Consider the following 72,089-nt stretch of genomic DNA (forward strand, 5'->3'; position numbering starts at 1 on the left):
TTTACTGGTTTATCTAGTATGGAAATTGACAGTGAAAAGAAAGTTTTAATTTAAATCATGGACTATGATTTAAGAAGGTATGATTCTTCGGTTTAGAAGAAACATGAAAAGTTAAAAGCTTAAAATCATATATGATTATTCTCCAAAGTGAATGTATATTTTTGAATGGAGGAGGTATATCAGTATATGATTATTCTTCAAAGTGGGTGGTATTCCAAGTGGAGGAGGTTTAATTTTTTATTTTAAGGAATCACTCACTGTTAATTATTTCTACACGGTGATTGAAAATTCTTGATTATAGAATTTACATGAAAATAAATATTTATTGACTAGGAACCTGTAAAGTGGGTTCTGGTAGGATCAAACAAATATTTTATTTTCACAAGTTCATTGATTGAATATTAAAATTCTATATGATGGCAGTTGATATCTAATCAGGAAGATTTTTTCTCAATTAGTGGATGAGTTTATCTGCTTGGAGGAGGTGTTTTCCTGGGCTTCTAAAAACCAAAGTTGCATTTCAGATTCAACTATGGCATCTGAATTTATTGCATTGGTTTAGGCATGCAAAGAAGTTGATTGGCTAAGGAATTTGATTATTTAGATTCCGGTTTGGCCAAAACCGATGTCATCAGTTTAGTACATTATGACAGTGCTACTACACTAGCCATATCATATAAACAAGTGTTTATAATGGCAAGTGAAGGCACATGGGCTTGAGACTTAGCTATGTGGGAAATCCCCTAGGTAATTGTGTTGTAGCACTGGACTTGGTACAGTCCCGATTTTAATGGATCCGTTTGCAAGAGTCCTTGCAAGGGATATGGTACATCGGAAGGGATATGGAAAGCCTAATTATTTATTTGCAAGTGAAGGAAAACTCAACTCACGTCTAAGTTATTACGTTAGACCTTGAGTTCAATGTAGATGGGTACTTCATTTTGTGATTGCAAGCATCAAAAGTTTAAATTAAAATTTGTATCCCAAGAAAAGGTGATGCTTGGTTCTGCATTGTTGTAGGGATGAGTTTTACTCTTAACTGATCTTTTGAAAAAATGCAAGATGCAGTGCATGATATAAAAGATTAGCCTCTGTGAGCATGAAGTGTGGCCGCTTCAAACAAGTTTGGGCTTTACTTGGTATGTGCTCATTAAAGGATACGGACACATGGCCATAATAGTGTCAAGTTACAGTGAGTTGTAATGACTGTAAAACTTTTGTGTTATATCTACGTTTCTTCAAAGAGACTGCGTGATTCAAGGTTCGTCCATCAGTGCAATCCGAATTTTATGTACCGCATATAATACTATGTGAAAGTTCAATCTCTAAGACACTTTTATTTATGCATAAGTTTTGGATCTATCTTGTTGCAGTATTAACTTTTACTATATAAATGGAGGAGGAATGTTAGAAATTTATATAATAATGGAGATTAAAGTTTCAGATGTACTACCATGAAAAGCTTAAAATAATATTTAGAATTGAGGAGTTATAAATATTATTTTAGTTTGGTAGAAAGTTAATTGGAGAATGAGTTTGTTGGAAGACTTTGTCTATTCCCCAACATTGGGGATTATTCCCCAACATTAGAGATTAAATTATTACCCAATATAGGGGAATTGTTTGTTTCAATTGAAAAATGATTGCACAACACATGAGCTTCCAATTTTTTCAAACTTATATGCAAAAGTGTGCTAGAAAATATATATATATATATATATATATATATATATATATATATATATATTAATTTGCACAGTTATTTGCATGCGGTTCACAACCTTACAAAGGTTCATAATTACATATATATTCATGTTGAACATGATTTATGTAATTAATATTCTCCTGTGATAAATATATCATTTAAGATATATCTGATGGAAGTTAGTTTTGAAACTGCAATAACTACTTCCATGTAACTTCCCCCAATCAGTTAGATTTTTATCTATATATATTAAGGGGGGACATTTGAAAGATGAGAGGCATTTTGATACATGCTAGAAAGGCAATTTTTGATAGAGACAATAAAATTGCAGTACACTGAGATATTTCACAGTTCTACAATTCAACAGGAATTTCTCAAACAAAGCAACTTGAGAATTTCATTCATCTTCTTGTATCCTATAAGATTAAATCTTGAACCTTGTTGCTTTTATAGAGGGAGATTTAAAGCTTACAGAAAAGTGATTACACGCCTGAAGATATCAAATAATCCAGTTTTTGTTCCCTGTTGTTTTCTGCATTTTGTTGTATTTCACATGTATTACAAATTACAAGCATTTTTTCCAACATGCTATAGTGGTGATATAAGCAATCCTGCTGGGATTGATGGGATAAATGGATCATTTTTATAAAAAATTCATTACCAAGGTCCATCCTAAAGGATGACTTAGAAAATTAAAACCCTTAGTCTACTTTCCGGGCAAATATATATTTTCAAACTATATGCAATATTTAGGTTACTGTTCCACTTAAAATATATAGTGTGATATATAGTTCACAACTACCAAGCTCATATCATATAATTTTAATCATGGGAGCATCTTAAGATTTGGCAACAATAGGTGCAACTTAACAGGGTCATGTTTCTATTATCAAGTTTATTTAGTATGGCCTATAGCAAATAATTGTTATGCCACATCTTCTTTCATTATATACACATAGACACAATACATAAGAGAGCAAATTGTGACAAGTAATTGTCATGTGTTAACCAGCACACTCAAATTAAGCTCTCAAATTCTAGGCACCAACTGAATGCAAATGCATATGACACATTCAAAGTTCAAATATGTCATTTACCACATTCCTATTTACAGTTTAACATGGTATAACAACATTATGCAATGTGATAATATTGCCTATCATTAAAAATAATAATTCATTGACATAATTATAGGCAATAACATGAAGCTCTCAATTGATCAACTAGGCATAGGTAATGTGGTTCTAATAGATACCAAGAGCCCATAATAGATTTCACCATCGCATTTTAATGAATATATTAATAAAATGATTTCAGAATAAAATTAAATATTCGTGTCACATGAATATTAAAACCGTCATCCAAAAATAAAATAAAATAGACAAATGTCCATGATGAATTAAACATATTAATGTCCAAAATGGATCAGAAAACTACCAATAAAATGTTTGTAAAAGAGATAAATAAATATATGATTGTCTATCAAACAATCACAGGGTGACCATTCATGATCACCATAATCTTCAAGCTTGTACTAGATCATCATCATTATCATTCAATGCCGAGTTTGCTTCAGGCAAACTGAGTGCTTGTGCCTTCTGGGCATCAGTACTCTGTTATTTTACAATACACATGCATTCAGGATAAAACAAGCAAATTGCAAATTATAAGGCAATCTCAAGATACTGAAATTGGCAATCTCAAATTTTATGCAAATGAATTTGTCACACAAGAGGTACAAATTTGACTAAACGCCAACTATATGTAGATATCATTATCTATCAATAAAATAGAGCTCACTTAAACATAAACAAGTGATAATGATGCATGTGTATGACTCAAAATACAATTATTTAGACTGCGCTAGCTATTTCGCAGATGTGCATTTTAACCCGACTCCCAAGTTGAGAAACACAATGCATCAACCCAAATTAAAGAGTATGACGGTGGTGATCTTCATGTTTACGGGAAATGCTAGTTGAAGCTTTATGTACATGCTAGATATGTAAAAGAACAACCAACTGCCTAACAGCACATACCCCTATATACCAGCATTATGCACATGCATTGGTTGATCACTTTTACAAGTTGTGTGACATAGAGAATGTGTTCATGCTGAAACATACAAACATAAGCTTTTGGCTAAACTCAACAGAGCACAAATCCTTGCTTCTTCTTCTTTTGGCATAGGAACAACAAAATGTAAAGGCTTCAAAAAATAAGCAATCCTTGCAATACTTATGACCACCTATAAAGTCAACAACTCATGAACACTGTAACAGACTTATGACAGGAAAACTGATACACTTCTCTGACTGTTTAGTATCTTCCAAAATGTATCACGTGAAGGGTATATTTGATCGGATGAAAAAGAAATACTCCAAGGACAACATATAGGCGCTAATTGACATAACACAAAGTAGATTTATATTCAGCCTAAATGAAACCTACTTGAGAATCAATTGTGTCAAAATTAGCTTACTGCTTAGGTCCATTTCACACACTTCTTGAAGCAAATTAAAGAAACAAACTGGCAATACATGTACAACCAAATGGAAAGGTCAATTCATTATCCACAAAACATGCAAATTACGCATTCCAATACTGTAGCTGACTTATATATATACACAAGACAAGATGCAACTTAAATCACAGCACAAATCAAGCCTTAGCTTGAAGATCACTCGATATCATAGCATATATGAATAAGCATGTATTCATCTTAGGGAAACTGAATTGCATAATGTAACTGTAAAATTATTGTATGTTAAACCTTATTGGCTATTTTATTTAATAGTGGTATTATTAGTTTTAATTAAGATGTTAATTAGAGTTGTTAGAATTAATTTTCCTTTGGACCATGTGATGTTTAAATGAGTGGACAATATCTATTGGTGAATGAAGTCAGCAAGCAGCGCATGAAGCTTTCAAGAAACAAAAGGATGTAGCTATGATTTATTCGAACAAAGAAAAAGGCTAAGATTAAGGATCAAAGATGAGGCTGAATGCTGGCTATAAAAAGAAACCACACCAAAGAGGAAAGTTGCCAATTTTGAGTTTACAATTCTAAGTGCACACATTCCTTACAAAGCTTCCTAATTTAATCTGCCATGTTATTTAATTGTTAAGAAGATTTAATCTGTAATACATGATCTGTACGTGGTACTGCTGAAGCATCTTGTGAAAATTGTTTAGGCATACGTGTGTCAGTCCTGATAGGTGTTAGAAAGAGTGGTAGTGGTAAAGGCTGGAGACCATCTGTATTTACCTCTTGTAATACTCCTTTTGGTGAACATTTATAGTGGATTGGGCAGACTTGGGGTGCCCCGCAGACGTAGGAGAAGGAGCTCCGAACTGCGTAACAATTCTTTTGTGTTTTTACTTTATTTTATGCTTTCTGTCTTCATTATTTATATTTGTTTAAACAAGTTTAATTAATTAACGTAACTGGTGCATAACTTAAAAACAAGTAAAAATACATTACTTTTTGATTTCAAGTCTCACGGTGCAATTTCACATAATAAGGTGAGAGGATGAAACATGGAAGATTTGTAGTAGTATAGGTCAGTCCACGAAACCTTAAGCGCTTACGGTGTAACACCCCAGAATTTTAGAACATTTAAAACTTATATAATAAAGGTAATCCTTATAAAATCCCGGAAACATAATATAAGAGTATGGGGTGCTATGCCACACCTGGGCTAGAGAACCCAAGTGCATAGGCAAACAAACTAGGATCCTCAACAATGTCAATACATAAATATGGCACGCAGGCCGAAAGGGAACTATCTACTCTACGCTTTACGTCTCTAGCGTGCTCCGGTGTCTACTCATCTGTGCCTGAAAGCCAAATATATCTGTTCAGCGAGAGATGCTGGTAACCCACTCCAACGTGTTGAAATAGAATATGTATAGATACAGATATAGGAAAACCATTTTGAAGCAGGAAGATATACTTAGGAGACTCTAGCCTTTAAAACCGGGAATAGACTCGACAAGTAGAGGTAAGCATGTTAACAGTAATAGATAGTTAAGTAGAGATATCATCATAGAAATGCACATCAAAGGTCACAGTTTCCTTTCCGAATTCATCATATCATCATTCAATCATCATTCATAGCACATACTCAATGATGGCGCCACGGGACCAATCGCATGCCCCGAACATGAGGGTTAATGCGTATAGCATTAACACGGCCCCGCAGCACCCTACCTCAATACCGCGGTATGAGGGGAGTTGATCGCAACCAACCCTTTTAGAACCGTTGACGAACTCAACGTCGGATCACGATCCTACACACCGCTGACGCACCCAGTCGGTGGACCGCGATCCCCTTTACAAGGGGGGACATACGACCCTACACACCGTCGATGCGCACAGTCGGTGGACCATAGCGGATCTAAGCCCGGCTTACCCCTGAGCTGTACTTAGTAGGTGGGCGAAGATCCTCAGAGACTATGGCCCTACACACCGCTGTCCCATCGTTCGGTGGATCGTAGCCAGCCGTAGCCCTACACACCGCCTGATTACTCAGGTCGGTGGACTACAGCCTTCCTCGGCTTATTGGCCCTACTCACCGTCCTGGCGCGTTCAGGTCCGGTGGGTCATAGCACCGAGGCCCATAGTTGGACCTGTAGTCCAAGAAGTAAATCCATTTGGCCTCAGCCACTTCTGAGTCTTAACCCAGGACAATCCATTGGCCTTCAGCCACTTCCGAACCTTTTGTCCGGGATCAATCCATTCGGTCTTCAACCGACTTCCGAACCTTAATCCGGGAAATATCCATTCCGTCTTCAACCGACTTCCGAACCTTAGTCCGGGAACCACCCAATTGGCCTATAACCAAAATGGGGGATCATGCAACACATCACACATAGGAGCACATAATAACACATTGGGAGGGGAGAGACATATAAATAATCTTACGTGTGATCAATCACAAACTAAGAATAGTCCTAAGGGTTCATACAACTTCCACCTAGGCCAACGGGTTACCGATTCAACTAGCATGCAATTCCTAAGACTCGTTTAACCTACGAATGGTACCCGGAATTTCAAACTAGACTCGAGCACGACAAACGGGGTCCGTTGGGACACCGTGGGGGATGGGGAACATCAAACGGGGAAGCCGGAGACCCGGGGTGGGGTACGGGCCAGCGGGTAGCCGGTGGGTGGGGGTCACCCGCCGGCTGCCCGCCGGAATTCACTGTTCCGGCAGCGGGTTGCCGGTGGGCAGGCGACTGCTTGGTGGCTAGCCACTGCCCGGCGGTGATTCTGGGCAGCGGATAGGTGGCGGGTTCCCCTACCCCCACCTACCCCCCATTGACTCATTTACCATAATTTCGTCCCGGGGACCTTTGTGGAACCCGAAACCATGCTTGGACACTTTCAAACGCAATTAACGACACCACGTAGTCAAATAACGGATCAAAAGCAAGAATCACATACGACTCATCCTATCACGACTTCTAAACATAAACAACACCCGAACATGCGAATTCCCACCCAAATATAAATCAAGAACATCACAATGCAAATTCCCAATTCATCCTAGGGCTCTAATCCCGCCCAATCCATCTAGAACATACTTTATCTTTAACATCAAGAAATATCAAGATTCGTCAAGAATCATTATATCAAAATCAAGAACTTCTTTTCAACATCAAGATCATCAAGATCATTAAGAAGGCATATAAATTATCTTATCAATCAACAAGATCATAACACAACTATCATAGAAGAATTCATCAAGACACGAGAATATAGAGGGAGGCCTAAGAGGGAGATCATAGCTAAGAAAATAGGTTTTGTTGAGACATGGGTTACCTCTTAGCCTTAATTAATTTCCTTGGCTATGAAGGGTCTTTGTAACACCCTAGATTTTCAAGACATTTAAAGCTTATAATAAAGGTAGAATCTTATTAAATCCCAAGATATAAATACAAGCGTTCGGGGTGCTATGCCACACCTGGGCTAGAGAACCCAAGTGCACAGGCTAACTAACTAATATCCTCAAAGCGTAAATACGTAAACGTGGCACGCAGGCCAAAAGGGAAACTATCTACTTCTAAGTTCTAGCGCACTCCACTGACTTAATCTTCTGTGCCTGAAAGCCAAATATATCTGTTCAGCGAGAGATGCTGGTAACCCACTCCAACGCGTTGAAATACAATACATATAGAGATATATATAGATATACGAAAACCATTTTGAGCATGAAGATATATCCTACGAACTCTAGCTTTAAAAAAACCGGGAATGACTCGACAGATAAGGCCAGACGCAAGCAACAGTCATAACGAGCATATGGAGTTCACAATAGATAAGGCAGATAAGGCAAAGCATAAACAATGATCATAACCCAATATGAACAATCCCCAATATAAATCCCATAGTCACATCCCCCAAGACACTCGTAATCACAACTCGTCCCTGTCACAACACATAACACACTTTGTTGGCGCCACAGGACCAATCGCATGCCCATACATGAGGGTCAGCGCATATAGCTCTGACACGGCCCCGTAGCACCCTGCCCCGTATCGCAACACGGAGGGGTCGATCGCAACCGACCGATGAACCGCAGCTCATCATAGTGTTTGATCGCAACCAAACATTGGACCGCAGCCCAAGAGAATGTCATCTGACCGCAGCCAGGAAAAAGGACGAACCGCAGCTCGTATAGAAACGTTTGATCGCAACCAAACGGTGGACCGCAGCCCAAGAGTATCAATCTGACCGCAGCCAGCTTCTGAACCGCAGCTCAGGATAACCAATCCGATCGCAATCGAATTGGGGTAACACACACACATAACACATAGCAAGCACATGCAACCCACATTACACATTGGGAAGGGGGAGAAAGCGTATAACAAAACCTATGCGTGATCCATCACATACTAAGAATAGTCCTAAGGGGTTCATACTTCTTCCACCTAGGTCAAGGGGATACCAATTCAACTAGCATGCAATATAATAGACTCATAAACCTACGAACGGTACCCGAAACATCAAACTAGACATAGGCACGATAAACGGAGTCCGTTGGGACACCACGGGGGAACGGGGGAACATCAAACGGGGAAGCCGGGATCCCGGGTGGGATGAATTTCCAGCGGGTAGCCGGTGGGTGGGGGGCCACCCGCCGGCTGCCCGCCGGATGATACTGTTCCGGGCAGCGGGTCGCCGGCGGGCAGCTGCCCGCCCGCCGGCCACCCGCTGCCGGGCGGTGTTTTACGGCCGTGGGTAGGTGGCGGGTCCCCTACCCCCCACTGACTCTTTTCACACAATAATGTCCCGGGAACCTTTGTGGAACCCGAAACCATGCTTAGACACTTTACAACGCAATTAACGACAACACGTAGACAATTAACGAATCAAATACAAGAAACGGACGGCACATAACCTATCATGCTTTTCTAAATATAATCAACACCCAAACATGCGATTTCCCCACCCGACAATCCAAGAATAAGATCATACGATACAACCTAGGGTTCTAATCACTTTTATATCAACAAGTATACGGTTCGTCTTCTAATTGCAAGATTCGGTAAGAATAACACATAAACATCAAGAGTATCACACAATTATCAAGAACAACACATAATCATCAAGAACTCTATATAATCATCAAGAATTCTATAATCATCAAGAATCTCCCAATATCAAGATCATCAAGATCCCTCATGGGATCATCACATCAAACATCAATAATAATCATCATATCTCGCCAATACACAATAATATGGGGGAAACCCTAAGGGGGAATCATAGCTATGAAAATAGGTTTTGTTGAGACATGGGTTACCTCTTAGCCTTAATTAATTCCTTGGCTATGAAGGGTCTTTCTTTAAGCTTTCTTGCTTTCTTGATTTCTTCTAAGGGGATTCTTGGAGCACTTTGGGGTGGTGGAACGTTTATTGTGGTGGGGGGTTCTAGGTGCCTCTTAAGTCCCCTATTTATATATTTAGGAGTCCTGGTTAGGAACTAATATTATAGGCTTGCTAATTCTATTCCTTTTGGAACTACGGATTGGGTTTAGGGATAAGGGTCCATGGTCCATAGTGGACCATATTAATTAATTAAAGGGAATCCTAATCGTAGTCTAAATAGTAAAAGGCCTACTTCCTTTATTCCTAATAGATAACTAGGTCTAGGATTCCTAATTAGAATCTGAATAGTAAAGGGTTTACTTTCTTTATTCCTAATAGGCTTAGGACTCTAATTTAGGCAAGGGTCCACGGTTCATGGTGGACCTTTATTAATTAATTAAAGGAAATCTAACCGAATTAAATCATATTTAATTATTATTAACGGGATTAATTTAATAATTAATCTGGGATTGAAGGCCGTAACACGGGGTGTTACAGTCTTTCTTTAAGCTTTCTTCTTTCTTGATTTCTCCTAAAGGGGATTCTTGGAACTCCTTGTGTGGTGAGAGATTATTGTGGTGTAAGATCTAGGTGCCTCCTATGACCCTATATTTATATATATTCCTAAGAGTCCCAATTGGGGTCTAAACACTATGGGCTTACTAATTCTATTCCTTATAGAATTAAGGGGTTGGTTATAGGGATGTGGGCCCATGGACTATGGTGGGCCTTTCTTAGTTGATTAATGGGTTTTTAATTTTCCTTTTAGGGCAAGTGATTAAATACTTTGTTAGGGTTAGGGGTCGTAACAAGGGGTGTTACATACGGTTCTGACGGATATATTATACCCATGACCCGACCTGGGGTAGCAAAGCGGACCCGCAGCACCACGTTGGAGCCCAAAAACACCGGCCCACGACACCATGGAGGTACCCCGACCCGAGCTCGGGACCCGACCCGACCCGGTCCGCTCGGGTCCTCGGTCAAAGAGCGATCTATCCGCCCCCCTTTTTAGGGGAAGCGGTTGAGGGGTATGTTGCATATAAAAACCCCCTACCTTACCTTGTTAGGACAACTACTATCTATCTACTCACTATTCTAGACATTTTGTCTTACCAAATCGTTGAAATAGCCAATTCTATGGCATTTAATATACTATACGGTCTCACGGCCTTTTATGACATCGTTCTATATTATTTATTTATTATTCGTATTATATTCTTATCCGGATTTAGTGATTCGGGTCTACCCCGGGTTAATTAAATCCATCATTGGTGCTCTTGTTGAGAGCTGCTGTACCAACTCAAGCGTGTTCTATATCCAGTGGTCTACCGCGACCAGCTACTATGGCGAGATCGAGATCCAACTCTCGCTACACAAACGGTTCCCGCGGCACCCAGCTCGTCGCAACCGGGAACGGCCCCAACGGGATCCCTAGCCTTCAACCGGCCACCTCTACCAGGTCGGGAGAGACATGAGGGACCGCCTCACCAACCACCGCAGCGGCGGTGCCCCACCTCCCACTACCCCTGTTCTGCCCCTAGCCCTTGTTCGCGAAGGGGTGGAGGTATTTTAGCAAGCCTCCACGACACTAGCCCAGGTCGCGTGGGGTCTTCGAGCGAGTGTGCCTGCCGACCCAGGCGTCAACCAAGGGCTAGCAGCACCTCCTCCACCTCCTCCAACCCGGGGGCACAGTGGTCCAAGCATCCGACCACCCCAGGCGCCAGCCACCCAAAGGGAGGTCAATTCGCCCCGCCAGACAAACACAAGGGGAGGGGGACTCACGACGCGACCGACGTCAGGAGGACGATGAAAGAGGTCAAATCAAACCAGGCCCGCCATGGAGCGATTGGGCAGCCGGGTGCCAGCCCGAGAGAGGTTGGGCCCGAGGCCTGCTGCCAACGGGCCTCCGCTAGCAGAATCATGCTCCCGTAGGCGAGCACGATGTCAATCAGTCGCCCGGGGGTCGCCAAGCCGCAGACCCCGAGCCCTGCCGCGACAAGAGGAGAGCTTGCGAAGGTCACTGGGTCGGGGGACCCAAGCCCCACCACGGCGCGAACAGGCCTCCTGGGTCGAACGATCAGGTGAAACTAATGGTAGAGCTCCGAGCTCCCATCGAGAAGAGGTCGAGCAGCTACGGAGGAGGATGGACAAGCTCCAGAAGAAGATCGATGAGAGGGACGGGTCTCCGGAGCCCTAAGATGTGTTGTCTTCCCCATTCGCAAACACCATCGTGGAGGAGCCCTTGCCTCCAGATTTTCTCTTTCCCACCATTAAAGCGTACTCGGGGACCACGGACCCGGGGACGCACCTCACCAGGTACAGGGTCACATGATGATCACCGGGGCTACCGACGCGATCCTGTGCATGGGGTTCTTCGCCACCCTAGATGGGCAGGCGCATTATTGGTTCAGATCCCTCCCGGAGGGTCCATCTCCACCTTCGTGGACCTCACCCGGCAATTCCTGTCCCATTTCGCCACCAGCATACAGCGGAAGAAGCAAATCGTCGACCTGTGCGATCTAAAGCAGGGGAGCTCGGAGTCATTAGCCGAGTACCTTAGCAAGTGGAAGAAGGAGACCCTGGGGGTCGCCAACTTTGATGGGAAGTCGGCCATGCCGATCTTCCGAAACAACTTGAGGTCAGGTGCTTTCCACTAGGACCTCATCAGGTACCCCCAGGAGCTATACCGACCTGATGGACAGGGCAGCCAGGTACGCTGATGCCGAAGCCGCCGAGAAGAGGAAGAAGGAGCAAGAGGAAGGGAGAGCTCGGAAAGACAAGGCACCCTAGGAGGAGCGCAAGGCGCCACGGCCACATCGATGTGAGTATGCTGAGGGGCCCGGGCTGAACCCCACACGCTATCTCACCCCGCTGACACAACCTGTGGGTACCATCCTTTGCGCACGCAGAGGACCAAGGGATCGTGGTATTCTCGAAGGAGGAGTGCATGAAGATATCGTTGAGGGGGGACCCCAACAAATATTGCAGGTTCAACCGATAGAAGGGACACGATATAGACGAATGCATCCTCCTAAAGAGACAAATCGAGGAGCTCAGCCAAATGGGTTACCTCGGCCAATTCATTAAGAAGCCCGCCCAGGCGCAAGGCCAGAAGCAAGGCAATGTATGGAGGAAGGGGGTGGCTAGGCGCCATCCACCTCGGCACTTCATAAGAGGGACTGTTAGGAATATATTGTATAAGTTTTGATGAGCCAAATGTATTTTGTAGACCCCAATTTTATTTTGTTTGAGTCAGTTTTGGTTCACAAAGTATGGTGCACCACTGCCATGAAGCCTACGTGAAAGCTTTATTGAAGGAAGAATAAATGAAAGCGGGATCATAACTTAACACATTTATGAAGCATTTTAGTCATCAAAGGTTGAGATGGATGAGATGAAGGAAGACTTGTTGAAGCACACTTGATACTTGATGGTTTATAGTTCGATTACCATTGAGAGCATTTTGGTTTAAAAAGGCTTAGACAAGCTATGGTGAAGTGCTATCATGAAGTAGTAGACATGAAGTGATATTGGGAAGTAATATCACGAAGTATGATATCGGGAGGTGATATCATGAAGTATATCGGGTAGAGCTATCATGAAGAAATAGTTTTTATAACATGATATTGTGTGCTATCGGATGATGACGTCACAACGTGATATGCTTCTACAAGAGTTATGAAACTCACGTGAAGAGATGAGACAAAAGAATTTAAGTCATGATATTTATTAAAAGGTTAACTAGCCTAGTTGGAAGAAGCCTTGCAAAGTAACCAAAGGATACATGGTTTGACTCTCACTTGAAGTAATTTTTATGAAGACATGATAACAAGTTCATGATACTAGCTTAACATGATACCAGTTCATGATACTAGATGGACATGATATACTATCGGGATATGACATCATCATGATACAATTGTTAGACAGAAAGTTTTTGAGAATCTCTGTTTTTACGAAGGAGTCGAAGAAGCTGATACACGAACGAAATCTTTTATATACTCAAGCAAGAATCAACAGAAAAATTATTTGATCAACTTGGCATATCAGATCAATAATTCAACAAAAGTCATGCCTGAGAATAATTCAAATTTGGAGGCTGCACATTCCAAGAAAAGCTTTGTCAGATTAATGAAGAGCAACGGCAAGATTATTCAAATCTTCTGACAGACGGCAAAATGACTTTGCAGACCAAGTTGGCAAAATTATTTGATCAACTACAATTCAAAATGGACGATCAAGATCGAAAGTTGATCAACGGGCAAATAGCTTTCATTCGCTATAAAATGCCCAAGCAGACTTGAAGACAAATACTTGAACAACACGAAGAAAATTATCCAATCAAACATCAATTGATATATTGAGCTATATACGATAGAATTCAAGTCTGAGAGAAGAAATCTTTGTATTTCATTGTAAACCTTCTACTGAGTGTAGAAAAGGGGTAGAGTAACTAGAGAGAGTGAAAAATCCAGTTTGAGTGTAGCTTTTTGCGTAGCACTCGGTTGTAAAGGGCAGAGTAACAAGAGGAGCTTGTGAAAATCTGGTGAGAGCGTAGCTTTGTGCATAGTTCTCGTGGTGTAGGAGTACAGCTTGGTGCGAAGTACTCGGGAAGGCGAAGTAACAAGAGGAGCTTGCGAAAAATCTTGGTGGAGTGTAGCTTTGTGCGAAGCACTCGGAGAAGTGTCGCTGGACACTTATTCACTATTGTATCTGGGTGATCGAAGAATAGTGAATTTCCTCCTTGAAGTGAAAGGAGAAGAGTGGACTAGGAGAATTACACCATCTCTGAACCACAATAAATCTCTCTCTCTATTTACTTACTGCTCATTTAATTTCGTGCATGCTTATATCAACTGTGAACTAACCCATTACGATTTATCGCGTATCTTTATCTGTCTGGGTTTGATAGTTCCCTCGTTTGCATGCAAGTGAAATTTTACATACATCATCCTTAATCTATATCAAGTGTTTCTAACGTAATGCATGTATAAAATCTCTCTTTGAGCATTACACAATTAAAGCATAACACTTTGCCGTTACATTTTCCGCTGTGCACACTCTAAGTTGTTAAACTTGTTTATGCTTGTTACTTAGAGTTGAAGTTACCAAAGTGTTGTTTACAAAAGAGAAGTTTGAAAAGTTAGAGAAGTCTATTCACCCCTCCCCCCACCCCCCCCTCTAGACTTCTCGCCACCCTTTCGCGACCAACAAGTGGTATCAGAGCGGTTGTCTATTTGAGTCATTTCTTGACTGCTAGATAGATCTCGAAACTTCAAGATGAAGAGAGATATGGTTCTTGCTCAAAATTTGCTTTTCTCACTTGATAAATTTGATGATTGGAAAATACGTATGCAGGTGCACTTATCTGCTTTAAATGATGAAATGTGGGAAGTCATCATCACTGGTCCTATCAAGATCATGGAAGCAAACATCGCTACCCCACAAGATCCAAATGCTCCACGATACATTCCAAAGCCAAAAATGGAGTGGACAAGCGAAGATAGAGGGCGAAATAACTTGGACAACATTGCCAAGGACATTTTGTTCAAAGCGGTCGATGACACCATATTCCCAAAGATTTTAAAGTGCACCACAGCAAAAGAAATATGGGATACTCTCATAAGCATCGGTGAAGGCGACGAACAAGAAAAGGACAACAAGCTAACCATCGCCATGAAAAGATTTGAAGATTTCAAAATGCTTTCTAACAAAAGTATTACCGATATGGAAGCATGCTTAGTCAAGATTCTTGGTGAAAGAAGTGATCTTGGCAAAACCATCTCCCAGAAGGAAATATCACTCAAAGTATTACGTGGACTACCTTCTAATTGGGATATGAAAGTAACCGCGATGCGAGATCATAGAGATCTAAGGACATTATCTACGGATAAACTCTTTAGTGATCTCAAGGCGTATGAGTTCGAGATGAAGACACGAATTGAAGAAGAACGCGATGAACGAACATCCGCACTAATGGCCGATCAACTGTCGTCTACATCAAGGTCAGTAGGAAATAATGATTTTTTATCTGACGAACAATTCTCCTTATTTGTTAGGAAATTCAAAAAGTTCATGCGAAAGAACAAGTTCAAGAATTCACCACAAGGAAGCTCGTTTAGAAGACTAAGAAAAGAACAAGTCGAAGATAACACAAATGTGTGTTATAATTGTAGAAAGCCTGGACACTTTATGGCCGAATGTCCACACCCCAAGGTAAGCAAAAATTCGAATGCTACTAACCCTTCACAGGAAGAATACAAGTCGAAGGAAAAGAGATTCAAGAAGGATAAACGAAAGGCTTTGATAAGTGATCCGCTAGAAGCAAGCGAATCCGAAGAATCATCCAGTGACGAGAGTGATTCATCACAAGAAGATACGACGCTTCTATGCTTAGTTGGCAAGACATCCGAACATGAGGAATGTTTAATGGCGCGCGAAACTGACGAAGAGGAAATTTGGTATTTCGATAGCGGATGCTCTCGACACATGACCGGCAATAAAGCTAATCTAGTTGAGTTCAAAAGTATCGAAGGACCAAAAGTAGTTTTTGGAGGAAACGATCGATATGGAACAACAAAAGGCACCAGAACAATTGTGAAGAATGGCCTACGAATTGAAGATGTTTCATTTGTCGAAGGATTAAAATTCAATTTGTTTAGCACAAGCCAATTCTGCGACAAAGGTTATCTCGTAGAATTTTTCAAAGATAAATGTCAAGTCAAAGACGAATCTACGAAGGAAGTTGTGCTAGCCGGATTGAGAAAGAAAAATATGTATGTTGTTGATTGGAATACAACGAAGGACTCTGTGTGTTTGATGGCAAGCAATTCAAATGAAGCAAGTTGGGAATGACACAGAAGGCTAAATCATCTAAATTTCAAAATCATCAATAAGCTTGCACAAAATAAACTAGTCGATGGATTGCCCAACATTGTATTAAAAAAGATCAAATTTGCAATGCATGCCAGAAGGGAAAACAAATCAAAACATCATTCAAATCCAAAGCTCAAGAATCAACATCAAGACCTCTAAGTCTACTGCACATGGATTTATTTGGTCCAGTATACCCAGTAAGTGTAAGTGATAAGAAATACACTTTGGTTGTTGTTGATGATTTTTCCAGGTACACATGGACGTTATTCATAAAGAAAAAGAGTGAAGTTGAATCAAAGTTTCCGGAGCTACTAAAGCAACTACAAGTCGAAAAAAATATGAAGATTGCAACAATTCGAACCGATCGAGGAACCGAATTTGTGAATGGCGTGATTCAATCCTTTTGCAATTCACAAGGGATTCTACACCAACTATCTGCCGCATGAACGCCACAACAAAATGGAGTAGCTGAAAGAAGAAACAGGACACTCAAAGAAGCTGGACGAGTCATGATATCAGCCGCCGAACTACCAAAGAGATTTTGGGCAGAAGCTATCAATACGGCGTGCTATACTCAAAATCGCAGTCTAATCCACAAGTCATATAACAAAACACCATACGAATTATGGAAAGGGAGGAAACCCAACCTCACTTATTTTCATACGTTTGGATGTAAATGTTTTGTACTTGTTAATGGAAAGTCCTATTTAAAGACTTTTGACGAACGTGTGAACGAAGGAATATTCTTGGGATATTCATCTACCAGCAAGGCGTACAGAATATTCAACAAATCAACAATGGTGGTAGAAGAATCGATTCATGTAGTGTTCGACGAAAGCAATGACAAAGAAGTCAAAGATAAGGGAGGTAACTCTAATTTAAATAATTCTAACAATATCTTTGAGGAAAATGTGTTGCAGGATATAGAAGAAACAAGTGACATGGGTACTCATCAATTGGAGACAATACCCACTGTGGCACGTGAAGTACCAACCGTGACCGCACCCGAAGTTGCACCCGAAATGGAAGAAATCCCAGTAGATGAACCCGAAGAAATACCCGTCAACAATTTACAACAAGATGAAATTCAACAAGTGGTATTTCAACAAGAAGAAAACTTTGAGAATCCAATGAGTTTACAACCAAATCGAAAGTGGCTAAGAAGTCACCCACATGACTTAGTCATTGGAAATCCGAGAGACGGAGTTAGAACACGATCATCTAAAAGGGACCAACAAGATGCAATGTTCTCATGCTTTCTATCACAATTGGAACCGAAAGAAATTGATGAAGCTCTAGCCGATCCAAGTTGGATAGATGCAATGCAAGAAGAATTAGATCAATTCAAGCGCAACGACGTATAGGAACTTGTTCCAAGACCAACACACCAAAATGTAATCGGCACCAAATGGGTCTTTAGGAACAAAGCAAACGAAGATGACGTTATTGTTAGGAATAAAGCAAGATTAGTCGCAAAGGGGTACTCACAAGAAGAAGGCATAGATTTTGATGAGACATTTGCCCCCGTCGCACGACTCGAAGCAATAAGAATTTTCCTAGCATATGCAGCCTACAAGAACTTCACAGTATATCAAATGGACGTAAAGAGCGCATTTCTTAATGGCTTACTTGAAGAAGAAGTTTACGTCGAACAACCACCCGGATTTGAGGTAAAAGGCACTAGTGATCAAGTCTACAAACTCAAGAAGGCATTGTATGGGTTAAAACAAGCTCCGCGAGCTTGGTACGATACCTTGTCAATGTTCCTAATTGGTTGTGGATTCACCAAGGGCCTAGTCGATAAAACTCTCTTTAGAATTCAAGAAAATGGTCATATTTTATTAGTGCAAATTTATGTTGATGATATTATTTTTGGAAGCACTAATATTTCTTTGTATGAGAAATTCTCTAAGCTTATGCAGAACAGATTCGAAATGAGCATGATGGGAGAATTGAACTACTTTTTGGGACTACAAGTCAAACAGCTCAAGGAAGGAATTTTCGTGAATCAAGCCAAATATACAAAAGATCTTATAAAGAAATTTGGGCTAGATGGAAAATCCTCAGTCAAAATTCCCATGAGTACTTCTCAAAAATTGGACAAAGATGACGAAGGCAAAGACGTTGATCAAACGATGTATCGAGGAATGATTGGATCGCTGCTATATCTAACCGCGAGTAGACCGGACATATCTTACTCAGCGGAGTATGCGCAAGATTTTAACGAAGAAGATATGTGTATATATATATATATATATATATATATAATTGAGTTCATTCATACGTGTATATGTATATATATATATATATAATATATATATATATTACAGAGTATAATCATTGTATATTATTTTATAAAATAGTGAATGTAGTCTTGATTGGAGTCTAGGTTAATGTAACATGTGGATAATTTTCTAGTCAAACTAATTACACATATCACTCCATTATTTAAATTCTTGATTTGTAAATTACAAGCCTAATTGCTCACCTTCCATTTTTCCTCATGGTTGACCAAGATAAATCTTCTTCTCCTCTCTTTTTCTCCTTGTTGTGGTCGAAAATTACCTTTTCATTTCCTCTCCATTGGCTGAAAAACATCACTCCATTTGAAAAAAAAAAATTCTTTTCGATCTTCTTCAACAATCAAGAGTTGATCAAGTCTTCTTCTTCTATTCATCTAGCAAGCCGGAACATCGATTATAGGAAATTGTACGGTGTGCAATGGATTTTATTGTTTTGACTCCTAATAGGTAAGATTTATGTCTACCTAAAATTTATTTACCCCAAATTAAAATTATTTTACTATGTGTTGGATAATTATGTGAAATATGATTTGTGATTATGATGTTTCGATTGATTATTATGAATTTATGTGATTTGTGGAGTTATTTGAATTGTTATGAGATTTGTGGTATATTGGTGAAATAATTAGTATGTGGTAGTATAATTGGTATTTTTAATACAGTCATTAGGTATGAATTATTGGTACATTGTATTTGGTGTATTAGTATTGGTTGGATAATTAGCGTTTATGGATTATTTATATTTGGATCATGGCATGCTAATTGTTATAATGGTTGAAGATACAAGTGTAAGGTTGAAATTATTACTTGGGTGAAAAGACTTTTGATGTAAGATGCGAATTTTGAAAGTTATAGTTACATATATATTTTGTCTCGGAGGATGGTGATACGTGGAGTTTTGAACTCTCCTTTTTGGTTACTATTATTATTATGAGAGCTGAGATCTCTCTAATTGGATTGGCCACCGGTTCGTAGATTCGTCCGGTTTATATATTTTGGATTTGGTTTTGTTATGATTTGGTTTGGAAGCTTGAAATTTTCCATTTGGATCCATTCCTCCTTGACACTGTATATATTAACTATTGTTGGACATGTGAAAAGTTTAACCAATTATTTGGAAAATTTACCTTTGCTGGTTATTTTGAGAGTTTTGGATACTCTCCATTTGGTGGTTATCTTGAGAGATTGGAAACTCTCTTTTGTTTATTAAATTGTGAGTTTGATAATTTTCCTTAATTGGTTATATGGAAATTATTTTGGCGATTATAGTATGATCTAATGGAATTTTTGAGTGGTGATGATGTTATGAAATGTTTTGAGGATATGGTTATATGAAAATGTTGAGATAAAGGTTTATGGAGAATTTTGAGGAAAGAATAATGGTTGAATAATTTTGGATTATGGATAGGCAATGCCTTAGTCGATTTGCTAGAAGTTGTTATGGATATTTTTGTAATTGGATGTGTGATTTCCTCAATATATATATATTTTTAAAATGATTAAAGACTATTGGTATTGTTGAGAATAAAAATGTTCTAAGGGGTTTATGTGCAAGTTATATGCTCCTATGTGTTATGTGTTATGTGCAAATGTTTTACGGGGTGGAGTAAGTCTTACTAGCTGTTGTATGCTGAATTTGTCCCCCCTTTAGTTCTTTTGCAGGTGTTGTTGCATGGCATTTGGAGCATGAGAGCGAACCCTTCTAAATTAGTCTTTTGGAGTTGTTGTCTTTATTAGATAATCTAGAGGTTGTATTTAATGCATTGTAATAGAATATATTATGGGTTATTTTAGTAGTGTTGGTTTTAGCCTGTGCGTTTAGATATAGCTTGTATCTAAACATGGCGGTAGCATCCCTTTTCCCCTTGTTTTGTTTAGCTTCCGCAAACTATACGATGGTTTCTAATTAAATAAAAGAAGAAAAAAATAAAATTTTCTCGATTTTTGGTCGTGGAAAATTGGGGTGTTACAGATGGTGGAAGTCTAAAAGAGTTGGATGCATTTCCTTCAAATATTGGAGAAGACAATCTTAGCTTTGATGCTATCTCTCCACACACGGCTACGGATGTGACGAATTCGGTAAATGAAAATTTGGAGAATGATCAAGTCACACTTAATCCTACAACATTGGTGATTGAAGAAAATGTTGATGATTTAAATGACCATGAAAGCCGTGAGAATGCTCAAGAAGGTGTGATGCAAGTTGAATTGTCCCCGTTATCTTTAAGTTGTGCCGAGCCGATTAACACTGCCACTGCCGAACCAATTGATCCTACTTTTGAAGAGCCTTTGTATCTTGAGAACACACCACATGTGGAAGCACCGGAGCCAGTTGACTCTACAATGCCGAGACCATCACATGAGCCACATAAGGAGGTACACTCTCATTCCATTGATGTTGATGCTTTAAGGGAAAATATTGTTGGAGATGTATGCAGGGAACTCCAAGAAATGAGAGGAGATGTTTCCCAAGAGTTTGAGAAAGTTCACCACCGATTTGATAATGTTGATACCAAATTAGATGAATTTCACAAAGGTGTATATGAAAGGGCCAAATCTTTGTTACTTGGCCAAGGATCAATGCAGGGTGATATGGCTATGATGACCACCAAACAAGAAGAACACAACCGGGAAGTCTTGAAGATGTTCCTCGAATTGGGAAAGAAAGGAACCGATTGCGAATCAAGGCTACGGTTGGTAGAAAATCAGTTGAAGGCTCTACTTCATCAAACCGGCGTGAACAATGATCTACTAGTCGGAGTTCAAAAGAGCCAACTCGAAGCTTCGGCAAGTTTTCAAAATTATGTTGATGCTGCCGAAAAGGGGGAAAGGGCACGAGGAGCTCCAAGCCATTTGGTAAATCACTTGATTGGACCGTCTTCACAACGACCACTAGTTGAGCTTGTTCGACCCCCAGGAGCACCAAGAGGAATCTCGCCTATACCAAAGGTTCAAGGCCGAGGAAGAGGAAGAATTATGGAGTATCTTGTGACTGCTCAGAGTTCGGATTTGCCAAGCCATCAAGAATGCCCAAGGTCATCACCTTCAAGATCAATCTATGATGAGAACAAGATGAAACTTGTACGTGAGTTGGAGACTTTCTTCGGGCACTCAAGCAACGAGATGGTAGATGGAAGATCTTTTGAAGAATGCGTTGCTTGGTACCAAGCCGGAGTGTTGCGGGGCGATAATATTCAAGAAGCATATGGAAACTATGTAACCGAGCAAGTCACCGCACCATATCAACTCAAGGAAAGTGATCAAGACTTCAAGAAGCTAAGGGCACATGTGAATGCCTTAATCGGCAAGAGGTAAAAATGAGGTCTCTCAATTTTTTTTTGGTGTACATAATCCTAGCTAGCTTGTTCGAATTATATTTTTTGGTACAAAATACAAAGTTGCTAGCTTACGGCTTATCTCTTTAATTTGTCTAGTATGTTTGTTTAATTGCTTTAAAGTCTCAAGATTTTAATTGGACTTAGTAAATGCATGTGAAGCGTATAATTGAGAAAAAAAAATTGAAAGGGGGAAGAAAAATTAAAAGATAAAAAAATCAATACGCAAACCCCGCGTTTTAGTCTCAATATACATTTAGGACCGTCCAAAATTAAAATCTCTAAGTCCTAAATGTGTTAAACCCGTCAAATGGCTAGTCATAATAAAATTGGACAAAAAGATTATTTTTCAAAATTTGACATAGCCAAATGACTTGGGTATAAGTTTCGGCATCATCAAAAAGGGGGAAATTGTTAGGAATATATTGTATAAGTTTTGATGAGCCAAATGTATTTTGTAGACCCCAATTTTATTTTGTTTGAGTCAGTTCTGGTTCACAAAGTATGGTGCACCACTGCCATGAAGCCTACGTGAAAGCTTTATTGAAGGAAGAATAAATGAAAGCGGGATCATAGTTTAACACATTTATGAAGCATTCTAATCATCAAAGGTTGAGATGGACGAGATGGAAGAAGATTTGTTGAAGCACACTTGATATGAATCTAGTCCAAGATTCAAATAAGATGAGTATTGTCCCAAGAATTGCTCTCAATGTAAAGATAGAGATGGATCGAAATACCTTAAACCTCACGAGAAACCCTTTGTCTCGAATCCTCAAAGACTTGGAAGAATCCCATTGTAGCTTCAAGTACCTCGATGATGCAATCTTCAATCAACTAGAGTCGGATCTAGTTTCCTTCGATTCAAGAACGAGTCCACGAACCTAAATCTAAGGTTGAAGAAAGTAAGATTGATTCGAGTCCACGAATCAATTTGCTAGTCGAGTCCACGACTAGTCACTAATTGAGTCCACAATTAGCTATAAGGTTTCTTACACAAGTGTAAAGAAAAACTTAAGAATTTTATTGAATTAAAGTCTCCTCAAAACTGATATGGATGTGCCCTATTTATAGGTATAGGGCAGCATTGTAATCTAAATACAATGGGAAAAAGAGTCATAAACCTAATCTAGAAAACAAGTAAATAGAGTTTTATTTAGAAAAGGATTTAAGGAATCCTTTCTAAATACAACTAGTGTTTTCTCTTTTATGCCAAACAATTTAAATTAATGATGACCAGAAATAATAGGGCTGATTTGGGCCTAATTTAATCACCAAAATCAGCACTTAAACAATTATAAAAAAAGCCTTGAGTTATTCTTCATATTTTGCAAATGGGCTTGACTTGGATTTTCACCATCTTTGAACATCACCAATGAAGAGTTGCCTTAATTGTTTGGACTTGGGCCTTGTGATTGGCCCAATTAGTATTCTTAATGGATCTTCATATGTTGGGCCGCATCATCCTCCCCTTCTTGAAAATGATTCGACCTCGAATCTTGTAAGCATTGTCTTCGATCCATGATATCACTTGAAATTGGCCACTATAATATTTTCCTCTATCGAATGGACTTATTATTGGTCTTTGTTGTTTCTTCCACCAATGATGTTTTAAGGTCGTCGTTATGGGCCTTGTGATGAGCCCACTATTTACCCTTTCTGGATTCCATGTGTACTGGTTCCTATTATTCTCCCATTCTTGAAAAGGATTCGTCCTCGAATCCAAATCTTCAGTGAAAGACAAAGTAGCAAGCTCACTTTCTGTTTTATCACGCTCATGGAACTTTTTCTTGGGATGCTTGACATGAGTCGCTCCAATCAGCATCCTACAATCAACAAGTAAGGCAATTAAGTCTAATGACACATCAGGGAATTTAAACATTCTGGATGGTAATAATTCAACAAAATGAGACATATTAAATTTATGCATCTTGTTTGAATTGTCAATAAGCACAAAATCTTTCCACCTAGAGCTTAAGGTAAAATCAAACAGAAAATTCATGGAAATATCAAGTAATGATTTAAATGTATTATGGTGGTAAGTAACACAATTCTGAACATAAGATTCTACATCTTTTTTCTTCTTTGGCCAATGAAAATATTCATGCAAAACATCATTACTCATTAGAAAATCAAAATGTCCCTTATGTGAATCAACAATTAAATCATTGCCCAAAACAAAGCAAAAAGTGTCAATCCCATTGACTTTGAACCAAAACCCCTTGTGCAAGTGGTATTTGCCATAAGAAGTTTTCAAATGTGCCTTATAACTTCCAAGTGATTCCTTATCTCTATCAAATAAAGTTTTAGTAAAATCAAAATTAAGGAATCTTGGATGTATGGAGGCAAACAAATTTCTAATACATCTGGCAAGTAGGTCATTAATAGAAACATGGCAAACAAATCTAGAGAATTTTAATGCATGCTTTTGAAATAAAAGTGAGTAAATAGTTACTCCCCTTCTTTTCTCTTGCTTATTATCCTATTTTGTTAGCAAGCGAGGCTGCACTTTGATAGCTCTGGCTGGTTCTTTCCACTGTACCACTGATAGCGGTTCTTTTGTTTGGCTACAATCTAAGTTAGAGGACTGGAGTGGTGACTCCAATTCTAAACGTGGAGGTTCCAGTTTGCTCTCTTTGATTTCTTCTTTCTTCAATGCTGGTTTGAGAACTTGCTTCGATCTCAATTGAATTTCTTCTACTTGTTTTGGGAGTAGAGGCTTAAGCACATGTATAAATCTATTATAGGTGACATTGCATGTGTTGTTGAGTGCATTATAATAAAAATGTCTATCATGTTGCCATGACCTTCCAAGTGAAACATGTGCAGTACGCATTGGCACAATATCGCATAGAACCTCATCATAATACTTGCCAATACAAAAAGGAATAAAAACTTGTTTAGTCACTCTCACATCCCCAGAATCAATAAGATTATATGGTTGTGGGTGATTGATAAGAGGTAACTTAAGGTAGTCCACCATGGCTGCACTAGCTAAATTCATACAGCGATCCGAATTGATAACGATAATGCATCCCTTTCCATGAATGTTTCCCCTAGTATAGAGTGGCAGTTGCACTCGCTTAGGGTGTTGCTCTAGATTAGTCATTCGAGTGCTTAAACCTTTCATGGCAAAGGCTAGAGCATCAATTTTCTGCTCTAATCTGTTACGTGTGTTTGAAACCTCTTCAGCCATCTGTAGATGAGAAACAAAATCTAAAAACAAGAAGATATGTGAGTATTCATGTTAGTGAAACCAAAAAGTTGGCTCGCTCCCTCTCTATTCTCAGCTCGCAGGTAAGAGGTAGATTATATGGCTCTGGGGTGCACTACACACTCTTACAAACACACACTCCACTCGTGTATCGCTCAAGGTGGCAGATACTCTCACAAGCCTTTTTCCAAAAAAGAAAATTCTACTCCGGAACTCAAGTTGATATGGATTCAACCTCAAAGTTCAAGAAAACGTACCTTGGAAAACTTCACAAGCCTTTGAGAGTAAGGGTGTATCGCGAGATAGGTAATAAAAATGAGAGCAAGAAGCAAAGAAAAAGGACAATACAAGCAAAGAAACTAAGCAAGATTTGAAAGAAAAAAGGGAAGCAAAGAAAGAAGTATGGCAGAAAGATATGCAAGACCAATATCAGAAGATAGACACAAATAGAATGTAGTAGGGGTTCAAGTGTACCACAACCAAATAGGAATATATCAATAACTCCTTCCAACCTTATACTTTTTCCCTTCCTTGTCCCTCCAAAATTCTCTTACCAGCCAAATTCTTTCCACAACCTTATTCTTCTTCTTTATTGCTTTCTCTTTTTTTGCTTTTTTTTTTTCTCAACTTTCTTGATTTTTTTTTTTTGATTTTTTTGATAACTAACCTCCAAATAACTACTGTAAATATCAACAAAAATTTTGGATCAAGAGGATCCACACAACCCCTTCAAAATAGAACCAAGAATTTCAAGAATCACCCAGAAAAACAGAAACAATGCCCTGACTTTGAAGATCAATATCTCACTAACCAGAAGGAATTAGACAGTGAATAATATATCAAAAGAACGCCGCAGAAGAGATCTACAACATATCCAAATTTCAGATAAAACTAACCAGTGGATCTCGAGATATAGGTAATTATTTGAAACTGGTCACAGCTCGCGGAAATCTGGACAGGGTGTGATTGAGACGTGATTGCGCGTAAATGCGCTTTGGATATAGGTAAGGGTAAGATGGAGTTGTTTTCTTGACAGAATATGTGGTAATATGGTTCTTAGGAGGTGTGAGGTCTCATTGATATTGGACGGGAAAAAGGGAAAACACTTTCGGGATTGTTTTTTAAGAAACTGGAGAACATGTATCAAGATTCAAGAACACAATCAAGAATGCAAAAGAAAATTTTTTTGGGGTTTTTTTAATGAATAAGACACGAAAAAAAGTAGTATGTAAGATAAGAATGAGATAAACCTAGGGAACCAAAGAAACCAAATTTCTAATGATAATGAGATAAACCTAGGCTCTGAATACCAAATTGATATGAACCTAATCCAAGATTCAAATAAGATGGAGTATTGTCCCAAGATTACTCTCAATGCAAAGATAGAGATGGATCAAAATACCTTAAACCTCACGAGAAACCCTTTGTCTCGAATCCTCAAAGACTTGGAAGAATCCCATGTAGCTTCAAGTACCTCAATGTTGCAATCTTTAATCAACTAGAGTCGGATCTAGTTTCCTTCGATTCAAGAACGAGTCCACGAACCTAAATCTAAGGTTGAAGAAAGTAAGATTGATTCAAGTCCACGAATCAATTTGCTAGTCGAGTCCACGACTAGCCACTAATTGAGTCCACAATTAACTATAAGGTTTCTTACACAAGTGTAAAGAAAAACTTAAGAATTTTATTGAATTAAAGTCCTGTCTAAAACTGATATGGATGTGCCCTATTTATAGGTATAGGGCAGCATTGTAATCTAAATACAATGGGAAAAAGAGTCCTAAACCTAATCTAGAAAACAAGTAAATAGAGTTTTATTTAGAAAAGGATTTAAGGAATCCTTTCTAAATACAACTAGTGTTTTCTCTTTTACGCCAAACAATTTAAATTAATGATGACCAAAAATAATAGGGCTGATTTGAGCCTAATTTAATCACCAAAATCAGCACTTAAACAATTATAAAAAAGCCTTGAGTTATTCTTCATATTTTGCAAATGGGCTTGACTTGGATTTCCACCATCTTTGAACATCACCAATGAAGAGTTGCCTTAATTGTTTGGACTTGGGCCTTGTGATTGGCCCAATTAGTACTCTTAATGGATCTTCATATGTTGAAGGAAACTAGATCCGACTTTAGTTGATTGAAGATTGCATCATCGAGGTACTTGAAGCTACAATGGGATTCTTCCAAGTCTTTGAGGATTCGAGACAAAGGGTTTCTCGTGAGGTTTAAGGTATTTCGATCCATCTCTATCTTTACATTGAGAGCAATTCTTGGGACAATACTCATCTTATTTGAATCTTGGACTAGATTCATATCAAATGCCCAAGCAGACTTGAAGACAAATACTTGAACAACACGAAGAAAATTATCCAATCAAACATCAAGTGATATATTGAGCTATATACGATAGAATTCAAGTCTGAGAGAAGAAATCTTTGTATTTCATTGTAAACCTTCTACTGAGTGTAGAAAAGGGGTAGAGTAACTAGAGAGAGTGAAAAACCCAGTTTGAGTGTAGCTTTGTGCGTAGCACTCGGTTGTAAAGGGCAGAGTAACAAGAGGAGCTTGTGAAAACCCGGTGAGAGCGTAGCTTTGTGCGTAGTTCTCGTGGTGTAGGAGTACAGCTTGGTGCGAAGTACTCGGGAAGGCGGACTAACAAGAGGCGCTTGTGAAAAACCTTGGTGGAGTGTAGCTTTGTGCGAAGTACTCGGAGAAGTGTCGTTGGACACTTATTCACTATTGTATCTGGGTGATCGAAGAATAGTGAATTTCCTCCTTGAAGTGAAAGGAGAAGAGTGGACTAGGAGAATTACACCATCTCTGAACCACTATAAATCTCTCTCTTTATTTACTTACTGCTCATTTAATTTCATGCATGCTTATATCAACTGTGAACTAACCCATTACGATTTATCGCGTATCTTTATCTGTCTGGGTTTGATAGTTCTCTCGTTTGCATGCAAGTGAAATTTTACATACATCATCCTTAATCTATATCAAGTGTTTCTAACGTAATGCATATATAAAATCTCTCTTTGAGCACTTTGTCGTTACAGTTTCCGCTGTGCACACTCTAAGTTGTTAAACTTGTTTATGCTTGTTACTTAGAGTTGAAGTTACCAAAGTGTTGTTTACAAAAGAGAAGTTTGAAAAGTTAGAGAAGTCTATTCACCCCCCCCCCCCTCTCTCTAGACTTCTCGCCACCCTTTCGAGACCAATAGGGACCACGACCACAGCTCCGAGGAAGAGGAGAAGACGACGGAGGACTCCCAGCCCCCGAAGAAGCATGCCATCTACGTCATCTTCGGGGGGCCCGAGGGAGGGGACTCGCCAGCCGGGTGGAAGAGGTGCACAAGAAGCTTGTACATTGGGGAGGTCACATGAACCCCCCACGAGAAGAAACCGAAGATAGAGCCCATTACGTTCACCGACGCCGACGCCGACCTGCCAGACGGGGCCCTCCCCCACCGAGACGCCCTGGTGGTCAAGCTAGACATCAACAATGTGGTGGTGCACCGGGTGCTCGTAGACACGGGTAGCTCGGTGAACGTCATGTACTACGACACGTTCACCCAGTTGGGACTCTCAAGAGGGCAGTTGGAGCAAGTATGGACCCCCCTGTCCGGGTTTACAGGGGACTCAATTGAGACGGAGGGGTTGATCAAGTTGGATGTGGAGATAGGCACCCCACCTCACACCAGGAGGTGGGACGTCGAGTTCGTAGTCGTCAAAATCAGCTGCGCCCACAACATTATACTCGGCCGACCCGCCCTAGAAGACCTCAGGTGCATGATTTCCATGGAGCACTTATGCCTCAAGTTCCCGACACCGGCCGGGGTCGGGGTCACCCGGGGAGACCAAAAGGTAAGCCGCAGCTGCTATTTGAAGGCGTGCCGCCAAATTAGTCAGAAGGACCTCCAGGTCCACACCATCGCTGATAAGGCATTTCGGGAGGAAGTAGGTCGGCCTCGGGCCGAGCCCGTGGTCGAGACAAAGGAGGTCATCCTCGACCTCAGCCGACCTGACCGGGTCGTGAAGGTGGGGATCGGCCTCCTGGCCGAGCTCGGGAAACGGATAATTAACACCATCAGGAGCTACAAGGAGCTCTTCGCATGGGGCCCCGAGGATATGCCGGGCCTCGGCCGAGACGTGATCACGCACAAGTTGGCTGTCGACCCCGCGGTCAAGCCAGTCCAGCAGCGCAAAAGGTATCTCTCCGCCGGGAGGAGGGAGTTCGTCAAAAAGGAGATCGACACCCTGCTGGAGATCAGACATGTCAGGGAGGTCCTATACCCCACTTGGCTAGCAGACGTGGTCCTCGCACTAAAGCCACCCACCTGGAAGATGTGTGTGGACTACACCGACCTCAACAAGGCCTGCCCTATGGACCCCTTCCCCCTCCCCAACATTGACCAACTGGTGGACGAAACTGCAGGTTGTGCCCTCATGAGCTTCCTAGATGTGTTCAGGGGGTACCACCAGATTTTCATGGAGGAGGCCGACGAGGAGAAGACAGCCTTCACCACACCATAGGGGGTCTATTGCTACAAGGTAATGGCTTTCGGGCTGAAAATTTCGGGTGCCACCTACACCCGAATGGTGGCCAAGGTGTTCAAACAGGTCCTTGGCCGCAACCTGCAGGCCTACGTCGACGACATGATTGTTAAGAGAACCGAGGCCGACCTCCATGCGGACGATCTTACCGAGGTATTTTCAATTATGCAGCGTTTAAATTTACAGTTGAACCCTAAAAAGTGCACCTTCGGGGTGCACAGGGGGGGAATTTTTGGGGTACATGGTCTCGAAGAGGGGCATTGAGCCCAACCCCGACAAGGTCAAGGCCATCCTGGACATTGAACCTCCGAGGTCCCTCCGGGAGGTCCAGCGCCTCAATGGACGGTTGGCAGCCCTGGGTCGTTTCCTTTCGAGGTCGGCTGAGAAATCTTTGCCGTTCTTTGGAGTCATCAAAAAGACTACCTGATGTCGCTCTCCCCCTGGCCAAACCCGTTAAGGGGGAGGTCCTGTATCTGTACCTGGGCATCTCGCAAGCCACGGTCAGCTCCGTGCTGGTCCGGGACGACGAGGGGGTCTAACGGCCCGTATATTACACGAGCCGAGCTGTACGGGGGGTGGAGATCAGGTACACACCCGTGGAAAAGGCCATATTCGCGGTAGATGTGACGGCGAAGAAGCTGAACCACTACTTCCAGGCCCACCCCGTACAGGTCCTCACCAACCAGCCACTGGACGCAATACTGAGGGCCTCGGGGTCGGCCAACAGGTTGGTATGTCTAATAATTATGTAGTAGTTGTGTACATTGATTTTCATAAATGGTAATTAACCTAGGGGTTCCAGTAGAGATGAACTCACGTGCATACATGAGCATACTTGTGTGCCCACGACTAATAATTATTACACTTACAATAGTTTAAATTGAGATAATTTAAGTCTTATGTAAATGTGGTCACCAATTATGTTTGTTTTTATGTGGAAACCACACACGTGTTTATAAAAGAAGTGCACACAGTTTTCCGAGATTGTGCACATTGTCAAACAAGGGATCACACGTGTGCAGGACTAGGATTCAGCCGGTGCACACCCACTAAGTGCAGACATAATGCATGCCGGACTATGAATATACTAAATGATTTATCGCTGCACTGCATAAATATCTGCACATGTATTCATACATGTTTCACCGCCAGTTGAAACCTCACGTTATTTGCCCTTAATTCTATTCGGTGCACACAGTTCCATATGCTCTTGTACACAGTTTAACGAATAGTGTGCAAATAAAAAAGATACGGTGTGCACACAGTTTGCGAACACAAACATCAACTTCAAATGAAAAAAATTAACCCGAGGACACACACGGGGATATGAGCACACGCATACTGAACATTGAGCACTTAAGATCCAACTCTAAGAAATGGGAATACTTGATAAGTGTAGAGCTAAGGAACTAATAAAGAATAACACACCAAAAAATATTATTCTGAACACGGGCATGTAACAAACTCTGACTGTGAGCAAAAATATATAATGTGGTTATAAAAGGGTGTGGCAACACTGAAGTGGGGAAAGATTGTAGCTGAAATGGGCACTAAGCTCATAGTCGGGGGCATTCCACAACGGGTCTTGTTGGAGCCTTGCAAGGAACGCCAAAGGTGGAGAAACAAAATCACCATCACTATCACAACTTGGCGATCGGCGATCCACCAAGTTTAGAATGTGATACCTTAGACTTCTTACCTGAAATCACCGGAAAAAAATGACAAAAAACCCAAAAAAAAACATATAATTCAGTAAAAAACATGATTGCACATATCTGAACCCCAACATGCACTTTTGAAGAACATAATGTGCACACATTCGCACAAACAAATGCACCCACCAAGAAATGCATGAGAATCAGTTTCAATTCCTAAACTTAAATATGCATATATGATGCATAGAATGCATCTGTCCTATAAAAGATGCATGTCTTGAAATTAATAATAAAGAATGATTAGTGACTAACACGTTCAGATTATGTGAATTATTTGGTTAAGCATAGATTTAATATTTGCTAATTTAGTATTGTTGTTGACAGTAAAAGAAATGGCCACCAGCGTGAGGCTATTAGTGTTCACAAGTTTCACAACACTAACTACTATCATAAACAAAGAATCAACTAATTATTATAAAAAAAAAAAAAAAAACAAATAGCAACAAACCACAAAAAGTACCACTCCATCTCTAATTTACATGAAACACAATAAAAAATTACAGAATGTACAAAATCAAATGCAAAGCTAATAAACCATCAAAATGCACTACCCATTTGGAGAAAAAGAACCCCTAATCGACGCACAACAAAATATATCTGAAGAAAAAAAAAAGCAGACCAAAAACCCAAAGACTAAAACCCTAAATTGTCAAAACAAACCATCAAAATGCACTACCCATTTGGAGAAAAAGACCCCCAAACCGGAGCACATCAAAAAACAACTGAAGGAAGAAGAAGAAGAAAAAAAAAACCAGAATCCCAATGACGAAAATCCTAAACTGGCAAAATTCCCAAAATCGTGGCAAACACGGTAACCCCGCCGTCCGACCAATGAACCACTCCCCCCCCCCCCCCCTACACACACACAACTCGCCTGAGATGGAAACACACATGCATAACCACCCCCAACAAACGGTCACCGCAACACAAAGGATAAAAACAATCAAAAAAATCGAAAATAATGACAAAATGGGGAAAACAAATACCTCGACCTACACCCTGAGTTGGTGGTCCCTGGCGCTTTGCTCCACTACGGCCCCCACCGAAGACCATCGTCTACTAATGATGAAGAAGGCGAACGGAACGGCGTGGGAGAGTCTTCAGCCAACATACGGTACATAGAGAGAGATCAGGAAAGGAATCCTAATCGATGTGCGTTATCGAATTCCTAGAATTTAATACTATTAAAACAATAGTAAAAACCCAAAATTACCCCCCCTCACATAAACACAGGGCGCACAGTAAATTAAAATTCTCATAAATAATTAAATCAATCTTATCCATCTAATTCCAAAATCTAACGATTCTAATCAATCCACACGTTTGTATTTTAAGGACTGTTTGTATTTGAATATAATCCTATATATATATATATATATATATATATATATATATATATATATATATATATTCAGGGGCAGGCCGAGACGAGGAGAGTACTCCCATCCCTAGCGAGGAATTCAAAATTCCACCATCCCCATCCCCGATCCTCTATATTTGTCTCCATCCCTGTCCTCGTTGGGGCGCAGAGTCGGGTACGAGTACAATTGACATCCCTAATGCCAAGTCACATAGTCCGAGTGCAGTACAAATCCTCATAGTCTCACATATAATACCAAGTCTCAAATCCTCACAAGGACAAAACCATATCAAGCATCGGAGAATCAATCTCAATAACTCATCATCTCGTGGAACAAGTGTGGAGGGCATCCAGACATCATCAATATCTCAAGTAACCAATTAAGACAGCTCTACATCCTTAAGTGTATACACCCCTATTGGGATCTCCAGGCCCAAATAAGTAAAACTAGATCTGACAACTCATTATACGTTTCGAACAAGTTGTCCAACTCAAATAATCCAAATAGCAACTCGGTATCTGATGGACAATTTTAGTTAATGTCCTCGCAAGTGCATGAGTCAATTGTAATGATAGTGTGCAAAGGCAAGGGTCGAACCCACATGGAATTGATACAATGCAATTTAAAATCTTTAAATTAATTCATTCAATAATTCAAAGTACTATAAACAATTACCAATAATAAGAATGCAAAATAATTTAAATTCATGAAGCTAAACAAATGAATAACCAAGACCAAAATATTAAATGACAATTAAGATAGGAAAGCCTAGAAACATGAATCAATAACAACTCATTGTAATCAACAATAAACAACAGTGATCAATCATCGTAATTAGCAAAATTGAATTCTTAAGCATTAAGCACTGTACTTGTCTTCGTAATAAAAAATTGATGGACATTGAATTACAGTACACAAATCAACAAATTGAAATTGAAGGAAAGGCTATGGAATACTCCAAGAAAATAAAGAGAAGCAAGTAGCTAGGAAAAATTAATAGAGGAAGAAGACAGCCTTCACCACACCAGAGGGGGTCTATTGCTACAAGGTCATGGCTTTCGGGCTGATAATTTCGGGTGCCACCTACACCCGAATGGTGGCCAAGGTGTTCAAACAGGTCCTCGACCGCAACCTGCAGGCCTACGTTGATGACATGATTGTTAAGAGCACCGAGGCCGACCTTCACACGGACGACCTTACCGAGGTATTTTCAATTATGCAGCATTTAAATTTACAGTTGAACCCTAAAAAGTGCACCTTCAGGGTGCACAGGGGGGGGGGGGCGGAATTTTTGGGGTACATGGTCTCGAAGAGGGGCATTGAGCCCAACCCCGACAAGGTCAAGGCCATCTTGGACATGGAAACTCCGAGGTCCCTCCGGGAGGTCCAGTGCCTCAATGGACGGTTGGCAGCCCTGGGCCGTTTCCTTTCGAGGTCGGTCGAGAAATCTTTGCCGTTCTTTGGAGTCCTCAAAAAGACTAAGGGCTTCGAGCGGTCCGAAGAGTGTCAGAAGGCGTTCGAAGACCTCAAGACGTACCTGATGCCGCTCTCCCCCTGGCCAAACCCGTTAAGGGGGAGGTCCTGTATCTGTACCTGGGCATCTCGCAGGCCGCGGTCAGCTCCGTGCTGGTCCGGGACGATGAGGGGTTCCAACGGCCCGTATATTACACGAGCCGAGCTGTACGGGGGGCGGAGATCAGGTACACACCCGTGGAAAAGGCCATATTCGCGGTAGATGTGACGGCGAAGAAGCTGAACCATTACTTCCAGGCCCACCCCGTACAGATCCTCACCAACCAGCCACTGGACGCAGTACTGAGGGCCTCGGGGTCGGCCAACAGGTTGGTCAAGTGGGCCATGCGGCTGAGCTAGTTCGACATCCAGTTCAAGCCCAGACTCGCCATCAAGGGGCAGGCACTGGCTGACTTTATAGTCGAGTGTACTGCCCGGGAGGCCACGGAGCGGGTGCGGGACGAAGACGAAGAGTGGTGGACCCTCTCAACGGACGGGTCCTCCAACACCAAAAGCTGCGGGGGTGGAGTCGTCCTCATAACCCCGGAGGGGTTTCGGGCCTACTACGCCACCGCTTCGCATTCAAATTATCCAACAACGAAGCCGAGTATGAGGCGCTCCTGGGGGGTTCCGCCTCGCGCTAAATATGAGGGTGGAGAAGCTCAAAATCCGATGTGACTCTAGACTCGTGGTTGGACAGGTCACAGGCGAATTTATAGCAAGTGAAGAAAGAATGAGGAGGTACAGGGACGTGGTGCTCCAACTATTGGGGTAGCTGATCAATTACGAGGTCCTACAGGTAGGGGTGACCACGGTTCGGTTCAAACCGTCTTATTCGAACCGAACCGTGCACTGTTAAACCAGAACTGGAACCGAACCGTCCGTATGGTTCCGGTTCCGATTCCTAACCGGAACTAATATGGTTCCGGTTAAGGTTCGAGATGACTAGGAATCGGAACCGCCGGTTCTGGTTCCAAACCGCAAAAAATTAAAAAATTAAAGCTTTTAAAAATTTTTTTTTTTAAATAAATCCGGTTAGAACCGGCGGTTCCAAACAGAACCGCCGGTTCTGAACCGGAACCGGAACCGGAACCTTACTATAACGTTTCGGTTCCAGTTTGGCCATTTGCGGAACAAGAACCAGAACCGGAACCGCGGTCATGCCTACCTACAGGTGCCCCGAGACCAGAACACAGATGCTGACATGTTATCCAAGCTCGCCCAAGGGGCCCGGAGCATATTTCAAAAATAGCCCAAATTGAAGATTTCAAGAGGTCGAGCCTGGACGCCTACCCGGTCCTACCTGTGCAGACCCGACCTCCCTGCTGGTTGGACCACCTCAAAGAGTACAAGAAGACACGTGCACTACCTCCCGATGACGTCGACGCCAAGCTGGTGAAACGACGAGCCCCTACGTACGTGATCATGGGGGACACACTTTACAAGAGGTCCTACAACGGCGCCCTGCTGCGCTACCTATACCCAGACGAGGCCAGGTAATTAAGTCATGGAGAAGATCCACGAGGGGACCTGCTTTTCCCACCAGGGGGCCTTCACCATGCCCCAGAGGGCTATCTTACAGGGGTACTATTGGCCCAAAATGGCCAAGGAGTGCGCTGACTACGCCAGGAGTTGCGAGACCTGCCAGCACTTCCAGGTCACCCCCGGCCGACACGCCACGAGCTATACCCCCATCAGCTCGGTCATCCCCTTCTCCAGGTGGGGGGTGGACCTAGTGGGAGCTCTATCCATGGGGTCGGGAAAAATGAAGTACCTCATAGTTGCAGTGGACTACTTTACCAAGTGGGTGGAGGCGGAGCCACTAGCAACCATAACAAGCGCCCGTTGCAAGCACTTCGTGTACAAAAATATTTTGTGCCATTTTGGGGTCCCGATGCAGCTCATCACCGACAACGAACGCCAATTCGAGGGGCAAGAGTTCGAGGGGTTCTGTGCATAATGGCACATTACTCACAGCCGGGAGGCCGTGTGCTACTCTCAAGCATATGGGCAGGTGGAGAACGCCAACCACACCATAGTGGATGGCCTGAAAAAAAATTTTGGAATCAGCGGGGGGGGGGGGGGGGGGGGGGGAGGGGGGGCGTGGGTGGAGGAGCTCGACGCCATTCTTTGGGCCTATCGCACCACCCCCGGAGGGCCATTGGAGATACACCTTTTTCATTGGCCTACGGTTTTGAAGCCCGAGCTCCAGCGGAGGTGGTCATACCTTCCCGGCGGGAGGAAGACTACGACCCCGGCACGAACGAGGAACACCATAGAGCCGACCTCCACCTGATTGACGATAGACGCGAGGCAGCTGCGATCCGAGCTGAAAACTACTAGAGGCAAACCAAAGCATACCATGATAGGCGGATCCGACCCCGCTATTTTCAAGTGGGAGACTATGTGCTCAGGAGGAGAGAGGCGAGCCAGCCCCAGGCCGGAGGAAAGTTAGCCGCCAATTGGGAGGGCCCATACATTGTAGCAGCTGTGGTCCGCCCGGGCAGCTACAAGCTCAAGACCCCCAAAGGAAAGATGATAGCTAGGGTCTGGAACTCGGAACATCTGCTGAAATTCTACTAGTAGACCCACCACGTGAGAGGTGGACCTTGGCAGTGCTATTCTAGGAGGAGGACCATTCCCCTCCCCCAATAATGTCTTAGTGGACGGCAATAAGCGGAATAAAATTTCATGTTACGAAATTCGTTACGAGGAGGACCCTTGTTACGAAGTGGGTTTTCGTTTATTTATCTCCCGAAAAAAAAAACCACGTAAAATGAGGGGGAACGAGTGCTCACCCGGTTTCCCCCCGCGGACCCTAAGGGGGCACGAGGTTCGACCTCGCGTACCAACCCCGACGGAGGACGCACCCTAAGGGGGCACGAGGCCCGACCTCGCGTACCAACCCCGACGGAAGAGCCCGGTGGCATAGTCCAGAAGGACTCGGCCCGAGCGGCTAGCGCGCACCCTAAGGGGGCATGAGGTCCAACCTCGCGTACCAACCCCGACGGAGGAGCCCGGTGGCTTGGTACGACAGGACTTGGCTCGAGCGGTTAAGCGCACCCTAAGGGGGCACGAGGTCCGGCCTCGCGTACCAACCCCGACGGAAGAGCCCAGTGGCGTAGTCCGGAAGGTCTTAGCTCGAGCGGCTGACGTACCCTAAGGGGGCACGAGGTCCCACCTCGCGTACCAACCCCGACGGGAGAGCCCGATGGCGTAGTCTCATGGGACTATGTTGAGGAGGCTAACACAATACCAAATAAAAAACCGAAAAAAAAAAAAAAAAAAAGCCTAGCGCACCTCGGCACAACACCAGGTGCACCACTGCAGTGTGCCAAGGTGCACCATGGTACCACCTCGGCAGTGTGCCGAGGTGCATCAAGGCGGACCTCGGCGCGTTGCCGAGGTCCACCCGTTTCACACCTCGGCACGCTGCCGAGGTCCACCGTGGTGACACCTCGGCAGTGCGCCGAGTCTCGGAACCTCGGCCGGTGCCGAGGTCTCACACCTCGCCACGACCCAAGTTTGAGCACCTCGGCGCTAGCCGGGGCTCACGATAAAAAAAAAAAAACACAAGTAATTAAAAGTGAGATAATAGCAGGTAAATGGTGGCAACCATCATATCAACAAAGCAAAGGAGCAAATTGTTCATTCAAAATATTCAAAAACATCCAAGTCTGGTACATCACCAAGGGAGAACAAGGTCGGCTACTTTGAGCTCGTGCCACGTGTGTGAGGAAGGTCGGGGCGCGGAGCAAACCGAATCGGGGGGAGCGGAGCAAGGAGGTGGAGCGGCCCAAGACGTCTCACCTCGGCCCAAGACTTCTCACCTCGACCCAAGACGTCTAACCTCGGCCTAATACACCTCAGCACAAGGCACCTCGGCTCGGGACTCCTCGGCCCAAGACACCTCGACTCAAGACGCCTTGGCAAAAGGCACCTCGGCCATGGTGAGCTCGACTACATTGGCACATGTTGGTCGGGTCTGGATATTTACTCTCATTCGATGACTTCCACTCGCAACGAAGAGAGTGGGGGACTCATAACGGATATATTATACCCATGACTCAACCCGGGGTAGCAACGCGGACCCAGAGCACCACGTTGGAGCCTAAAAGCACCCGGCCCATGACACCATGGAGGTACCCCAGCCCGAGCCAAGTTACGTGGGGCTCGGGTCAGGTGGCACGACCTTACCTGAGCTCGGGTAAGGGAGCTTGATACCACCCGAGCTCGGGACCCGACCCGAACCGGTCCGCTCGGTCCCCGGTCAAAGAGCGATCTAACCGCCCCCATTTTTAGGGGGAGCGGTTGGGGGGTTTGTTGCATATAAAAACCCCCCACCTCACCTTGTTAGGACAACTACTATCTATCTACTGACTATTCTAGACACTTTGTCTTATCGAATAGTTGTAATCGCCAATTCTGCGGCATTTAATATAATATACGGTCTCACGGCCTTTTATGACATCGTTCTATATTATTTATTTATTAATCGTATTATATTCTTATCTGGATTTAGTGATTTGGGTCTACCCCGGGTTAATTAAATCCATCAGGTTCCTTCCTCTAGTGTAAAGATGTGCTGTTTTTCATTTTCTGAGCATCTTCCAGGTGCCATTGTCGACCCCATGTATGTGCCTGAGCTAAGCTACCACCAATCACTCCATCATAAACTCTCCTTCTCCGGACAACCAGACTACTGGTCTGGAATGATGCATGGAGTTCGGCGGATTCACTACCGGCAGCACAAGACCACCATCACCTGGGTAGAGCTCCCCGCCATGGCGACATGCCTAGCTAAAATTGAGGAAACCGCTACCGAGGAGCCCAGCCGTACCATCCAATCATCGATCAACCGATTGGATCTCACAGGAAACTGGGCCGCCGATGAACACTTCGAAGTTCTGCGGTGAGTCTCCAGACGTTAGGTGTCTGGCTCTCTGAACGGTGATTGCATGGTTTAAATTGTAAGATTGTATATTCATTTGCCTGTAATGTAAAATAGGATTGTAAGATTGTTTAAATTGTAAGATTGCATGGTTTTACATTACTTTGAATATGCATTTGTTTTATTTGTTTATTCACACCATGTTCAGATGTGAAACTATAGTTTAAAAAAGAATATTACAAAAAAAATAATTATTAATTGAAAATAAAAAACGGCACGGAATTTAGGCCAATTGAAATAGGAAATGAATAATAATAATAATTGACTGAAAATTAATAATGATTCCAAATAGACTCAAATGCAAAAAAAAAAAAAAAAAAAAAAAAAAAAAAAAAAAAGGAAATGGTCAGACCGCCCACACAATAGTATATGTTGGTATCGAAAGGGTGGCGAGAAGTCTAGAGGGGGGTGAATAGACTTCTCTAACTTTTCAACTTTTCTAAAACACACAACACATTGTTAATTTCAACTCTAAGTAACAAGCATTAACAACTAATCAACTTAGAGTGTGCATAGCGGAATAGTTAACGGTAAAGTGTTATGCTTGATTGTGCGGTGCTCAAGGAGAGATTCTAAACATGCAACACGTTAGAAACAATTGATATGACTCAAAGATGATGTATGCAAAGTTTGGTCCGCATGTAAACGTAGGAACTATCAAACCCAGACAGTTAAAGATATGCGATAAATTGTTACGGGTTTGTTCACAGTTAAAGCATGCACAAAGCAAATGAGCAGTAAACAAAGTAAATAGAGAGAGGGATTTATAGTGCTTCGGAGATGGTGCAATTCTCCTACTCCACTCTTTTCCTTTCACTACAAGAAGGAAATTCATTATTCTTCGATCACCCAAATACAATAGTGAATAAGTGCCCGCCGACACTTCCCGAATGCTACCCACAAAGTTACACTCCTCCAAGGTTTTTCACACGCTCCTCTTGTTACTCCGCCTTCCTGACTACTTCACACCAAGTTGTACTCCTACACCACGAGAACTACGCACAAAGCTACGCTCTCATAGGGTTTTCACAAGCTCCCCTTGTTACTCTACCCTTTACAACGAGTGCTACGCACAAAGCTACACTCAACCAGGGTTTTTCATTCTCTCTAGTTACTCTGCCCTCTTTCTACACTCAGTAGAGATGTTTTACTAAGAAATAGAATATTTCTTTCTTAGACTTGAATATATTTCTAATGAAGCTTAGATCCCCCTTTTTGACTGATTTGAATATTGTTTGCTTTTCTTTTGCTTGAGTATCTTGATCGCTCAGCCGTGCTTGGTTTTCAAGTCTTCATGGGTATTTATAGCTAATGAAAGTTATTTGCCCGTTGATCCATTTTCAATCTCGGTCGTCCATTTCAAATGTAGTTGATCAAATAATGTTGTCAACTTGATGTGCAACTTGATCTGCAACTCTAGATATTAGCCTTTCCGCTTTTGTCAGATAATTCAAATAATCCGAACGTTGATTATATGTCGATCTGACATAAAGTCCATTGAAAAATGTAGCCTCCAAATCTTGAATAGCTTCTTCCTGTGAAATCTTGACTTTTGTGGTTGTGCACTTGATCAAAATAATTTATCTGCTGATTCTTGATTGAGTATGAAAAGATATCGTTGTGAATCAGCATTCTCCAAGTGTCTCCGGCTTCATCGTAAGAACATTGATGTCCGTAAAATCATCTCGGATAAATTCTTCTTGTCTGGTTCACAATCCTTCGTGGTCCTTTGCCATATTTCACCTCAAATGTCCAAAAAGATTTGTTAAATATAGAATTCGAACTATGGACCATGTGGGTTGTATCATAAAACACTTTCTAACTCAACTAGAAACACCATTAATATACATTGTGTTCACACATGTATTTGACTTAGTGCTTCCATTTGATCTACTTCGTTACAACCAGTGCTTCGTCACAATTTGCCTCGTCATTTTCTACCTCGTCACAAGCTACTTAGTCACAGCCTTCTTAGACCAAAAATACTTGCAATGGGATTCAACCTTAAGATCATTTAAGCAACTTATTAAAAAGTCTTCTTCTATCACGACTAGTGATACCATTAATGTAAGATGTGCAACCAGATGTATATAGCTCTTGCCTCATCAACCATCTTCTACTTTGTCATTGACTTACTTCGTTACAATCTTGGTAGCTCGTCACAACGGCTACCTCGTCACGGGCTTAATATCATTTACTTAAGATGGGTTTCAAACATAAGATCATTTGGCTTACTCTTCCACCAAGTCTTCTTCCATCTCTGCTAGCTTAACCTTTGGTGACTTGTATGCAACTTAAATGTGTTAAGCCATAAACTCGCTTAACCATAAAGATAGCAACTTCAGCAGTTCACGTAACTTTCATTGCATGGGTGCACCATGCTCTTATGAACCCAGACTGACTCAAATAGAAATAAAATGAGGAATACTAATATTTTCAAAATACATTTAGCTCATCAAAACGTTACAATATATTCCTATCAATTTCTCCCTTTTTATGATGCCAAAACCTATACCCAAGTCATTTGACTTTGTCATTTTGAAAATAAAAGATTTTTGTCAATTTTATTTCGACTAGCCATTTGACGGGTTTAACAAAATATATGAGCTAGAGATTTTATTTTTGGACGATCATATCCGTATATTGAGACTAAGTTGCAGGGTTTGTTTTTATCTTTTGATTTTTGTTCCCCTTTAATTTTATCTTCTCAATTATACGTAATACATATAATGCTAGGTCCAAATTAAAATCTTGAAACACTCCAAAAGAAACAAAACATTACTAAATGAGCAAGCATGATCAACCCGTGAGCTAGCATAAATTACGTACCAAAAATCGTTATAGTAGTCAATTGGCTCCTTTCCCCTTGAGTGATTGCGTTGTCGCTGCTACTGCCAATATGACTGGGTTATTCCTTTTCCCCCTTTTTGGCATAATAAAAAAGAATACTAATAGCCTTGGAATCCTCCTGTTGAGACATTTTCCAGTGTATTATTTATGTTGTGATTTATACACCCAATGATTTTCATTTCTTTTCCCCCTTTAGTAGCATCAAATAAACATTGGAAAGCAATATAGTTCTTGTTTTATTTGTATGTCACTCATGAAATATCTTTCCCCCTTTTTAAGTCTTCAATGGCGGTGACAACGAATTTCATTTCACTTCTGAAGATCTCTTATATGACTCTTTTGTTGATGATCTTGTATTCACTCCATCTCATATATCATGAACATTCACCCTTAATTAATGAACAGGTTCATTACTTCCTTCTACCTCATCTACACATTTGTACTTGTGTTGATTTCGAAATATCTGTAGAGATGTGAGGATATTAGGAATCAAGACACGCATTTTCATTCCACCTTAATGAGTGACTCGGCTCTCTTTCATTCAAACAAACCAACATCAATCGTTTCGACACTTCTCAAGGTAGAAGTTTCGCCGGGAGCCCAATGTGTTTCAATCAAAGAGTTTTAAATAGCCCGATTATGGTCTACTTGATGTAATTCTTCCAACACCTCTTCTGAAATTTCTTGAAGATTGTCGTCAATCATGTAGAACTGCATTTTTCTCCTTTTTGGTCTTCCTCTTCTTGAAAGATTCATATAGCTTCCAATCTAGCCATTGGAGAGATGGTTTCATCAAAATCAGTTGTTTCTTCTTTAACATCAAAACGAACATTATCCTAACAATGACTCTTTGCTTCTTCCGGATGACTTCAATGATGCCACTCGTTGGTACCACTTATTGATAACTTTTGTTGATTCCAAGCAAACTATATGTCATCGTGAGTATAAAGAATATTCCTACAAAACAGGTTATGTTCTTCAGATATAGGTACCCATTTTATCTTGGGTCCTCAGGGGTTAGCTTTAGGAAATATGGATCAATCACCATTTTTAGATGGTACGAACTTCTCAAATCCAATCAATAACCATAGATCAATTTAGCTCAAGCAGTGCACAATTTCTATAACCATAAGCTCAAATACTTTTCGGTGAGATATAAATCATATTTAAGCACATTTTGTTTGATAGATTTATATTCAACACAGTAAGAGAGCAAGCTTAAGCAATTTCACCAAATATCAATCTCGAACATGCACCAAATTAGTAGAATACGAAACAATTACGCACATTTTTAGAAGATAATTCATATCTAGTCAATAAGGGATTAGAGATATAATTTATAAAAAATTTTCCAACAGAATAAGCTCAAGCATCATTTGATAAAGATATGTTTAAACTAGATCAAATAACATATGACCACACATTTATAGCATATTCTCAAGAATGTTTGTGCACTTCATAATAGTGTGTGGTTTCAAGGCATTTTCAAAGTCAAAGCATAACCACAAATCTTATGCTCAAAGATTGGCAAGTAGAAGTTTCCAAGATTAAAAAGTAGAGCCAAATAGATATACAATGATGTATAGAATAGATCATTAAATAACAAGTATATCTATTTATTCAAGTAGTGCTCAAGAAATGATAACTAACAAATATTTCGCATTGAGCAATTATTTTGGAGACAGTAGATAATAAATCTTTGTAGCATGTATCTCCTGGTACAAGATATGTGACAAAAAATATAGTCTCAAGATAAGGAACAAATGTCAACAGATACTTATGCAAATAATATAGTTCAATTAAGCACAATTAAAGTCTTAAAGAAACAACTTCTCTTCAAGTAATGCACATAAGAAAAAGATAAGCATAGGCAGTATAAAATAATACCCAACTAGATGCAATTGTTTGAGCATTTATCAATGAACCATGCATCCAATTCTCCTGCAATCAAATATTAATTTGGTCTTGGTACCCACATCTTTTTGGGTCCTTCGTTGTTAGTAATTTTTGGTACCCAAATCCACCTAGATCCCACTGATCCAAGAGTAGGTGATTTGTAACCATTGGAAACTCTGTAATCATAACGCACTTGCGAATAGCGATTCAGTGTGGGTTGGGAAGCAGATAGTTGATTGATCTTATGAAAAAAGAGCAAATCTGGACTTGGTACATGGTTTATCTTCAAGTGACCAATCTTGTTCTGAGGGATATAATCTCCCAGCCCCAATTCTTGGAATTCTTCCCATATTCCTATGAGGTTTTATTGCACTTGACTCGTTAGCTCTCTTTTGAGATACAAATTTTTGCCTTTTAAAATTTTGTTGCCTTACCGAGATATTATTTGGATTTGGCCTCACAACCTTTTTTATGGCATTAGTTTGTTTACCAACTCCTTGTCTCATTGTGCTATACTGACTTTTCACAAATTTTACCACTGGAACTTTATTTATTAAAGTAGTAGTAGAATTAGTCAGTTTCTTAGGGATTTGAGAACATGATGGATCGTAGCCCAATCCGACTTTATCTCCAACGGGTTTTTGCATGCTTACCGTTTTATCCATTATTTTGGATGAATGTGTAAATGATGCGATTACTCCCCGAAGGTTAAGTTCTCGAACCTCTCTTGCTTTGCACTCTTCTTGAAGTCGAATATTTTCGACTTTCAAGTTACTCATCTCATTTAGAACATTATGCAATTTTCGTGCTATTTCTTCCTTTTCAAGGATTAACGTGTTGTTGCGCTCTTTGATCTGAGAGTGAGTGGCCATGACCTTTTGACAGTCTCTCATAAGACTTAGAAATGATTCTTGAGTCTTGAAAGAGGTGTCAACTGAGCTAAAGGAACTAGAAGATACCTCTTCGTCGGTTTCATGCGCCATTAAGCATTCTTCATGTTCGGATGTTTTGTTTACTAAGCATAGCAGCGCGGTATCCTCTTGTGATGACTCACTTTCATCACTGGATAACTCTTCGGATTCGTTTGTCTCTAATGGATCACTGATTAGAGCTTTTATTTTGAATATCCTATCTTTGATTTTGGTTTTCTCCTGCACGGTGTCATACTGATTTTTGCTAACTTTGGGATAAGGACATTCAACCATAAAATATCCAGGCTTTCTGCAGTTGTAGCAAATATTTGTATTGCTCTCAATATTATCTCTTCTTGGCCTTCTCGACGAGCTTGCATGCAGAATCTTTTTGGAGTTGTTCTTCCTCATAAATTTCTTGAATTTCCTGACAAACAAATTAAAATTTTCATCATTTAATAATTCACTATTTTCTACTGACCTTGACGTGGACGGTTGTTCGGCAACTAGTGCGATATTTATTTCTTCTTTTTCTTCCTCCGTCCGTGACTTCGTCTCAAATTTGTAGGCTTTGAGATCGCTAAAGAGCTTGTTGGTATAAAGGATTTTTAGATCCCTATGATCTCGCATAGCCGTGACTTTCATATCCCAACTCGATGGTAGTCCGCGTATAATCTTGAGTGACATTTCCTTTTGATTAATGGTTTTTCCAAGATCATTAATCTCTCCTAAGATTTTGACAAATCTTGCTTCCATATCGACAATACTTTCATTAGAAAGCATTTTAAAGTCTTTGAATTTCTTCATGACGATTGTTAGCTTGTTGTCATTTTCTTGCTCATCACCTTCGCCTAGTTGGATAAGAACTTCCCATACATCTTTCGCCGTTTTGCATGTTCGAACCTTTGGGAATATTGTATCATCAATAGATTTGAACAAAATATCATTGGCAATATTATCCAAGTTATTTCGCGTTCTATCATCGGGAGTCCATTCCACTTTGGGTTTTGGAATATATTGAGGAGCGTTCGGAGTTAGTGCGGCGGCAGTATTTACTTGCATAATTGAGATAAGATCTTCTATGATGACTTGCCGCATTTCATCATTTAAAGCATATAAGTGCACCCAACCACTCTGATACCACTTGTTGATCCCGAAAGGGTGACGAGAAGTCTAGAGGGGGGGGGGGGGAGGTGAATAGGCTTCTCTAACTTTTATAAAACACACAACACATTGGTAATTTCAACTCTAAGTAGCAAGCATTAACAACTAATCAACTTAAAGTGTGCACAGCGGAATAGTTAACGGTAAAGTGTTATGCTTGATTGTGCGGTGCTCAAGGAGAGATTCTAAACATGCAACACGTTATAAACACTTGATATGACTCAAAGATGATGTATGCAAAGTTTAGTCCGCATGCAAACGTGGAAACTATCAAAACCAGACAGTTAAAGATATGTGATAAATTGTTATGAGTTAGTTCACAGTTAAAGCATGCACAAAGGTAATGAGCAGTAAACAAAGTAAAGAGAGAGAGAGGGATTTATAGTGGTTCGGAGATGGTGTAATTCTCCTACTCTACTCTTCTCCTTTCACTCCAAAGAGGAAATTCACTATTCTTCGATCACCCAGATACAATAGTTAATAAGTGTCGGCCGACACTGCCCGAGTGCTACGCACAAAACTACACTCCTCCAAGGTTTTCCACAAGCTCATCTTGTTACTCCGCCTTCCCCGAGTACTTCGCACCAAGCTGTACTCCTACACCACGAGAACTATGCACAAATCTACGCTCTCACAGGGTTTTCACAAGCTCCCCTTGTTTCTCTCCACTTTACAACGAGTGCTATGCACAAAGCTACACTCAACCAGGGTTTTTCACTCTCTCTAGTTACTCCGCCTTCTTTCTACACTCAGTAGAGATGTTTTACAAAGAAATAGAATATTTCTCTCTCAGACTTGAATATATTTCTAATGAAACTTAGATCCCCCTTTTTGGCTGATTTGAATATTACTTTCTTTTATTTTGCTTGAGTATCTTGATCGCTCAGTCGTGTTTGGTCTTCAAGTCTTCATGGGTATTTATAGCTAATGAAAGTTATTTGCCTGTTGATCAACTTTCGGTCTCGGTCGTCCATTTCAAATGTAGTTGATCAAATGATGTTGTCAACTTGATTAGTGCAACATGATCTGCAACTCTAGATATTAGCCTTTCCGCCTTTGTCAGATAATTCAAATAATCCAAACGTTACGTTGATTGTATGCAGATCTGACATAATGTCCATTGAAAAATGTAGCCTCCAAATCTTGAATAGCTTCTTCGTGTGAAATCTTGACGTACTTTTGTGGCTGTGTACTTGATTTGACAAACCAAGTTGATCAAAATAATTTATCTGCTGATTCTTGCTTGCCCAAATAGATTTGTTAAATGTAGAATTCGAACTATGGACCACATGCACATGTATTTGACTTAGCGCTTCAATTTGATCTACTTCGTTACAAAGCTGCTTCATTATAACCAGTGATTCATCACAATTTACCTCGTCAAAAATTCTTACAATGGGATTTAACCTTAAGAATAAAATGGGCAACTTATTAACAAGTCAGATGTGAAATCAAGATGTATATAGCTCTTGCCTCGATAACCATCTTCGACTTTGTTATTGACTTACTTCGTTACAATCTTGGTACCTCGTAACAAGCCTAAAATCATTTGCTTAAGATGGGTTTCAAATATAAGATCATTTGGCTTACTCTTCCACCAAATTTTCTTCCATCCCTGCTAGCTTAACCTTTGGTAACTTATATGCAACTTAAATGTGTTAAGCCATAAACTCGCTTAACCATAAAGTTAGAAACTTTAGCATTTCACGTAACTTTCATTGCATGGGTGCACCATGTTCTTATGAACCCAGACTGACTCAAATAGAAATAAAATGGGGAATACTAATATTTTCAAAATACATTTGGCTGATCAAAACTTTACAATATATTCCTAACAGTATATGTAAATTGGTAAAGTATTTTGTTAATAATAATTTACTCGAAATATTTAAAAAAGAATATGTTGTAACTAACTGACTAATTGATATGTATTTGAAAAGAATAATTGATTGAGAATAAAAATTGCATGGAAATTAGGTCAATTGAAAGATGAAGTGAATATTAATAATTGACTGAAAATTAAAAATGATCCTAAATTAACCGAAATGAAAAAGAAAATGGCCAGCCCGCACAAACAATAGTATATGTAAATTGGAAAAGGAATCTATTATTAATATTTGACTGAAAATATTAAAAAAAAAATCTGTTATTAATTGACTGATAATATAAATGACACGGGAATTACGCCAATTGAAAAATGAAATGAATATTAATAATTGTCCGAAAATTTAAAATAATCCTCAAATTAACTATTTCGAAAAGAAACGGATTAACTATAGTATAAGTAAATTGGAAAAAGAATTTGTTATTAATAATTGACTGGAAATATTAAAAAATAAATTTGTTATTAATAATTAACTAATTAATTTGTATTAAAAAAGAATAATTGATTGAGAATAAAAATGGCTCGGAAATTAGGCCAATTGGAAAAGGAAATGAATATTAATACTTGATTAAAAATAATCACAAATTGATTCAAATGAAAAAGAAAATGGCCAGACCGTCCAAACAATAGTATAGATAAATAAGAAAACGAATCTGTTATTAATAATTGACTGGAAATATTTAAAAAATCTATTATTAATAATTAATTGATTGATCTGTAGTAACAAAATAATAATTGATTGAGATAAAAATGACATGAAAATTATGTCAATTGAAAAAGGAAATGAATATTAATAATTGGCTAGAAATTAAAAATGATCGCCGATTAACTATTTCGAATAGGAAACGGATTAACTATAATATAGGTATTATATGGGACACATATGGATCTGAACTCATTGATTTCCAGAGGAAATAGTCATGCAATGGGCAAACTATTTTGAGAATACTTTGCACAGAGAAGATTGTTACTATGTTGTTGCATATCTATGTTAATTATATGGCAATTAAAAAAGGAAATAAATATTAATAATTCACCGAAAATTAAAAACGATCCTCGATTAACTATTTCGAAAAGGAAATGGATTAACAATAGTATAGGGAAATTGGAAAAGGAATCTATTATTAATAATTGACTAGAAATATTTTTTTTAAAAAAACTGTTATTAATAATTAACTAACTGATATGTATTAAAAAAAATAATTGACTATGGTTAAAAATGACACATAAATTAGACCAATTGAAAAAGGAAATGAATATTACTATTTGACTCAAAATTCTAAATGATCCCCAATTATGGACAAGATTCTGTTGCTACTACCATTGTCGCCTACAAAGAGGTTTTCAATAATGTGTAATTCCAACTAGTGAAATTATGTTTTCTTTTTATGCGAAGATGACAAAATTGATATATATCTACATAGAAAATATATCTTCCATACAAATAAAATAGGATAGCAAATGATTTATATAACTAAGTTGCTAGACAACGAGCAAATTTTTCACTTAATACAAATCATAAACACTGATATATAAAATTTCTAAAGTTTCAGCACCGGATGCGTACATCTACACATTGACTATTAATTGGCAATTATTTGCTCGAATTCAAACAATGATAACATCAGAAAATACAGTCGATGCAACTTAATTTTCCAATTGCATTATATAATATTCGATGTTATAATTTACATAATTGTATATTAATCTAAATATTCTTAAAATATTATAACAAATCCATGTGCATCACACGGTGAAAATACTAGTTAGTGTAACAAAATCTAAGTACTTGTATCATTGAGACACGTTCCAAAAATTAAAGCTAGATAGTAGATATCCTTTGAATTGAAATTCAACATTTTTAATGCTCCATAACAAAACATGAGTTAATTCCATTTTTTGTCTTTGATTTATAGGTAGCAATCTATTTTAAATCTCTTTTTATTAGAACATCCATTTTTATTCTTAGTATTAGTATTTTTTAAAAATAGATACACAATATTAGTAATTTATATTAAAATTTTAAATTTATTTAAATTTTAATATATGGTGGATGCATGTACATAGTAACAATAGTGGAAACATAACGAAAGTTATAACGGTATGTGTATATTTATCCAAAATATTGCATAGTACAAATTTTATAGCATAATGTATAAAAAACTTAACAGAAAAAATAGACATAAATGAAGGGTATAACCTTTATTCACACCTATTATGTTTTTAGATTATTGTGGCATGACCATTTTTTGTCACTTATCAACAAAACAGTATAAATATCACTAAAACAATAGCATTTCGGTCTTCAATTATGAATTTTTTTCAAAAAAAAAAAACATAAAAAAAAATATAGCGGTTCAACCTACTTTGTATATAAAAAGATTGAAATGTCTTTATATTTAACGACATTTCAACGATTTTATCGAAGGATGACTAAAAATTGTAATGCCACAATAATACTAGGACTGAATGAGGACAGGGGCAGAGCTAAGATTGAATAGTGCGGGGGGGCAACTATGGCTGAAGTACTAAATCAAATACATTGATATCCAGTTAACATATTTCAAAATAATCATCACATTACAAATTTAATAAAGTTTAGAATAAATCGTTTATAATTGAATCTATATTAAATTATTTTGCAATATGCTTTTCAATACACATTATGCATTTTAAATTAAATACAAAATTTATCACATAACCACAAATCTGCATAATTAACCAAACAAATGCACCTTGATATCCATTGTTTAGAATCAAACAAAACAACTATTTAAGATAAACAATAGAATATGAAATAAAAATTAACCAAACAAGTACTTATAAACAAATAATAATAATAATAATAATAATAATAATAATAATAATAATAAAGAATAAAAACAAAAAAATAAAACAAAAATTAACTTGAAAAATATGTATAGATTTTATTAACGACAAATTATCTTGTTATAGCGTATATGCAGCATATATGTATGGTTTTAGAGAGAGAAACTAGTAGGTAGGTTAAATGAGGTCTAATTTGAATGTGAGTCAATAATATAGGGAAGACATAATTTGAAATGGAAGAGAACTGGAGAAATATGATCTAACCATGCCTTCACGTTTATATTCTGCCGCGTGACAAATAAATTTGGGAAGAGCTACCAGTGCCCGACTCGAATACTAGTTCGTGCACGCAAAGTCGGCAAATTATGATGTGCATCCGTGTGCACTATACATGGTGCACACGGTTGCAAAAACAACAACGTTTTGACTAAAAACGCGTGTCCCGCTTAAAAAAAAATCAATTTCGATTTCTAGCAACAACATTATTTTGTGCATTATTTGAACTAAATATCCAGAATGAATGAACTAAATATCCAGAATAAATGAACTAAATATTCAGAATGAATGAACTAAAAATCCAGAATGAATGAACTAAAAATCCAGAATGAATGAACTAAATATTCAGAATGAATGAACTAAAAATCCAGAATGAATGAACTAAAATCCAGAATGAATGAACTAAATATCCAGAATGAATGAACTAAATATCCAGCATGAATGAAAAAAATCAGTTTTGATTTCCGTCTAAATATCCAGAATGAATGAATATCCAAAATGAATGAACTAAATATCCAGCATGAATGAAAAAAATCAGTTTCGATTTCCGTCTAAATATCCAGAATGAATGAACTAAATATCCAGAATGAATGAACTAAATATTCAGAATGAATGAACTAAAATTTCAAAATAAATGAGCACAACATAATGATGTTGACGGGAATCGAAACTGATTTTTTTTTTTAAAGTGGGACGAGCGTTTTTAGTCAAAACGACGTTATTTTTGTAACCGTGTGCACCATACCTAGTGCACACGGTTGTACAGAATAATGATTGCGCAAAGTCCACGTATATGCACCCGCCACAACTTACAAGCATGCTTTAGGTTTTGTCCACAACATCAATATGTGTAAATGTAGGAAATTTTCACAATAATTCAAAATAAAAAATTTCTCGTTTGTCCTTAATTGGCTGGCCCTGTGCAAATGAAGATTAATTAATGATACAGATTTAAAGTACCAGGACTTGCTCAGAACACCTAATAGCCTGATAAAAATTATAAATTACTATAAAATATTCAAGCAAACTTATACCTTGAACGTGATCAAAGGGAATACTTGAGAGAAGTACGTGGAAGAAAAATAAGAACAAATTAAAGGGAATACTTGAGAGAAGTACGTGGAAGAAAAATAGGAACAAAAAAGAATACTTGAGAGAAGTACGTGGAAGAAAAATAGGATTTTTCAAATACAATCATTATGAAAAATACTACATACACTTTCATTTTTTTACTTTCTCTTGTAAATTCTTGATGTAAACACATTCTCTAAGACCCACATGATGAAAATAGTCAGGGAGTACATGTCAGGGAGTAAGGGAGTACATATCAGGGAGTAAGGGAGTACATGAAGAGACCCACATGATGAAAATAGTCAGGGAGTACATGAAGCGACCCACATGATGAAAATAGTCAGAGGTACAACGCCTCTACTGAGGCTCAATCTCATGACCTCCCACATAAAAAAAGGTCACTACATGTCATCTGAGCACAAGGTGCTTGGCAGAGTATATGTAATATAACTCAATAATTATACGAACACACACACACACACACACACACACACACACACACACACACACACACACACACACACACACATATATATATATATATATATATATATATATATATATATGATAGAAATATTTTTGTAAGTTTTGATGAGCCAAATGTACTTTAGATCCCCTTAGTTTTTAGGTCTTTAGTATAAGCATCATAAATCAGAATATCGAGTCAAAAGGAATCTACCATAGGAAGAACAAAATTAATTTGGAAAATTAATTTTGGTCCTACGAGTATTCATCCGAGAAAGAAGCATAAAGGAATGGTGTTGCAAGAAATGACTGGATGAGCCTAACGGTGAAATGGTAGAAGTCCTTGCTCAAAACGATCATACCCGAGATCAATTCCCCCCCCCCCCCCCCTTCTAAGGACTTATTTTTTACAATTCAAGAATTCGGACAAGCACAATGTTCAAAGGAGCACAATGTTCTTAAAGGAGCACGATGCGAACAAGCACAATGTTCAAAGGAGCACAATGTTCTTAAAGGAGCACGATGCGGACAAGCACAATGTTCCAAGGAGCACAATGTGACCAAATCAGAGAAGCACAATGTGACCAAATCAGAGAAGCACAATGTTCAAGTCAAACAAGCAAGAAGTGCCAAAGTCAAAGGAGCACAATGTGGCAAAGAAGCAAGATGTTCAGAAAATGAATAAATTCGAAGGAATTTATTTTGGATCAGGCCACATGCCACAAGAATCCAAAATTGCCTAAAGATATTTGATCAGAACGGAAAAATATTTATGAAGACATGAATATAAAAACTTATCTTAGAAATAAATTCTATCAGATGAATTTATTTCAAAGATTCGTTAGATATTCAAATTGACAACAAAAATAATATTTTAAGAAACAACGTGAAAATCAAGTTGAGATAAAATATTATTTTGTCAGGCAAGTTGACAATCAAATCAAAATTAAAGATCTACTATTGTCAACAATATCAGGCTATGAAGATTCAAATTTCAAATATCAAAATATCTCACTCCAACGGATATATTTGATTGCCTATAAAAAGCCATGAAGACTTGAAGACAAGCAGAGACAGAGGTGAATACAAAAAATAGTGTGAAGAGGTGAATACACACGGATAAACAAGTGAAAAATTTGAAAAATGCAAGTGCTCATATATTCATTAGAGACTTTGTCTGAATAGGCTCAAAAACAAGTTGGAGAGAGAGATACAATTACCTTTGTATTTGTAATTGTAAAAAGAGTATAGTTGTGTGCAAAATACTCTAGTGAGTGTAGCTGTGTGCAAAACACTCGTAGTTGCTAAGTGTAGCTGTGTGCAAGACACTTAGTTGGCGTTGAGTATAGTTGTGTGCGAAATACTCGGATTCGAGTGTAGCTGTGTGCGAGACACTCGGAGTTAGGTGTAGCTGTGTGCGAGACACTCGGAGTTAGGTGTAGCTGTGTGCAAGACATCCGGAAGAAGTGCTTGTGTAGCGCTTATTCACTATTGTAACTGTGTGTGGAAAATAGTGAGTTACTCCTAGAAGTGAATGGAGTAAAGTGGACTAGAAGATAACGCCACTTCCGAACCGCTATAAATCGCCTCTCTCATTTACATACCGCACTTACATAATCTGCTTTATCTGTCTATCTTATCCGACTAACCCATTTACTATTCACAGTTAATCTGAATCATCCGGGTTTAGTGTGTTTTCACGTATGCATGTGACTCAAACTTCTCAAGCTTAAATATTGAATCATTCTAAGCAAGTTTGACGTGTTGCATGTAACGTTCATTACACGGTCGACGTGACACGATATTTATTTACAATCTTGAATATTATTGTTACATATTGAGTGAACCATCTCCTTTATATATTCAAGATATCTCTGTCACATTACATATCATCTGTACCCATCTTACATGCACATTTAAATTATTTGTTGGGCATAACTCTTTACATACTATTATTCCGCTGTGCAGTTCAAACTTACTCTATTTACTTGTTACTTAGAGTTAAAGTTACCAAAGAGTTATTTATTTTGAAAAAGCTTGAAAGTCTATTCACCCCCCCCCCTAGACTTTCACCACCCTATCGGGACCAACAATTGGTATCAGAGCGGTTGTCTATTTGAGTCAACTTTGACTGCTATACAGATTTCGAAAAATCAAGATGATGAAAAGAGATATGGCTCTTGCCCAAAATTTATTGTTTTCGTTAGAAAAATTTGATGATTGGAAAATTCGCATGCAGGTACACCTATCCGCGTTACATGATGAAATGTGGGAAGTTGTTACGAGTGGTCCTATTGAGATTTTACAAGTCAACACTTCGTCTGTACAAACAAGTGACACTCCACAATACATTCCAAACCCGAAAGCGGAATGGTCTCGTGAAGATAGAACTAGAAATAACTTGGACAATATTGCCAAGGATATTTTGTTTAAATCTATCGATGACACGATATTCCCAAAAGTTCGAAAATGTCAATCCGCGAAGGAAGTTTGGTAAACACTCATTCAAATTGGTGAAGGAGACGAGCAAGAAAAGGATAATAAGCTCACCATAGCATTAAAGAAATTTGAGGATTTCAAAATGCTAAACGGCGAGAATATTACCGACATGGAAACGAGATTTGCCAAAATCTTAGGAGAGATTAATGATCTTGGAAAAGATATTAATAAAAAAGAAATCTCACTCAAAATTCTACGTGGTCTACCATCTACATGGGACATGAAGGTCACGGCAATGAGAGATCATAGGGATCTAAAAACCCTATCGACCGATAAGCTCTTTAGTGATCTAAAAGCTTATGAATTTGAGATGAAATCAAGATTAGAGGAAGATCATGAAGAAAAGAACAACGCGCTTGTAGCTGAGCAACCATCAACTTCAAGGTCAGTACAAAATGTTGAATTATTGCCTAATGATCAATTTGCTCTCTTTGTCAAGAAATTTAGGAAATTCATGAAGAGAAGCAACTACAAGAAAAATCCACAAGGGAAATCGTGGAATGCAACAAAGAATTCAAAGAAAGAAATAGTTGAGGAAGACTCGAATTTATGCTACAACTGTAGAAAGCCTGGACACTTTGCAGCTAGTTGTCCACACCCCAAGGTAAGTAAAAGTCAATATACAAATATTTCTAACTCTCAACAAGAAGAATTCAAGACCAAAGATAAAAGGTTCACAAAGGAGAGAAGAAAAGCACTTATTAGTGACCCACTTGAAATAAGTGAGTCAGAAGAATCTTCAAGTGATGAAAGTGACACCTCAAAGGATGATAATGCAATGTTTTGCATGAGCATCTCCAACAACACACCCTACGAGGACATGTGTCTTATGGCAAATGGAAATGAAGAAAATGAGGCAACATCTAACTCTTATGACTCTGTAAATTCTTCATTTTCTAGAGAGTCCTTCTTTCACTTAATGGAAGAATGTCAAACCGTAATGGACACTCACTCTCAACTCAAAGAGCGCAATAAGCATCTGACTCTTGAAAAAGATCAATTAAATGAAAAATTGCAAAATGCTCTACTTGAAGTGAAAGACTTGAAAGATAAAATTATTTGTCTTCAAGAAGAGTGTAAATCAAGGGAAGTGAGAGAACACAACCTTAGAGAGGTTATAGCAACGTTTACACATTCATCCAAAATAATGGACAAAATGGTAAATATGCAAAAACCCTCAAGCGATAAAACCGGACTTGGTTATGATCCATCGTGTTCTCAAGCCTCCAAGAAATTGACCAATTCTACTACTACTTTAAGTAATAAAGTCCAAGTAGTAAAATTTGTAAAAGGTCAAGAAAGCACAGTGAGACAAGGAATTGGTTAACAAGCTAATGTCAAAATTAATGTTGTTAGGCCGAAGCCTCAAAGAAACAATATTTCGCCTAAACAGTATATAAAAAGACAAAAGTTTGTTCCTAAATGGAAATACACCAATGAGTCTAGTGCACAAAGCCCTCATAGGAGAATGGGAAGGAATCCAAGAATTGAGGCAGGGAGATCTTATCCCTCCAAACAAGATTGGTTTGATAATATTAAACCATGGACTAAGTCCAGATTTAATGCCTATCATAAGCTCAAACAATCTACCTCCCACGTGCCAAAAAATCGGGTAAATTTTCAAAAACCGGCACAAAAAATGTTTTCAAAAATTAAATATGATTATAATGTGTTTAATGGTTACCAATCACCTAGACTTAGATCAGTGAGTACAAGGTGGATCTGGGTACCAAAAATGACTAACACCCAATGACCCAAGTCAAGTTGGGTACCTAAAAATGTGTAATTTATCTGCAGGAAGTTTGGTACTTCGATAGTGGATGCTCTAGACACATGACTGGAAATAAATCTAGTCTTGTAAATCTTAAAAATATCGAAGGACCAAAAGTCGTATTCGGTGGAAATGAACGATACGACATAACCAAAGGAATTGGTACAATATTTCGAAATGATTTGAAAATCGAAGATGTATCCTTTGTTGAAGGTCTAAAATTCAACTTGTTAAGTACAAGTCAATTTTGTGACAAAGGATATCTAGTAGAGTTCTTCAAAGATAAATGCCAAGTGAAGAATAATTCCTCGGGAGAAGTTGTGCTCGAAGGAATAAGGAAGAAAAATATGTATGTTGTGGATTGGAACACAACGAAAGAATCAGTGTGCCTATTAGCAAACAACTCACACACAACAAGTTGGGAATGGCATAAGAAGTTGAATCATCTAAACTTCAAGACTATCAACAAGCTAGCAAGAACCAAACTCGTTGAAGGTCTACCCGACATTGTCTACAAGAAAGATCAAATATGTGATGCTTGCCAAAAAGGAAAGCAAATCAAGTCATCTTTCAAATCCAAAGCTCAAGAATCTACAACAAGACCGCTAAGTCTACTACACATGGATCTATTCGGTCTAGTAGACCCAGTAAGTCTAAGTGGTAAGAAATATACACTAGTTGTTGTTGATGATTTTTCCAGGTACACATGGATGATATTTCTCAAGAAGAAAAATGAAGTGGAGCAAAAGTTACCAGAACTACTCAAGCTACTACAAAATGAGAAAGACTTGAAAATTGCAAAAATCCGAACTGATCGTGGAACTGAGTTCGTGAATCAAGTAATTGAAGCCTACTGCAATTCTCAAGGAATTCTACATCAATTATCTGCCGCACGTACACCTCAACAAAATGGTATAGCCGAAAGAAGAAATAGAACGCTAAAAGAAGTCGCACGAGTGATGATTACGTCAGCCGAGCTACCTAAAAGATATTGGGCTGAAGCGATCAACACTGCTTGCTGCTTGCTATACGCAAAATCGAAGCTTGATACACAAGTCTTACAATAAGACTTTGTACGAATTATGGAAAGGGAGAAAATCTAAACTCAACTATTTTCATACTTTTGGCATCAAATGTTTTATTCTTAATAATGGTAAAACATATCTAAAGACTATTGATGAGCGTGCAGATGAAGGAATATTTTTGGGATATTCATCTACCAGCAATGCATTCAGAGTATTGAACAAGAAATCAATGGTGGTAGAAGAATCAAGTCATGTTACATTTGATGAAGCCCATAAGAAGGAAACCCAGAGCAACAAAAATGATCAGGAAAGTTGTCAAGTTGAAAAGTCATTTAATGACTCTGACATATCTTTTAAAGATCAAATTGTATAGGGTATGGAGCAATTGGACATTGATTGCAATAGTGAAGGACACGTGGAAGCTAATGAAGATCCCCACGTGGAAAATCAAAATTCTCAAGTTGAAACACAAGTTGGAGAACAATCTGATGAGCTAAATGTGCCTACCTCCAACTTACCTACTGAGCAAGGGAACGTGGAAAGCCCATGCAACCTACAACCTGACTTGAGATGGCTCAAAAATCACCCTCCAGAGCTAGTGATTGGAGATCCACGAGAAGGAGTAAAAACAAGGTCCTCAAATATACATACTTTATTTTCTTGTTTTCTTTCTCAGGTGGAGCCCACAAGCATTGAAGAAGCTCTAAGTGATCCAGATTGGATTAATGCAATGCAAGAAGAGCTTGATCAATTTAAAAGAAGTGACGTATGTGAATTAATTCCAAGACCTGAAAATTACAATGTAATTGGAACAAAATGGGTCTTTCGGAACAAGGCAAATGAGGATGGAATTGTCATTCGAAACAAAGCACGATTAGTGGCAAAAGGATATTCACAAGAAGAAGGCATAGACTTCGATGAAACATTTGCACCAGTTGCAAGACTAGAAGCCATCAGAATATTTCTAGCTTATGCCGCGTACAAGAATTTCACTGTCTATCAAATAGACGTGAAAAGTGCATTTCTAAATGGCATACTTGAAGAAGAAGTCTACGTTGAGCAACCACCTGGTTTCGAGGTAAAAGGTGATATTAATAAGGTCTACAGATTAAAGAAGGCGTTATATGGGTTAAAACAAGCACCGCGAGCTTGGTATGATACCCTATCAACGTTCCTAATTAATTGTGGTTTCACAAAAGGCCTTGTTGATAAAACCTTATTTAGAATTCAAGAAAATGATCACATTTTATTGGTACAAATTTATGTTGATGATATTATCTTTGGTAGTACTAATAAAACTTTAGTGAGAAATTTTCCAAGCTAATGCAGAATAAGTTCGAGATGAGCATGATGGGAGAGTTGAATTATTTTCTTGGCTTACAAGTAAAGCAACTCAACGAAGGAATATTCATCAACCAGGCCAAATACACGAAAGATCTCATAAAGAAATTCGGTCAAGATGGAAAATCCTCAATCAAGATCCCGATGAGCACATCTTTATGATTGGATAAAGATGATGAAGGCAAGGACGTTGACAAAACAAAATATCGAGGAATGATTGGATCATTACTATATCTCACTGCAAGTCGACCAGATATATCTTATTCAGTGGGAGTATGTGCTAGGTTCCAATCAAAGCCAAAAGAATGTCATTTTCTTGCTACAAAGAAAATCATCTGATACCTAAAAGGAACAGTCAATGTGGGATTATGGTATCCCAAAGAAGGTAATTTTACACTAACTGGTTTCTCAGATGCAGATTTTGCAGGACGTAAAATCGATCAAAAAAGTACCTCAGGGACATGCCAGTTCTTAGGGGGAAGATTGGTATCATGGTTTAGCAAAAAGCAAAACTCCATAGCTACAAGCACAGCCGAAGCTCAATATATAGCTGCTGGGAGTTGTTATGCGCAAATTCTTTGGATGAAACAACAACTGAAAGATTATGGTGTGAACTGTGAAAATGTCAACATATTGTGTGACAATACGAGTGCCATAGCCATAACACACATGCAAAAATGTCACATCTTAACATTTAAGTCTACCTATCTCAATTAAATATTGAAAAAGCACATATTGCATGCATGTCTCTCTAACCGTGTATCTATTTACTTATATGCACAAATAAATTTATTTAGATCTACAAAATCTTACCATTTAAGAGTTGACAAGATGGTATGATGATGAGTTTATCTTAAATGAGAGCATCTTTTTATGGTAGTTGCACATAATAAATAGTCTAAAAAGAATCAATTTCTTTTTCTTTCTTCCAACTACATTAAACGTGTATATATACATGCACATATTATTTTCGGAACAGATTTAGTGCTCTATGAATTTTATTTCAGGTAAAATCAGTCCGAGCATCTAAAATTTTGGCGCCACATCAGTAGACAAATTGGATGGAGAATATATAACCTAAACTAACTATCAGTTAGGTCAAAGGTTGGAAGTCATTGGAATATCAAAAATACCCCTCAACTATTAAAAGTCAAAATTCAATTGTGAGGATATTTTTGTAAAGGCACCTCCTTTTTCACCCAACCGTTCGAAAAACCACCTTTCCACTCAAATTCTCCAAAAACCTTACACCTTGCATAGCCGAAAACTCTCAAGCTTCATCTCTCTCAATCTCAATCCAAAAATACCAAACACATTATGGCTGCCATTGGAGTTTCAAGCTCTCAACCGAATGAAGAACATTCTGCACAACTCAATCTTGCCAAGCTAGCAGTTGGAATCAAGGGAGGGGGAAGTTTTGACCCTCACGGATTTCTCAAGGAAGCCAAGAACTCCGAACATGCTCAAAGAATCATCCATGCACTTCAACAAAGCAATCCCATGAGGTTATGTTCTTATCCGTACTCAGGATTTTATGATGAAGATGTAGCAGATTTTTATGTGAATGCTAAAGTTGTTGGATGGACCATTGAGTCCACCGTAAATGGAACTCTCATCACCATTGATGAACAAGAGTTACACTCAACTTTTGGACTTCCTATATCTAGTCCAGAACAACCACTGTTGGATTTAGATATACACACATATGATTACACGGAAGTTTGGACAGAAATTCGAAATGAGAATGCATCTCTCGAACCCAACCTTTCCGGTCACAAATCTGATTTGAAGCTAGAGTATGAAATGCTAGTCAAAATCATCTACAAATGTGTATTATGCAAACTGAATAGTATGGAGGATATATCACCTGTGAGAACTGGATATTTGCATGCCTTGATGAATGATGTTAGGGGTGATTGGATTAAGCTTATTTTGAGCCGGATTGCACATTTTGTGAACGGAGCAAAAATAAGAAATGGCAGGTTCAATCACATATTAGGATTCGGGTTACTCATTGGAGAGATTATCAAGAGAAAAGGTTTGCCAATGTGGGCAAGAAAACCATTTGGGAATAACTGAATACTCTTCAAAGACCATGAGGTCTCAATTGAGTCCAATCCCAAAAGAAAAAGAAAACCGAGAGGAATTCCAGCTAGAAAAAGGCCAGTAGCAAAAATCCTTGGTTTAAACCCTCAACCCACACCCCAACCTCTTGAAAATCCTAACCCTAGTCACGAACCAAACTCAAGCCAAAATCCTAACTCAAGCCAAAATCCTACCACAAGCCAAAATCCCACCATGAGTCACAATCCCACATCAAACTTTAATCCCAACACAAGCCAAAGTAACTTGAACCCTTTTTCCCGAATAGCCGAAATAGAGACAGTGATGAATGTGGAAATATATCAAGTTGATGGACTTGATTTGACATTGGTGAATGAATATCATAGAGTTCTCGATTGGAGAAATTGGAGACTTGGTTCTTATCAAGAGTTTATGACAAGAGGACCGAGTATGCAAGAAGAAGAAACATTTTCTTTGAATTGGATTGGCAGTTTTGATGTTGGCCATGCAACATTGATTTCTACCATAAATGGAGCATTTGTGAGCAAATTAAAAGCCAAGTTGGCCGAGACTTTTCATGACAACACAGTCCAAGGAAACATGCCAACTGAAGATGATTTTTTAGTTGACATTGATGAGTTTGTTCAACCTATTGAGGTTACAAGAAACGAAGAAGGAGAGAATGTCACACATGGTGTACATTTGATGGACAGTGGTCTGTATGATGTTAGTGTGTTGAATCAAACCGAAATTAGCCAAGAACATCATGCCATGCAAGTCAGCCACCATACGGAGGAAATTCAATCAATTCATGCAGAAAGTATGCAAGGTGACACACACGTGTTACACACGCCAGAAAGAGAAGGGAATTTACTAGAAAATCAAGCACAATCTCACATGCTTGGAGATAATTCTGCTCAAGAAGGAGCAAGGTGTATTCCCGCAACCCAAGAAGATCAAAACATTGATGGCACAACCTCAAATGAAAGACTAAAAAATCTGGAAAATGTTGTACTAAGTCTTGTTGACCGAATGGAGAGTATGATTCAAGGTATCTACACTCATGTGGATAATGTTGTCAATACTCAAGGAGGAAAATTCGAAACATCATTTGATGAAAACTGAAGGAGTCAATAACACTTGATTGACACACATCAAGCACTTGAGAGACAAGTTGGTGGATTGAATGCAAATGTCAAAGGGCAACTCAATGAGTTCTACATCCAACTATCTCAAATCCTCAAAAATGCTGGAAACGCAAATGAAGCAATTGCCGTGAACCAAAGTCAAGGAATTCTCAATGTGGTTCATCAACATGAGAAGCAGATTAGTGATGTTCACACAGATCTCATCTCCATCAATACCAAAGTGGGCTGCCTTCGAGGTTCATATGAAAACATATCCGAATCTGTTTCATTTCTTCGTGAGTCAGTTTATACACTCATTGATTACGCCAAATAGAGGGAAGAGAGATTCAGTCATTTGGAAGGCATGCTTGAAATGATTATGACTGCCATGGCTACCAGAAATGTTGGTACAAGTAGTAGTAGAGGACGAGGAGGCAGATCTGCTGGCAGAAACATTGCTAGAAGAGGAGGATTGGAATATTGGTTCGGTGGTGGTGAGGCTGGCAGTCCAGGTGGATCAAGCAGCACAAATACCACTAACCGTTCATTTCGTGAAATTGTGTGTGCATGTGGAAATCAAGAACAAATCAATTGGTACAACAAAGCAGCTCTCTATTTGGAATCCACACCAAGAGATGGTAGAGTTGAAATGCCAAGAATAGCAACCTTGAATGACCTACCAAAGGGAATGAAGAAAAGTGGTCCAAGTGACCAAAACTTATGGGTTACGAATGAGAACTTCAGGAGGATCAAAAGCTTTGCTAGAGCTTTGATGATCATGGTTCTTAAAGACTATATCAAAGTCAATGATGCTGAGCTACAAAGTGATAGAAGTCTAGAAGAGTGCATCATATGGTATGAAGAAGGAATACTGCCCGGGAACAACATCATGAAGCATTCAACTATTATGTGATTGGGCAGGTATGCAACAATTATGCCATTAGTGACAATTTCATTGAAGTTCAAAATCATATAAATCATGTGCTTGAAGAAAGGAGAAACAGAATCATCAAGTGATTTGTATGTTTGTCACATTTTGTTTGTATGGTCCACGAACTTGAACTCATGATCATGGAACAATTTTAAATGATTCGAATTATCTGTTTATGATACTATTAAGTTTTCCTTTTTTATCTAATGATATTTTATTTGTCTTGAAAGGTAATAATTTTTAGCTTAGATTGTATCAAATCGCATAAATTGGAAAATTACAAAATTTCGTTATCATTAAGTCCAAAAATGCGAATAGGAACTTAGTTGCTAAAAATACCTTTCTTAGAGTCAAAATCAATTGTTAAACTCATCTTGGCTATGTCAAAAATTAATAAAATCTTTTGAAAAATAATTGTTTTTAAAAGACAAGCCAAATGACTGAGTATAGGTTTTGGCGTCATCAAAAAGGGGGAAAATTGATATGAATATTTTTGTAAGTTTTGATGAGCCAAATGTATTTTAGAACCCCTTAGTTTTTAGGTCTTTAGTATAAGCATAATAAATCATAATATCGAGTCAAAAGGAATCTACCATATGAAGAACAAAATTAATTTGGGAAATTAATTTTGGTCCTACGAGTATTCATCCGAGAAAGAAGCATAAAGGAATGGCGTTGCAAGAAATAACTGGATGAGCCTAACGGCGAAATGGTAGAAGTCCTTACTCAAAACGATCATACCCGAGATTGATTCCCCCCCCCCCCCCAGGATTTATTTTTTACAAGTCAAGAATTCGGACAAGCACAATGTTCCAAGGAGCACAATTTTCTTAAAGGAGCACGATGCGGACAAACACAATGTTCCAAGGAGCACAATGTTCTTAAAGGAGCACGATGCGGACAAGCACAATGTTCCAAGGAGCACAATGTCTGAAAGGAGCACAATGTCTGAAAGGAGCACAATGTGAACAAGCACGATGTGTCCAAAGGAGCACAATGTGACCAAATCAGAGAAGCACAATGTTCAAGTCAAACAAGCAAGAAGTGCCAAAGTCAAAGGAGCACAATGTGGCAAAGAAGCAAGATGTTCAGAAAATGAATAAATTCGAAGGAATTTATTTTGGATCAGCCCACATGCCATAAGAATCCAAAATTGCCTGAAGATATTTGATCAGAACGGAAAAATATTTATGAAGACATGAATATAAAAACTTATCCTAGAAATAAATTCTTTCTGATGAATTTATTTCAAAGATTCGTTGGATATTCAAATTGACAACAAAAATAATATTTTAAGAAACAACTTGAAAATCAAGTTGAGATAAAATATTATTTTGTCAGGCAAGTTGACAATCAAATCAAAATTAAAGATCTACTATTGTCAATAATATCAGGCTATAAAGATTCAAATTTCGAATATCAAAATATCCCACTCCAACGGATATATTTGATTGCCTATAAAAAGCCATGAAGACTTGAAGACAAGTAGAGACAGAGGTGAATACAAAAAATAGTGTGAAGAGGTGAATACACACGGATAAACAAGTGAAAAAATCGAAAAGTGCAAGTGCTCATATATTCATTAGAGACTTTGTCAGAATAGTCTCAAAAACAAGTTGGAGAGAGAGATACAATTACCTTTGTATTTGTAATTGTAAAAAGAGTATAGCTGTGTGCAAAATACTCTAGTGAGTGTAGCTGTGTGCAAAACACTCGTAGTTGCTAAGTGTAGCTGTGTGCAAAACACTCGTAGTTGCTAAGTGTAGCTGTGTGCAAGACATTTAGTTGGCGTTGAGTATAGTTGTGTGCGAAATACTTGGAGTTGAGTGTAGCTGTGTGCGAGACACTCGGAGTTGGGTGTAGCTGTGTGCAAGACTTCCGGAAGAAGTGCTTGTGTAGCGCTTATTCACTATTGTAACTGTGTGTGGAAAATAGTGAATTACTCCTAGAAGTGAATGGAGTAAAGTGGACTAGGAAGATTACGCCACTTCCGCACCACTATAAATTGCCTCTCTCATTTCCATACCGCACTTACATAATCTGCTTTATCTATCTATCTTATCCGACTAACCCATTTACTATTCACAGTTAATCTTAATCATCCGGGTTTAGTATGTTTTCACGTATGCATGTAACTCAAACTTCTCAAGCTTAAATATTGAATCATTCTAAGCAAGTTTGACGTGTTTCATGTAATGTTCATTACACGGTCGACGTGACACGATATTTATTTACAATCTTGAATATTATTGTTACATATTGAGTGAACCATCTCCTTTATATATTCAAGATATCTCTGTCACTTTACATATCATCTGTACCCATCTTACATGCACATTTAAATTATTTGTTGGGCATAACTCTTTACATACTATTATTCCGTTGTGCAGTTCAAACTTATTCTATTTACTTGTTACTTAGAGTTAAAGTTACCAAAGAGTTATTTATTTTGAAAAAGCTTGAAAGTCTATTCACACCCCCCCCCCCTCTAGACTTTCACCACCCTACCGGGACCAACAATATATATATATATATATGTATATATATATTTAAGTTCTGGTGCGGTTAGGTTGCTTAGGTGCGGTTGTGCGGTTTAATCTGGGCCATTCATCTCGCTTAAATCAACGTTCAGGATTACCAAAATTTTAAAAAAAATGCGGTGGCAATTTTGTAATTTTTGTATTTAGGTCAACATTAATGTGAGCGGTTCTATGATTAATGTGTGTGAGTTTTGTATATAATATGCGTGAGTCTTGTGCATAAGGTGCGTGAGTTTGTGCTTAATGTGTGTGGGGTTGTGCTTAATGTGAGTAGTTAGTAAAACTTAAAGTGTGGGCTTTTGTGTTTAAGGTGCGTGAGATTAGTTCTTAATGTGAGTGGAGTTTGTGCTTAATTTGCGTAGGGTTTGTGCATAATGTGTGTGAGGGTAGTTATTAATATCAGTAATTGTTGAAATTTAAAGTCTGTGAGTTAATACTTAATGTGCGTGGGGTTTGTGCTTAATGTGGGTGAGATTGTGCTTAATGTGTGTTGGATGAAGAAGCATGCAGCACGTCTAAATGACCAAAAGCGTATACCAAAACCAAAAGCGTCTACCAAAAGCGCGTCTTCTTGTCCAACAATGTGCGTGGATTTTGTACTTAATGTGCGTGAGTTTGTACTTAATGTGCGTGGGTTTTGTACTTAATGTGCGTGAGTTTGTGCTTAAGATCTAACACTTAAGGTGCGTGGCTTTCTTCCAAACACGCGTTTTTTTTTTAAATTTTCATTGATTTGAGCCGTTGATTTAGATTTGATCAACGGCTCAGATCTAATCACACAATCGCACGGGAAGCTATATCCGCACATGAACCTTTCCCTATATATATATATGTATATATATATATATATATATATATATATATATATATATATATATATATATATATAAAGAGACAGACAGAGAGAGAGAGAGAGGGGAAGGCGGGAAGTAATTAGCACTAATAGGATTGAATTTTAAAATTCAAAACTATAACTCCCATTTTGATATTAAAGAGTTAATACTCATTTTGGTCCCTCGATTATTAAGATTTCATCACTTTGGTCATTCACTTCTAAACTTTCTCAATTTCATTCTCATTTATGTAATTTTTATCTAAAATAGTCCTTTGTCCAAACCAAAATAGTCTTTATCAAGATCATTTTGGTTAACAATTGCAAAATTGTTAATGAAATTGTGCAAGTTTAAAAGTCGATGATTAAAGTGGTGAAATTTCCTTGTGCTCAGATGGCATGTAGTGACTCTCCTATATGGGAAGTCATGAGATCGAGTTGACTCTTTGTGCTTCAACAAGTTGAGAAAGTATGTATAAACGGATACTATGCCTAAAATTACTATTTTTCCTATTTTACCCCCAACAAAATCTAAAACATGTCACACAGCGATCCCCGCCATCTTTAATCTTTAATCTTCATCTTAAACATTCAAAATCATTAGTCCAAAGCATCATCATCAAATCAATAGTCATAATCACCATCTAAGCTTCATTAACAACAACAACAACTCATATAATTTCATGATAAAAACTAAGCTCACCTACGCACTCCAACTTGCTACGCCGCCCAAGCTACAACCGCCGGAAGTTCGACTCATTGCCGGAGGAAGAAAGACGCTGCCCAGCCACCGCCACTACCATTGTCGAAGGAAGACCCAATCACCACTACTTCTTCATCAACATACGCACTGCCGGCGGCAAAAGGAGAGGGAAGGACCAAGTCGTCGGATAAGCGCGTTGGAGACTGCTTGTGACAACCCAAAATTTAATTTTATAAATTCGGTTTTATGAAATTCCAAAATAGCCATTTTTCACTCTATAAATTTTTTGCGATAAAATCGATGTTTGAATAAAATATTTTGAGCCACTTTTAAATAAATTCAACACCGTGACTTATTTTAAATCTAAAATCCTAAATTCTCGGGTACATTGCGTACCAAGTTTTTGAACCAAAAGTCAATTTGAGTGAAACCTGGAGAAATCTGAGAAGCCTAAACTAAGTGGTTGTCTAGAAAGTATTTTTGGGAAAATCTATTGTTGACCCGAAAGTTAGCCAAAATTCATTTTTAGTATATGGTTCATGAAACAAGGTGAACCACAAGTCTTTGTCTGATATTTTAGAAGCAAGCAAAAGTACCCATTTGCCCTCAACCAATCATTGACATTCTACCTAGGGTTTTAAACCCTATATAAGCTTCAATATCCCTTTGTTTCTCCTAATCTCATTCTTGCCTCTCCAAGCTCTGTTAGAAGAAAAACCAGAATCACAGTAAGTGCTCTAACATTCATTCTCAGCCATCCATTCCCTTTATTTTCCTTAAGGCTTCATCTTCTTTGCTTCCAATCTCTGAGTTGCTCCCTTAATTTTGGTTTGTGTGGTTTGTTTGGGGAGTTTAGATGATGAAGGAAGAGTTGTCTGAGTTGAGAGGAAATGGAAGTCCACACAAGAGGAGGCAACACACAAGGTATAACCCCATGGACTCCCATAAGCTTATTTTAGACTCAGTGAAGTCTATTTTAGTGATTGAAATGCTTATAAATGCTAGATTTTGTTGTGTGTGAGCTAGTAAGTGATCTATTGTTGATCTATGATGTGTTGTTGATGATTTGGAAGTTTTGAAATGCTTGAACTTGCTTTTACAGATGATAAGAGGCTCATCTGGTGCACCAGACAAGCTCACGGGCCTAGCCAACGGCCCTAGGCAAGGGCCGTTGGCCAGCCCCGTGAAGAGGCGGCCTCATGGCACGACCTATGACAAGGGGCGAGACCCTGAGCCGTGGCTTGACGGAGCCAAGAGGTGGGCCTCCTCAAGCCCCGCCAGGCTGAAACTATGTAGTGGCCAGGTCCTTTGTGGCTTAGCTACGTGTCGTTCGGATCGAGACTCGCAGGCCCTTGAGGCTCGGACACTCGGGATCCTCAAGAAGCACAAGTAGAATTTGATTTGGTTGATTTTGGAGTAGAATTGAGTATATTACAGTTGAATTTGGGAAGTAGAATGCTGTGGGTTGTTCTGAGTATGTTTGTAGTGGTTGAAGTTATGAAGTACCAGACTTAGCTTTTACTTGAAGAGCATGACAAAATATTTTAGTATTAAACTAAGAAGCATGACTATTATTTGATAAGTTTTTTCTAGATAAGCATGCCTAAATGCCTATTGAAACTTGTTGAGATTGTATGCCAAAGTTTTAGAATATTGAAGTATGCAGAGTATGATTTCTTGAATGCTAATTTACAGTGAATGAGTTTATGTTGAGTATTTTGAGTTCAAGTAAATGTTAAATAATTGCTAAGTGTTTGCCAAGAAGATTTGCTAAGTTATGATTTATAAGCATGATTAGACAATTGTTGAGAGTTCACAATGAAAGAAGATTTGTATCAAATTTTACAGTAAAGTGCATATTTGAGCATAATATGTTTTGAAGTGCATAAGAGGCTTAATGTAAGCCTAAGTTGTAGCACCCCGTGTTACGGCCTTTAATCCTGGATTAATTATTTAATTAATTCCATTAATAATAATTAAAAAGGATTTAAATTGGTTAGGATTTCCTTTAATTAATTAGTGTGGTCCACCATGGATCGTGGACCCGAGTCTTAAGCCTATTAGGAATAAAGAGAGTAGACCTTTTACCAGTCAGATTCTAACTAGGAACCCTAGCTAGACCTATAAACCTGTTAGGAATAGAACATATGTAACACCCCGTGTTACGGCGCCTAAACCAAATTAATTAATTAATTACTCGGCCCAAAAAGGGAGTCAAAATCCATTAATTAGCAAAAAGGGGTCCACCATAGTCCATGGACCATTATCCCTAAAGTCAATCCCTTAGTCCTATAGGAAATAGAATTAGCAAACCCATACCACTTAGACCCTAATTGGGACTCTTATATATATATATATATATATATATATATATATATATATATATATATATATATATATATATATATATATATATATATATATATATATATATATATATATATATATATATAGGGACATAAGAGACACCTAGAACTCTCACCACACAAGAATTCCCCAAGAATTCCCATAGGAGAAATCAAGAAAGAAGGAATCTTAAAGAAAGACCCTTCATAACCAAGGAAATTAATTAAGGCTAAGAGGTAACCCATATCTCAACAAAACCTATTTTCCTTGCTATGATCTCCTTCTTTGGCTCCCTCTATATACTTGTGTCTTGATGAATTTCTTTATGATATTTGTGATATAATCTTGATTGATTCTTGTGATGATTTTATGTGGGATCTTGATGATCTTGATATTAAAAAGTGGTTCTTGGTATTTATGTGATAAATCTTGATGATTCTTGATGATGAAGATAAAATATGATTTTTATGATTTGGGTGGGATTAGAGCCCTAGGTTGGATTAGGAATTTGTATTGAGATGTTCTTGATTTATATTTGGGTGGGGATTCGCATGTTCGGGTGTTATTTATGTTTAGAAGTCATGTTAGGATGTGTTCGATATAATTCTTGCCTTTGATCCATTAATTGCCTATGTGGTGTCGTTATTTGCGTTTAAAAGTGTCTAAGCATGGTTTTGGGTTCCACGAAGGATCCCGGGACACATATTTGATAAAAGAATCAGTGGCCCTCCACCCACCGGCTACCCGCTGGTTTGTCACCCACCCCGGGTCTTTGGCTTCCCCGTTTGATGTTCCCCATTCCCCGTGGTGTCCCAACGGGCCCCGTTTGTCGTGCTTGAGTCTAGTTCGATGTTTCGGGTACCGTTCGTAGGATAAAAGAGTCTAGGAAATGCATGCTAGTTGAGTCGGTAACCCGTTGGCCTAGGCGGAAGTCGTATGAACCCCTTAGGACTATTCTTAGTATGTGAATGATCACACGTAAGCTTATTTATGTGTCTCCCCCTCCCAATGTGCTATTATGTGCTATTGTGTGTTATGTGATGCATGATTCCCCAATTTGGTCGCGATCAAATTGGCTATACGGGCAGTTGGATGGGTTGAGAACCATCCTAATTGTTAACCAGGCCGATTGCGATCGGTCAGGTATATAAATATTATATAGGGTTGCGATCCACTGTTTGGTTACTTATGAGCAGCGGTTCATCCTCCTGGCTGCGGTCAGTGATTCACTTCTTGGGCTGCGGTCCACATGGGCCTCGGGTGCTATGACCCACCGACCTGGACGCGCCAGGCGGTGTGTAGGGCTAATAAGCCCGAGGAAGGCTGTAGTCCACCGACCTGAGTAATCAGGCAGTGTGTAGGGCTACGGCTAGCTGCGATCCACTGAGTGATGGGCCAGCGATGTGTAGGGTCGTAGTCTCCGAGGATCATCGCCCACCGACTGAGTCCCTCAGCGATGTGTAGGGTCTGATCCGCTATGACCCACCGACTGTGCCCATCAACGGTGTGTAGGATCGTAAGTCCCCCCTTGTAAAGTGGATCACAGTCTACTGACTGAGCGCGTCAGCGGTGTGTAGGACTGTGATCCGCCGCTGAGTTCGTCAGCGGTCTATAGGGTTGGTTGCGATCAATTCCCTTCATGCTGCGGTATGAGGTAGGGTGCTGCGGGGCCGTGTTAGTGCTATATGCACTAACCCTCATGTTCGAGGCATGCGATTGGTCCCGTGGCGCCACCAAAGTATGATTGTGTAACACAAATGATGATTGGATGATGATATGATTGATTTGAAAGTGATCTGTGACCTTAGTTGCGTATTCCTTATGATGGTTGTTTCTACTTAACTGTTATCATTGATTATTGTGCTTGCCCCTATTTGCTGACTCTATTCCTGGTTTTAAAGCTAGAGTCTCTTAAGTATATATCTTCCTGCTTCAAAATGGTTTTCATATATCTATCTATATTGTATTTCAACGCGTTGGAGTGTGTTACCAGCATCATTCGCTGAACAGATATATTTGGCTTTCAGGCACCGATGAGTAGACCCGGAGCGCGCTAGGGATCTGAAGCATAGATTAGTTAGTTTCCCTTCGGCCTGCGTGCCATGATTATGTATTCACATTTGTATTGAGGATTTTAGTTAGTTAGCCTGTGCA

This window comes from Ipomoea nil, unplaced genomic scaffold (assembly GCF_001879475.1).
Source record: "Ipomoea nil cultivar Tokyo-kokei standard unplaced genomic scaffold, Asagao_1.1 scaffold2510, whole genome shotgun sequence".
Taxonomy (NCBI): Eukaryota; Viridiplantae; Streptophyta; class Magnoliopsida; order Solanales; family Convolvulaceae; genus Ipomoea; species Ipomoea nil.